Source organism: Zingiber officinale, chromosome 6B, assembly GCF_018446385.1.
Source record: "Zingiber officinale cultivar Zhangliang chromosome 6B, Zo_v1.1, whole genome shotgun sequence".
Lineage (NCBI taxonomy): Eukaryota > Viridiplantae > Streptophyta > Magnoliopsida > Zingiberales > Zingiberaceae > Zingiber > Zingiber officinale.
The window spans coordinates 23,498,905-23,570,993 of record NC_055996.1 but is presented as its reverse complement, the minus strand read 5'-3'; the positions used below and the strand labels follow the sequence as shown (position 1 = coordinate 23,570,993).

General features: G+C 35.1%; 5 protein-coding genes and 1 pseudogene across 8 annotated transcripts in view; 3 read left to right on the top strand and 3 right to left on the bottom strand.

Moving 5' to 3' along the window:
* Positions 1–17,976, top strand: part of LOC121992253 (EKC/KEOPS complex subunit bud32-like) — a 27,458-nt gene extending 9,482 nt beyond the window's left edge. Inside the window, exons 4-9 of one of the 2 annotated variants that reach the window (XM_042546492.1) lie at positions 14,820–14,898; positions 14,971–15,094; positions 15,338–15,616; positions 15,782–15,895; positions 17,518–17,590; positions 17,670–17,976. In XM_042546492.1, coding sequence (XP_042402426.1) covers positions 14,840–14,898; positions 14,971–15,094; positions 15,338–15,616; positions 15,782–15,895; positions 17,518–17,590; positions 17,670–17,707 — 687 coding nt within the window. In that variant the 5' untranslated portion in view covers positions 14,820–14,839 and the 3' untranslated portion in view covers positions 17,708–17,976. Of the gene's footprint in view, positions 1–14,813; positions 14,908–14,970; positions 15,095–15,337; positions 15,617–15,781; positions 15,896–17,517; positions 17,591–17,669 lie in introns of those variants that run through there. The other variant, XM_042546491.1, reaches the window with a different exon arrangement.
* LOC121990837 (EKC/KEOPS complex subunit TP53RK-like) lies at positions 2,272–3,334 on the bottom strand. The gene is made up of 4 exons (XM_042544899.1): positions 3,272–3,334; positions 2,560–2,837; positions 2,470–2,506; positions 2,272–2,394 (listed from the first exon to the last, which is right to left on the bottom strand). Exons 1-4 carry the CDS (start codon positions 3,332–3,334, stop codon positions 2,272–2,274), a joined length of 501 nt encoding a protein of 166 aa, XP_042400833.1.
* Positions 17,977–22,920: 4,944 nt separating the features above from the next.
* On the bottom strand, positions 22,921–25,822 carry LOC121989999 (annotated as a pseudogene).
* A 4,105-nt stretch (positions 25,823–29,927) lies between these two features.
* Positions 29,928–30,590, top strand: LOC121990836 (putative pentatricopeptide repeat-containing protein At3g23330). Its single transcript, XM_042544898.1, has one exon. It carries the CDS (start codon positions 29,928–29,930, stop codon positions 30,588–30,590), a length of 663 nt encoding a protein of 220 aa, XP_042400832.1.
* A 6,912-nt stretch (positions 30,591–37,502) lies between these two features.
* On the top strand, positions 37,503–38,624 carry LOC121990835 (protein FAR-RED IMPAIRED RESPONSE 1-like). Its single transcript, XM_042544897.1, has one exon. It carries the CDS (start codon positions 37,503–37,505, stop codon positions 38,622–38,624), a length of 1,122 nt encoding a protein of 373 aa, XP_042400831.1.
* A 2,625-nt stretch (positions 38,625–41,249) lies between these two features.
* LOC121992252 (L-galactono-1,4-lactone dehydrogenase 1, mitochondrial-like) lies at positions 41,250–55,264 on the bottom strand. 3 transcript variants are annotated; one of them, XM_042546488.1, is made up of 8 exons: positions 54,952–55,264; positions 50,769–51,019; positions 50,474–50,656; positions 49,858–50,260; positions 49,466–49,606; positions 42,802–44,123; positions 42,583–42,661; positions 41,250–41,845 (listed from the first exon to the last, which is right to left on the bottom strand). In XM_042546488.1, exons 1-6 carry the CDS (start codon positions 55,123–55,125, stop codon positions 43,956–43,958), a joined length of 1,320 nt encoding a protein of 439 aa, XP_042402422.1. In that variant the 5' UTR covers positions 55,126–55,264; the 3' UTR covers positions 41,250–41,845; positions 42,583–42,661; positions 42,802–43,955. The 3 variants fall into 3 exon arrangements, with proteins under 3 accessions (XP_042402422.1, XP_042402423.1, XP_042402424.1); XM_042546489.1 differs by having other exon boundaries at positions 41,252–41,845; positions 43,186–44,123; XM_042546490.1 differs by having other exon boundaries at positions 41,258–41,845; positions 43,951–44,123.
* Positions 55,265–72,089: the final 16,825 nt, after the last annotated feature.

Here is a 72,089-nt window from a genome sequence, read left to right as displayed (position 1 = left end):
GCCTGTCTTCTTCTCTGTGCTATTGTCTTGGCGATATTAGCCTATATTGTGAGCCTGTGACTGCTGTCTCCTCCCGTCTAGCTTTGGTATAATTCTTTTCACTGTGGTTTGTAATCTGTATTTTGGATTTTTAGTCGTTAATTCAATGGATTATACAAAAGAGTGTGAGAGAGATTATGTTATGATTTAGCAATGGATGTCAATTTGATTTTGGAATTGCGCAAGTTCATGTTCCTTTGGATATCTGAGTCACGCCTTCGTTTGGTCAAACTTCAAAGTTTAGGAGATTTTTTCTCTCTTTCTCCCCCCTTTTTATTGTCTTTTTTTACATTGTTAAAGAAAAAAAAACCGTCATAAATGAATTAATAGCTAAATATGTTAGGTAAATTGAATTGATTGAACCTCGTATATTTTTCGGGTTCTTCTATTGTTATAGTTCAAATATATTAAAATTTGAATCCATTTTCTAGGAATCAAGTTTTCAATAAATGATAGTTAAATTCATGATTATATATCTTTATTAAGTATTAGAATCATTTATGCATGTTAATATCTATAGACATAAATGCTCTGTACTAATATACCTATTGTTTTTATGTTAACAGATAAATATAAATTGGTTTCTGTTCTAAACCCTAGTGTTTTGGGGTAAGTAGCTAGCCAAGTAACTTTAACATGATATCAAAATAGCAGGTCAAGGATTTGAATCCCACTTGTGCTAAAAAAAATTCAATTACCACATGCGGTGGGAGGCTTAAGCCTATCAATTTAAGCTTCCCATCTATACATGTAGAGGGAGTGTTGCTAAGGCTGTAAATGAACCAAATGTTTATGAGCAAGCTTGTTGTTTGGCTTGATAAAAGATTATTTATGTTCATTCAATATACACAAAATCAATTAAATACAACAACAACAACCAAGTCTTATCCTACAGTCTTAAAGAGAAAAATCTTACAAATAATTACATTTTAATCTTTTTTATGTTTACTCATATGTAAAATATATAGTTCTTTTACTATATAATCTATTCACATTAAAGAGCAATGAGAAAATGACCTTTCATGATTTTTAAAAAATTAGGATAAGTTTGCTTTTGAATTATATAATATTGAGGCAATTTCAAGTTTAAAGGTGCAAAAAGGCTTTCATTGTTAAAGATATAATTTTATTTGAATTGATTTTATAATTTTATGAGCTAATGTAATTGTATTTAAAATTTATTCAAGAGTATTTGATATTTTGAATTCAATTATATTTTTAAGGGATAATGTAATTGTATTTTATTTGATAAAATTCAATTTGAATTTGACTAAATCAAAATTTAAATTCATGATTTTTTAAATAAAATTTAATTTGGAATTGTTTATAATTTTAAATTAAACTTTATACAGTTCTTTTTTAAATAATCTGATCTATTATTTAATGGGTACATAGTGATTTTTTTTTTATGAAACCATGAAAAAATTGATTGCTAGTGCAATCATGTCCTAGTCTACTGTGACTTTGAAAGTAAGTTAAACTTTGACTAGTGATTTTATATGGATTTTGAGAGCTCATAACTCGACCAGGTTAAGTGATGATGAATGATGATTTGGTGTGGCTAAGGTGACATATTCAGCAAGTTAGAAGTCCATAGGGATTAAAGAAGGTTGTACAACGCAATTGAGGGACCCTAGGATGATAAATACTAAGGTGGTGTTGGAAAATCTCTAAAGCATGATTTAGCATAGCTGAGTTGGAGGATTAGTGGCTTAAGGTATGAAGAGATTGGGAGAAGATTACACAAAGCGATCAAGGGACCACAAGACAATGAGTATCAAGGTGCAATGAGGACTACAACCAGAGAAGATAAACTACGTAGCTAGAGCATGAAGGATGATATGTGGAGGAGCCGACGGTTCAGGAGCATACAAGGGCTGAGAAGCCACAACCATGAGATGAAGTTAAGCTATTACGACTCACTAAAAGGCACTCTAGTCACATGATCATTCGCAAAAAGAGTAATCATCCCTTAATACAAGGATTGGATGGAAAATGAATTACAATGTTGATGTGTCTCCAAATAGAGATGCCGAAAGAAGTTTCTTAAGTTGGAAAGTAAAGACAAGTTGGAGATGGATTTGTTTTGATATCCATATCAAGAAAAGAAAAGTTGGAATAGAGAAGCATGAAAAAGTCATCAGGGATAAGATAATATCGAAAAACTATCACATGTGAGTCAACATCCCTATATATTTAAAAAACAGATTAACTCCTATGAACATAAAACAATCAACTAACCACATTTCCACATGAAGAATGCATTGACAACAAAGCTCTCTTTAACACATATAGATCGACTGCTTTATCTTCAGGAAGAGTTGATGTGAAACTCAGACCAAATTCTATAAGAACCTGTGCAGAGAAAAAGTATCAACAGGAATGATCATAGATCGTATTGAAGTGCAAAATTTACAAAATTTCTTATACATCAATAATTATCATATTGATGGATGTAAAATACTTCCTACATTAGCAACTTCAACCAAGTAAATGCAACATGAATTGTTCAAGGCTTACCAAATGATTAGTCTCTCCCTAATAATCATATTTGAAGTGGTCAAATCACCATGGATAAGACCCCCATCGTGCATTTTTCCCATTGCAGTTCCTATCTGTATTGCAATATCATCTAGTTGTTCTTCAACAATACCATTTAATCCAAAATCTAATAGGATCTCCTTCACAGAGAGCCCATCCACGTATTCAAATGTCAGAGTATGCAGAATTGGATCGACAGCATATAATACTGGAGTGGGGACACCAAGACGCCTAACTTTTGTCATGCAACGAACTTCCTAAACAAAAATACAGTTAACTGAGCTTTTTGTCACATGACTCGCATCTCATAGTGTAAAGTGCTGATATTGGATAAATCTAAGTAGATTAGCAGATCAATCGTGATCAATATTGACAAAAGAAATTTTAAAAATACCTAAGTCAGTAATTTTTGATAGCTTAGATATTGGAAACTACACTAAATAGCTACCTCTGTTAATTGAAGACATTCAGGATAATAAAGGATGTGTGTGTAAGTAAACAAACCATGTTCAAACGCTTCACTGTCAACTTTGAATCAAGTAAGGGATGCCTATATTTCTTGGAGAAACGCTCTTTCACAATCGACAAACGACCCACAAAAGTTGACTTGAACACCCTATGAAAAGGGCTAATAAGCATCAGATATTATATAAACACAAAAATCCAATGTAGAAAGTGCACTAATACTTACAGCTTCTGCCCCCTGTTTAACCAGGAAACCAAAGGCTTCATTTTCAACTCCCTGAATGGCCATATCCATATTACAGAAGACTGGAAGACCTGATGATAACAGAGAATAAGATATAAGTGACCTTATTGTTGTTTGGTTCAAAAAAATTGATTCACATGCCATTCAACATAAGTTGTAATTTCAGTACCAATCCAAAGAACATAAATTGTGATGAAATGTTTCAAATTTAGAATGAGCATTCATCATTAGAGGGGGGGGGGGAATCCATCAAATGTTTCACTCCTCATACTTCTTGATGTAGCCAAATGGATGAATAAGAAGGCAAACATCACTGATAAGAATAAAATCACACTAAGGGAATAAAAGTATTAATCCAAAAGCCATTTGATATATGGAATTATATGCTTTCAAACTGACACTTTGTTAATCCAATAACACTTGTGTTATTCCTCAAAAAATAATAAATAATGACTTAATAAAACTAATTGATTTTTCTAAAAATCAAAACAACTATTCTAAAAAGTCCTTAACTATTTCTAGAAATATAGCAAGATCAAATTTTGATGACTTAGACAACTTTTAATCTTTTCAACGATATTTTAAATAGGTTTAAAATCATAGGTGTGTTAAGTCAAGTCCTACAGTATATAAGTGCTGCACCATAAATGTACAATAACTATTATTTATTTAGAAAAATAATTTAATGCTTTCCTAGACATAGGATAATGTGATTATGAATTTGTGCACACGTTATTCCATAATTTAAAAGGTGTTTGAAGAATAACTTAAATTTCTAGAATAGTTTGTTCTAGAGCTCATATAGTGTGGTTAATATATCTTACTACTAAAATTTAGATCTTACTAATATCTAGTAATATTTATAGTGCTTTTGCTTATCATGTCTATTTAAATATCAATAATGGTAATTTAAAAAAAAAACAATGCAACAATATAATGCAAGAAAAAATATTGTGAGATGGAACTATTAGAACCTTCAACGTATGTTAAAAATCATCTAGATGTCTAAAGAGGTGTTGGCTAAGGTAAACCCAACTTGAGTAGAACTCAAAGGTAAACCTCTATGGATAGAGGCTTATCGAGGAGGTCTCGAAAGGAGGAGCATGATCAACGTGAACATATGAGATGAGTAATTGAGTGAAATGCATTTTGGCTTTTGGATAGAAGTTATTTAGGACAAAGTTGATGAATTTGCTTGTGGTCAAGCGAGATCATTTTTTATTGCAGTCGACTAATTAGCAGATTTGACACTGCAGTCAATTGTTGACTTGTTTGAGAACGAATTCTTCTCGGTTCTGGCTTGAGCCAATAGACCTAAGTTGACAAATATCTAAGTTTGAATTTGAAATTGACCAAGAATGATCATATAACTTTATCTATGCACATAAGCTCAACTAAAACCATTTGGAATCGATTAAAACTGTTAACGGTAAAAAAAGTTGAAAGTTTATCTATGATAATCAACTGATGACATAGTCGTCTTAAGATTCAGTCAACGTTAAAGGTTACCTGAGGAGTAGGAAAAACAATTATCTGATAATCGATTTGATTGGCTAACTGAGTAATAGTCGCGGTGAATAGGGTTCCAAAATTGGTGAATCAATCAACTGGTTGGAATTTTCAAACTTATTCATCTGCTTTGTTTTATAAATATCGAGAGAAGACACTTTGAACCTCAAAGTCTTGATCATGTCTATTGCTCCATTTTGTGCACTTATTTTTTGTTATTCTATGATCTAAAGTGTTTCACTCTAAATCAATGAAGGTTCTTTGATCAAATTATTTTTATTATAGTTTACCTTATACTATATTGTTTATTTGTAAAATTAAAACAATATTTGTCAGAGCTTTCTTCGCCTCTTAAAAGGAGAAAGTATATTTCATTAGTGGATTCAAGGAGCGACTCACCAAACAAGTTATAGGTCATAAAATAGAAGCCTAGGAATTTCTAAACCAGATAAAAATATGTGTTAACATTATTTATTGTTAATTTTTCCGTTGCATTACTTCTAATAGTTGAACTACTATCATATTGCTACTAAGCCCTTGCATTTGCAAGAGCAACAAGAGAATTTGAAATTACATATTATGTTTATTCATCCCCTTTCTAGATGCACAACAATATCACCATCTACAACAAAAGCTACAAGTTTCTTCTTTTTTTTCATTTTTTTTTCTTTTTTTTTGCATTTTGGTTAGATTGTTAATGTAATCCTATTTCACAGAAGTCATCCAATTTTTGGTAGATAAGTCAAAAGATGCCTTATATGCATCTATCATTGATGGCCAAAGGTGAGTTCTAGAGGATGATTTTAAAATATACCTTATTTTGTGTGGTTGTCAACGTGCAAAACTATGGCATGAAGACTGTTTATAATTTCTGTGAACCAGACATGTATATGATTAATCATTTGTCCATCATTTGGAATTCTTGTAGTTGGTTGATGAGGAGGTCTGAGTCTGATGTACCTTCATGAAGTTCAAAAAGCTTATCCATTAGATCCTTAACATTGTTAAAGGGCTCAACTAATTTATAGATGACCCATAATGTAAAACAAGAATAGCTTTTGTGTTTATTTGTGCCTCCTTTGCTTAATTCATCCATAGCTTGTATAGGACAGGTTCTTGGAGCTCATCAATGTGAGGTGTCCATGACGATTCAATTTTTGAATTATGTCAATAAGAAATATTGCATCATAGATTTCAGATATGAAAAATTTGTCTATCGAAGAATAGAAGTCAAGAACAAAGGTCGTCATGTTGAAACCCTCTTAGAGAATCATTTGTAAAATAAAATTTTAATTCTACTATGTTTGTTGTTAGTCCACTCAAAGCTAAACAACTCTGACAATCGTCACAAGTTTAAAAGAAGATAGATAGATGCAACCTTCAAATTACTTGTGTTGCTCTTGTAAATGAAGGGACTTAGTCAACTATTTATGCCATCAATCAACTCATTCGCATAGATTTGGGACCAATCGTCTAACAACTGTGGCATTAGTTGACTATCAATAGCATCAGTCGACTCATTTGGGCAAATCTTTAATATTTTCACCATTGTCAAAAATTTAGTTGACTTGAAATACTTTTAATTGACTCATCCTCTACCACGAGCTTCTTTTGCACAAAAAAAAGTCATTCAAGTGCCACTAATCAATTTTAAATTCAAAGTTGGATATAAGTCAGCTAACAGTCAACTTAGGCAATTTCAATTAACTATTCGACTATTTAGTAGACTCAAGTCAAAATACAATGGACTCAAGCATAGACAGCTCTAAACGAGCCAAGCATGTGTAGCTCAGATTGTCTCAGGCACAGGCACGGTCGGACCGTGCCAAGCATTGGCAGCTTGGACAGTGCCAACCACATGCAACTCAATCCATGGCAAGTTTGGGCAGCTCAAATCATGCCAAGCTATTCTAATCATTTTGATTGTGCCAAGCTTGAGCTAATATGGTCGTGCCAATTTAGATCTACAGCAATAATTATTTTTAAAATTACTAAAAATAAACTCAAAATAAATATTAGTAAATTAATTATTACTATATACAATAACAATAACAACCAACAACAATCAAACTTTTATCTCACTAAGTGGGATCGGCAATGAATCATTCTACGTCATTGGATTTAATCTCCACTATATCCTCATATGATTTAAATGAATTTTATCCTATTTTATTGTTACTAACCAAGTCTTATTTGGTTTCTCTTAAATAAATTGTATATTTGTCAAGGCCTTTTGTCATTTAACTTGAGTAGTTATTAGTCGCCTAAATACATATTTATGCAATATCAAATGCGTCTTTCAGAATTTCCCCTCAATAGACGCAACCCTGATTCTTTCTGTCTGCACATCCACCTTAATATCCTCATCTCTACAATTTTCATCTTTTACTCGTGTAATCGATTCATAACCCAACTTTCATATAACATAGTAGGTTTATCCACTATTTTATAAAACTTTCCTTTAAGTTTTAAAGGTAGCTTACAATTACAAAGAACACCTAACAAACTCCTTCATTTCAACCATATCCTATGTAAAACATCTCTATCAACTTTTTTATTCTTTTGCAAAAACAATCCTAAATACTTAAAGCCCTTAGTTAGAGACATCATATCTTCTCCTATTTTAAACATTATTTTGTTACGTCTAATATTACTAAACTTAAATTTCATATATTTAGTTTTTACTCTGCTAAGCCTAAAACTTTTCACTTCCATTATTTCCCACTAAATTTAGCTTAGCATTTAATTCAAGTATTTCATCTACCGAAACAATATCATCTGCAAACAATATGAACCATGTTAATGTCTTGGATGTATCCTCGTAACACTCTTTATAAGAAATGGTTCAATTAATCCATGTTGAGTTTTCATCAAGTTGATCCCATCTAGTAAGATAAGGCTTGGTGGTTGTTGTTGGAGTCTTCACTATTATAATATTATTATTATTATATTATTAAAAATATTTTATATATAATATTAATTCAATTGGCTTGAGCCCACTACCCCATGCATAGTAGGTTAACTTTTAGTACCAAGCTCAACCAAGCCCATTTTCATCTGGATTGGGTTGCTTGTGGCCTAATCTAGTTGACACCTCTAGCAATATAAGACACGGATGTTTTATTTTCACTTCCTACATCTTCTATTTGTAAATATTTGCTTCTCTATTGATTAATCAATTCTAAAGGAATGATTGTTTCATTACTGACAGCAAGTTTAGACCACGTGAATATGTTTTCATTATTTTTTTTGATCTATTTAATTGATAGGAAATTATAGTGCTTTATTCAGTATCTTAACGTCATAATCTCTATCCCATAGGGTTGATGCATCATTTCCTTCTGTCACATTAAACTTCAAGTATGGTACAAGCATGCTAGTAAAGGTCAAGGACTATATTTTAAACAAGTATCTATCTTAAGTCACCTTTCAAACTTAATTGTCTAAATGATCTACTCTACAGAAATAAATCATTTTGCTCATGTATAAACTTGCCCATCCTTTGTCTAAAATTTAATTGGGACCCTTTCCCTATCAGAAGCTCTAATCTCCTGAAAATATGTTCTCAACTAAGTGATGATCAACTTATAGGAGGAAATCATGAAAGTGGGAACTAAACACGTGAGCACCAGAATGGAGAGCACCGTGTCAGGTTTAGGAAGGGGAAATTTCCTCCTCCCAGAAATTGAATATACCTTAGAAAAGGAACTCACTTCCTAGCTTGCGCTTTCCTTGCCTTCAACTTTCAAGGCAAGGTTTGTTAACAAGAGAAGTCTTCCCTCACTTCCAATTGGGAAGGATTTAAAAAAAAACATTCTTTCTTGCACTCGCTTTTAGTTAGTGGTTCCATTGGGAAGCCATGTATGAGTCTTCTTCCCATGACAGGAGTTCCATAGCATCGATGTTGTTCAAGATGGAACCAGATCAATTGGCCATTGAGTTGGTCTACAACTTGGTTTTGCTCTTGGGAATCCTTAGTGTGCAACAATATGCATTTATATGTTAGGAAAGAATCCAAATTTATATTTATATATTAAGACTCGCCCTGAATTGCACAAGTGCACAACTGCGGCATTAGAAAACTAGGGCACAGAGCAGCAAGGGAAAATCGAGAGGAAGAAGAAGGGACCTCGGCTGGCAACGGGTGCTCGGTGTCCGCAGCCAGAAGAGGGTCGGCGGTGTCGGGCAGTAACGGTGTCGCGATGGAGAAGAAGCAAGGGTCGGCGGTCTAGGGCTCAGGTGAGGTGGAGACTCGGATGCTCGATTTCCGGCGATCTCCAATGCCCGCGACCAGGAGAGGAGAGGGAGGATTCAGCGACGGGAAACTTAGGTCTTGAGTGGTTTTTCGTCCGCCGGCGTCGGTGGATCGGGGACGAAGATGAGGACGCCGCGAGCCCGGTAAAGAGAAGGGGAAGAGGAGATGTCGGCGAGACTTGTTGGAGGCACGAGTTCACGGAAAGGGAAGAGGGAATCAGCGTAAATTCCTAATTAATTTATTTTCTTTTACCCGTGCCCTAGCCTTTTCCCTTCTCCCATCTACGTCGATTCCCTCTTCCCTTTCCGTGAACTCGCGCCGCCTCCAACAAGTCTCGCCGACATCTCCTCTTCCCCTCCTCTTTATCGGGCTCGGGCGTCCTCATCTTCGTCCCCGATCCACCGACGCCGGCGGACGAAAAACCACTCGAGCCCTAAGTTTCCCGTCGCTGAATCCTCCCTCTCCTCTCCTGGTCGCGGGCATTGGAGATCGCCGGGAATCGAGCATCCGAGTCTCCACCTCACCTGTGCCCTAGACCGCCGACCCTTGCTTCTTCTCCATTGCCCGTTGCCAGCCGAGGTCCCTTTTCTTCCTCTCGATTTTCCCTTGCTGCTCTGACACCCCTAGTTTTCTAATGCCACCCTTGTGCAGTTCATCGACACAGATCGCGTCATCGGCGGCCACTGCCACTGTGAGCTGTCTGCACGGCTCTGTCAACTACCAGGTACCCTTCTATTCTTAAGCCCTCTTGGTCCCCTGAGAAGCTTTCGGCCAGAACCTCCAAGGAGCACTGTTCTGATGGATCAATTGAGGGTAAGATCTCTAGTTTAAGAGATTATTGATCAGTAAATTAGGTTTAATTTCATATATGGAGTGTTTGTTGTGGAATGGTTAGAGTGCCTTAATTCTATATTGTTAGTTTATGTCCTTGGATTAAAGTGAAACATGTGAAGGAAGAGTTTGGATCAATTTAGCTTGATTGATAGTTTATACCAGGATTATGATCCTTAGTTGTGCCTCGTGTCCTGTATTTGTAAGATTCGAGTTAGCACTATAGTTTCCTATCAATTAAATAGATAAAAAAAATAATGAAAACATATTCACTTGGTCTAAACTTGCTGTCAGTAATGAAACAATCATTCCTTTAGAATTGATTAATCAATAGAGAAGCAAATATTTATAAACAGAAGATGTAGGAAGTGGAAATAAAACATCCGTGTCTTATATTGCTAGAGGTGTCAACTAGATTAGGCCACAAGCAACCCAATCCAGATGAAAATGGGCTTGGTTGAGCTTGGTACTAAAAGTTAACCTACTATGCATGGGGTAGTGGGCTCAAGCCAATTGAATTATTATTATATATAAAATATTTTTAATAATATAATAATAATAATACTATAAGAGTGAAGACTCCAACAACAACCACCAAGCCTTATCTTACTAGATGGGATCGACTTGGTGAAAACTTCACGTGGATTAATTAAACTATTTCCTATAAAGAGCGTGACGAGGATAGATCCAAGGCTTTAACATGGTTCATATTGTTTGCAGATGATATTGTTTTGATTGATGAAATACTTGAAGTAAATGTTAAGCTCAATTTAGTGGGAAATAATGGAAGTGAAAAGTTTTAGGCTTAGTAGAGTAAACTAAATATATGAAATTTAAGTTTAGTAATATTAGACGTAACAAAATAATGGTTAAAATAGGAGAAGATAAGTTGTCTCTAACTATGGGCTTTAAGTATTTAGGATTGTTTTTGCAAAAGGATAAAAAAGTTGATAGAGATGCTTTACATAGGATATGGTTGAAATGGAGGAGTTTGTGAGGTGTTCTTTGTAATTGTAAGCTACCTTTAAAATTTAAAGGAAAGTTTTATAAAATAGTGGATAAACCTACTACATTATATGAATGTTGGGTTATGAATCGATTACACGAGTAAAAGATGGAAGTTGTAGAGATGAGGATATTAAGGTGGATGTGCAGACAGAAAGAATCAGGGTTGCGTCTATTGAGGGAAAATTCCGAAAGACGCATTTGATATTGCATAAATATGTATTTAGGCGACTAATAACTACTCAAGTTAAATGACAAAAGGCCTTGACAAATATACAATTTATTTAAGAGAAACCAAATAAGATTTGGTTAGTAACAATAAAATAGGATAAAATTCATTTAAATCATATGAGGATATAGTGGAGATTAAATCCAATGACGTAGAATGATTCATTGCCGATCCCACTTAGTGAGATAAAAGTTTGATTGTTGTTGGTTGTTATTGTTATTGTATATAGTAATAATTAATTTACTAATATTTATTTTGAGTTTATTTTTAGTAATTTTAAAAATAATTATTGCTGTAGATCTAAATTGGCACGACCATATTAGCTCAAGCTTGGCACAATCAAAATGATTAGAATAGCTTGGCATGATTTGAGCTGCCCAAACTTGCCATGGATTGAGTTGCATGTGGTTGGCACTGTCCAAGCTGCCAATGCTTGGCACGGTCCGAGCTGCCTGTGCCTGAGACAATCTGAGCTACACATGCTTGGCTCGTTTAGAGCTGTCTATGCTTGAGTCCATTGTATTTTGACTTGAGTCTACTAAATGGTCGAATAGTTAATTGAAATTGCCTAAGTTGACTGTTAGCTGATTTATATCCAACTTTGAATTTAAAATTGATTAGTGGCACTTGGATGACTTTTTTTTGTGCAAAAGAAGCTCGTGGTAGAGGATGAGTCAATTAAAAGTATTTCAAGTCAACTAAATTTTTGACAATGGTGAAAATATTAAAGATTTGCCCAAATGAGTCGACTGATGCTATTGATAGTCAACTAATGCCGCAGTTGTTAGATGATTGGTCCCAAATCTATGCGAATGAGTTGATTGATGGCATAAATAGTTGACTAAGTCCCTTCATTTACAAGAGCAACACAAGTAATTTGAAGGTTGCATCTATCTATCTTCTTTTAAACTTGTGACGATTGTCAGAGTTGTTTAGCTTTGAGTGGACTAACAACAGACATAGTAGAATTAAAATTTTATTTTACAAATGATTCTCTAAGAGGGTTTCAACATGACGACCTTTGTTCTTGACTTCTATTCTTCGATAGACAAATTTTTCATATCTGAAATCTATGATGCAATATTTCTTATTGACATAATTCAAAAATTGAATCGTCATGGACACCTCACATTGATGAGCTCGAAGAACCTGTCCTATACAAGCTATGGATGAATTAAGCAAAGGAGGCACAAATAAACACAAAAGCTATTCTTGGTTTACATTATGGGCCATCTATAAATTAGTTGAGCCCTTTAACAATGTTAAGGATCTAATGGATAAGCTTTTTGAACTTCATGAAGGTACATCAGACTCAGACCTCCTCATCAACCAACTACAAGAATTCCAAATGATGGACAAATGATTAACCATATACATGTCTGGTTCACAGAAATTATAAACAGTCTTCATGCCATAGTTTTGCACGTTGACAACCACACAAAATAAGGTATATTTTAAAATCATCCTCTAGAACTCACCTTTGGCCATCAATGATAGATGCATATAAGGCATCTTTTGACTTATCTACCAAAAATTGGATGACTTCTGTGAAATAGGACTACATTAACAATCTAACCAAAATGCAAAAAAAAGAAAAAAAAAAGAATGAAAAAAAGAAGAAACTTGTAGCTTTTGTTGTAGATGGTGATATTGTTGTGCATCTAGAAAGGGGATGAATAAACATAATATGTAATTTCAAATTCTCTTGTTGCTCTTGCAAATGCAAGGGCTTAGTAGCAATATGATAGTAGTTCAACTATTAGAAGTAATGCAACGGAAAAATTAACAATAAATAATGTTAACACATATTTTTATCTGGTTTAGAAATTCCTAGGCTTCTATTTTATGACCTATAACTTGTTTGGTGAGTCGCTCCTTGAATCCACTAATGAAATATACTTTCTCCTTTTAAGAGGCGGAGAAAGCTCTGACAAATATTGTTTTAATTTTACAAATAAACAATATAGTATAAGGTAAACTATAATAAAAATAATTTGATCAAAGAACCTTCATTGATTTAGAGTGAAACACTTTAGATCATAGAATAACAATAAATAAGTGCACAAAACGGAGCAATAGACATGATCAAGACTTTGAGGTTCAAAGTGTCTTCTCTCGATATTTATAAAACAAAGCAGATGACTAAGATTGAAAATGCCAACCAGTTGATTGATTCACCAATTTTGGAACTCTATTCACCGCGACTATTACTCAGTTAGCCAATCAAATCGATTATCAGATAATTGTTTTTCCTACTCCTCAGGTAACCTTTAACGTTGACTGAATCTTAAGACGACTATGTCATCAGTTGATTATCTTAGATAAACTTTCAACTTTTTTTACCGTTAACAGTTTTAATCGATTCTAAATTGTTTTAGTTGAGCTTATGTGCATAGATAAAGTTATATGATCATTCTTGGTCAATTTCAAATTCAAACTTAGATATTTGTCAACTTAGGTCTATTGGCTCAAGCCAGAACCGAGAAGAATTCGTTCTCAAACAAGTCAACAATTGACTGTAGTGTCAAATATGCTAATTAGTCGACTGCAATAAAAAATGATCTCGCTTGACCACAAGCAAATTCATCAACTTTGTCCTAAATAACTTCTATCCAAAAGCCAAAATGCATTTCACTCAATTACTCATCTCATATGTTCACGTTGATCATGCTCCTCCTTTCGAGACCTCCTCGATAAGCCTCTATCCATAGAGGTTTACCTTTGAGTTCTACTCAAGTTGGGTTTACCTTAGCCAACACCTCTTTAGACATCTAGATGATTTTTAACATACGTTGAAGGTTCTAATAGTTCCATCTCACAATATTTTTTCCTGCATTATATTGTTGCATTGTTTTTTTTTAAAATTACCATTATTGATATTTAAATAGACATGATAAGCAAAAGCACTATAAATATTACTAGATATTAGTAAGATCTAAATTTTAGTAGTAAGATATATTAACCACACTATATGAGCTCTAGAACAAACTATTCTAGAAATTTAAGTTATTCTTCAAACACCTTTTAAATTATGGAATAACGTGTGCACAAATTCATAATCACATTATCCTATGTCTAGGAAAGCATTAAATTATTTTTCTAAATAAATAATAGTTATTGTACATTTATGGTGCAGCACTTATATATTGTAGGACTTGACTTAACACACCTATGATTTTAAACCTATTTAAAATATCGTTGAAAAGATTAAAAGTTGTCTAAGTCATCAAAATTTGATCTTGCTATATTTCTAGAAATAGTTAAGGACTTTTTAGAATAGTTGTTTTGATTTTTAGAAAAATCAATTAGTTTTATTAAGTCATTATTTATTATTTTTTGAGGAATAACACAAGTGTTATTGGATTAACAAAGTGTCAGTTTGAAAGCATATAATTCCATATATCAAATGGCTTTTGGATTAATACTTTTATTCCCTTAGTGTGATTTTATTCTTATCAGTGATGTTTGCCTTCTTATTCATCCATTTGGCTACATCAAGAAGTATGAGGAGTGAAACATTTGATGGATTCCCCCCCCCCCTCTAATGATGAATGCTCATTCTAAATTTGAAACATTTCATCACAATTTATGTTCTTTGGATTGGTACTGAAATTACAACTTATGTTGAATGGCATGTGAATCAATTTTTTTGAACCAAACAACAATAAGGTCACTTATATCTTATTCTCTGTTATCATCAGGTCTTCCAGTCTTCTGTAATATGGATATGGCCATTCAGGGAGTTGAAAATGAAGCCTTTGGTTTCCTGGTTAAACAGGGGCAGAAGCTGTAAGTACTAGTGCACTTTCTACATTGGATTTTTGTGTTTATATAATATCTGATGCTTATTAGCCCTTTTCAGAGGGTGTTCAAGTCAACTTTTGTGGGTCGTTTGTCGATTGTGAAAGAGCGTTTCTCCAAGAAATATAGGCATCCCTTACTTGATTCAAAGTTGACAGTGAAGCGCTTGAACATGGTTTGTTTACTTACACACACATCCTTTATTATCTTGAATGTCTTCAATTAACAGAGGTAGCTATTTAGTGTAGTTTCCAAGATCTAAGCTATCAAAAATTACTGACTTAAGTATTTTTAAAATTTTTTTAATATTGATCATGACTGATCTACTAATCTACTTAGATTTATCCAATTTCAGCACTTTGCACTATGAGATGTGAGTCATGTGACAAAAAGCTCAGTTAACTGTATTTTTGTTTAGGAAGTTCGCTGCATGACAAAAGCCAGGCGTCTTGGTGTCCCCACTCCAGTATTATATGCTGTCGATCCAATTCTGCATACTCTGACATTTGAATACGTGGATGGGCTCTCTGTGAAGGAGATCCTATTAGATTTTGGATTAAATGGTATTGTTGAAGAACAACTAAATGATATTGCTATACAGATAGGAACTGCAATGGGAAAAATGCACGATGGGGGTCTTATCCATGGTGATTTGACCACTTCAAATATGATTATTAGGGGAGAGACTAATCATTTGGTAAGCCTTGAACAATTCATGTTGCATTTACTTGTTTGAAGTTGCTAATGTAGGAAGTATTTTACATCCATCAATATGATAATTATTGATGTATATGCAATTTTGTAAATTTTGCACTTCAATACGATCTATGATCATTCCTGTTGATACTTTTTCTCTGCACAGGTTCTTATAGACTTCGGTCTGAGTTTCACATCAACTATTCCTGAAAATAAAGCAGTCGATCTATATGTGTTAGAGAGAGCTTTGTTATCAATGCATTCTTCATGTGGAAATGTGGTTAGTTGATTGTTTTATGTTCATAGAAGTTAATCTGTTTTTTAAATATATAAGGATGTTGACTCACATGTGATAGTTTTTCGATATTATCTTATCCCTGACGACTTTTTCGTGCTTCTCTATTCCAACTTTTCTTTTCTTGATATGCATATCAAAACAAATCCGTCTCCAACTTTTCTTTGCTTTCCAACATAACAAACTTCTTTCGGCATCTCTATTTGGAGGCATATCAAAATTGTAATTCATTTTCCATCCAATCCTTGTATTAATGGATGATTACTCTTCTTGCAAATGATCATGTGACTAGAGTGCCTTTTAGTGAGTCCTAATAGCTTAACTTTGTCTCAAGGCGGTGGCTTCTCATCCCTTGTATGCTCCTGAGCCCTCGGCTCCTCCACATATCATCCTTCATGCTCTAGCTACGTAGTTTATCTTCTCTGGCTGTGGTCCTCATTGCACCTTGATACTTATGTCCTATGGTCTCTTGATCGCTTTGTGTAATCTTCTCCCAATCTCTTCATACGTTAAGCCACTAATCCTCCAACTCGGCTATGCTAAATCATGCTTTAAAGATTTTCCAACACCACCTTAGTAATTATGATCCTAAGGTCCCTCTATTGCGTTGTACAACCTTCTTTAATCTCTATGGACTTTAAGTCGCTGAATATGTCACCTTGGCCACACCAAATCATCATTCATCATCACTTAACCTCGTCGAGTTATGACTTATGAGTTCTCAAAATCCATATAAAATCACAAGTCAAAGTTTAACTTACTTCCAAAAGTCGCAATAGACAAGGACATGATTGCACTAGCAATCAATTTTTTCATGGTTCATAAAAAAAATGATTATGTGCCCATTAAATAATAGATCAGATTATTAAAAAAAAACTCTATAATGTTCAATTTAAAATTATAAAAAATTCCAAATTTAATTTTATTTAAAAAATCATGAATTTGAATTTTGATTTAGTCAGATTCAAATTGAATTTTATCAAATAAAATACAATTACATTATCCCATAAAAATATAATTGAATTCAAAATATCAAATACTCATGAATAAATTTTAAATACAATTACATTAGCTCATAGAATTATATAATCATTTCAAATAAAATTATATTATTAACAATGAAAGCCTTTTGCACCTTTAAACTTGAAATTACCTCAATGTTATATAATTCAAAAGCAAACTTATCCTAATTTATTAAAAATCATGAAAGGTCATTTTCTCATTGCTCATTAATGTGAATAGATTATAAAGTAAAAGAACTATATATTTTACATGAGTAAACATAAAAAAGATTAAAATTTAATTATGGAGGTGATCAAATGTATCAATTAATTGTTAAATAACTAATTAATTTTAATAAACAAATTAAATAAAAGACATAATTTATATGAATTAAGATTAATTATGTTATTAATAATTTAATTAAATAAGTATTGGAATTGTACTGGAATAGTAAGATACAATATAGATACAATACTAAAACTGTTTCATTCTTATCAGAGATTGAAACTTTGGTAGGTTCAATTTTCCTTTTATTACTTTTTTTACTTTGTGCCAGATACCTTACTCCTCAGATGATGTACATGTTAGTTGTTTTGCCTGTACAGATGGAAAAAATACTGTCAGCCTATAGAAAGTCTTCTAAGCAGTGGTCATCCACGATGAACAAACTAGCTCAAGGTGAACTCTTGCTATAATTCTTCCAATGTACGTGTTCATATCCTCATAATTACTTGTTATCTCAAACCACTTTCTGCAGTGAGACAGCGAGGTCGAAAACGTACCATGGTAGGATGATTCTTGTGAGTTCCGTGTCCACTGGCACCAAGTTACTAGGTCAGGTTACACATTGCTGTTAGATATGGAACTGTTTTCACTTAACAAAAATAAGCCTAAATAGACAATTCATCATGTTTGGTGCCATGCAATCTCAATATAGTGTTGGTGTTCTTGCAAGTATTGTTGTATGGTTTGTCATTCGTAGTAATATTGTAAAACACCAGTGAAAAAATTTATAAAATTTCACTGCATATCCAAGATTGGCGGTTGATTTTGTTGGGACTAAATGTTCGTATGTAAACTCATTTATAGATTATGATCACCAGCTCCAAGTTTGTAGGTGAAATTACATTTTGCTGGTAGATGTTGAACTCTTTTTTCTGGCAAGTATAAACCTAAATGTGCCACTGGAAACTATCTGATCTTTTAGGAGAAATACATATTTATTTTTTTTTCTGTTATAAGGGTAGTGTTTTTTTTAAGTATTTCTATCATGTGAGTAATTTAAGGTGTACTTATAGAAGTACCTTGATGAATCATGGAGCTTGGTTTTACAAAATACATCTTAATATGGCATTGTTCATGTATAGTAGAAATGCATATGAAAAATGGTCTTATTTGATTTTTTTATTAGTTTTAGGTTTGTTCAGCTAGGATCCTTTGGATCGCAATTTACGATCCAGAGAATAGATCACATAAGTTGATTGGTTGATGAGGATAGATCTTACTATTTAATAGGTGGGATCTATTCCTATCAATCAAATAGATATAATGGTTCATCCTTGGATCGAGCTGTGCTCAGGTTTGTTAACGTTTTTTTCTAGAAAGTATCTTGAACTTTAATGGCATACTGTTCTTATTTGAAATGCAAATAATATTAATCTATAAAATATACATATTTAACTAACTAAAAAGTAAGTCAGAGTTGTATCCTTCGAAATCAAATCAATATGCAATCATATTTACACAGGATAATTATACTTGGTCACTCTGTGAGTGTTAATTATCTATTGCTCAAATAAGACGTGAACATTAGAGTATAAAATAAATACAATTTTATACATTATAAAATTTATTTTGTGAATAATACAAGACTTCATGATTGAAATATACTCTGATTGCTTAATTGTGTGAGTCATCTATGTTTGATCACTAGTGCAAGCTAGCGATATTCTCGGCCTATCATGAGGTTCCTTATTCATGCATTGCTTATTTGTCGATTGAGCGAGAATATATATGAATTTGAGTATTCGTTTATTATGTCATTTATGTTTTTTACAAAAGCAGTGATATCAAAATCATTTTGATAACTCTACACAAAAATAAAAGCGTATATGAATTTTTAAGAATTCAAAGAGTATAGCAATGGCATTACTTGGGTTCTTAAAAAGGGTATGACCATCAAAAATGTTTTTGGACAGTCACGATTTTGTTTTACAAATATCTAGATGATCTTAAACTAATAATGAAAAATTAAGGATAAATATGAGTTTATTGGAGCTAGAATAGAAGTATGATCCAAAAAACTTTAACACCATTAAGCTATTTTTCTTAGATATTTTTGTTAAAAAATTAATTCAACATCTCAACAATATTTATCTTTTTTTAAAAAAAAAGATTATTTTTTACGTATGAAAACACCTATAAGAGAAAAAACAAATTTTAGCAAATTAAATTAAATATTTAATTTTTAAAATATAATTAACCTAATAAACTTTCTAATGGCATAAATTAAATATAAATAGCTCCCTTGAAAATTCTTTTGGGTGTTCTTGCTCATAACACACTCTTTTTATTTGGCTTTAAGCCAATGCTCTTTGCGTGCTTATATATATATATATATATATTTTAGTATGAGATTTAGTTGTTTTTTTTTTTTTGTCCCTTCTCTTGCTTTTAGTTTTTGTTTGCATTTGATTTTCCTCTTAATATTACTCTAAGAATTGATGTTGTAAAAGATTTTTTATGCTTCCAAAAGGTATCCAAGAAAGAAAGATAAAATATAGAGAATTTTCAAAAGTATCCAAGAGAGAGTAAATATAGAGAAGTCTAATGGTGATCAATTATTTTATATAAGAAAATGGAGTAAGAGTCGAAGGGATTATTGAACCACATTATATTATTTTATATTTTAGTTTAGTGTTTTTGTTTTTCATTGCATGCTAATCATTATAGACATGAGATCAAAGTTGTCAATTCACTCTCCACCTCCTCTAATCTCATTCACGATCCCAATATGTTCTTGGGGTTAGAATATCCAAGTTATCATCTAAGTATTTACAGTTTGATCCTCAATTATGACGTATTTATAAGAATTTTTCCTCTAAATGAGGCACGCAATCAAAAAATGCTAGACTTCTAGACTGTCCGTCGCGCGCGTTTTCAAATTTACCCTAATGGTCGATGAAAAATTTCTATGGGACCGGACCAATCATCTCAAAATTAATCAATAAAACTAACTAGATTTATCATTCACAATCTCAAAACAATTATCATCTCATAAGATCAGTAACATGCATGTTTTTTATGCTTATTTATTGAACAGGAAAGGGTTGTCTAATGTACTTATAGTTGGTAATTATACTAACTAATTGGTCTAATACTTGTTACTCTTGAAAAAGGGAGAATGTATCACATGACTAATTCAATCAATCAACACTTAAAAATTAGTTGGAAATGTTTCTCAAGATGGTATTTCTTTTAGTGGAGTATGACTTAATCAAAGAAATACTTGGATATGCCCTAATAGGATAGAAAGTAATCTAAGTCACAGGAATATATCTTAATATAAGTGCTAAAGAGAGTGTAATATATCGTGTAACTATTTTGAAAAATAGTTTTTGTGGAAATCACCCCTTTTGAAGCTCTTAATACACTATTACTATACATAGAAAGCTCTTAATTAAGAGTTAGTTATTCAAGTTAATTAATCATTTAAGTTAATTTGAAGTTAATTAATTGGAATTTAATTAGAATAAATTAAGTATTAAGAAATCAATTGCGCTAGTAATTAGTTGTGGCTTGATCTAGCAATTGAGTGAGTTTGCATCTAATGAAGGAGGATTTAGAAAGTGTTTGGTGAAATTGTGTCTTAGTCAAGTGTGACCTTAAATTTTGATGTTTGTTTATAAGATTTAAATTAAATTAAATTTTATAATTTAATATATATATATCGTGCAAAGTCACGTAGGAATACACATGGAGCTTATTGAGCTTGTGACTTGGTTTGGCAAAAGGATGCACACATTCAGTGGTTGAGAGGTTCATGGAGATCAAAGAAGCATTGGAAGGACTACATGACGAGAAGCATAGATGTGACAATTGGAGCAGCATAACTTAACATAGCTAAGTTGGTAAATCGATGACTTGAGACCCGACAAAATTCATAAAAGGATGGCATGGAGGATAAGTGGATCATATGACAGAAAGCATCAAGACAACGAGGACGATAGTTGATGAAGACAAACTACGTCGGTTTAAATGTGAAGGATGACATAAAAAGGAGATGAAGACTCATGTGCATCCAAGACATCAAATAACCTAATGAGAGGATGACCAAGGGACAAAGTGATGGTAAGATTCTAGTGTGAGCTACGAGAGTTGTGTGACTTATACACATGAGGCAAAAGTAAAAGTTAACGTAAACAGACTCATCCTTAGAATTGGTTAAAATAAAGGGATTATAGCCGATTGGTGTCAGACATCAATTAACTGGTAGTCGAGAAATCCAATATCCTAAGATTATTTAGGGTTTGTGGTTTAAACAAATGATTTGTGCAAGATTCTATCGACTAGTGGATTAGTTGATTATGTAGTCAATTGAAATTGAGGAGACAATGAACAAAAAGTTTTTTTTCAAGAGATTATCCAAGTGAGAAATCAACTAATGGTATGTTAGTAAAATGATTGTAATGATTCATTCTACTAATACCATGGATATGAAAAGTAGAAGAAAAAAGTCATTGTTACTAGACAATGATGAAATCGAGCGAAGCAGTTAATTGATAATGGTTGGTTAGTACAAATGAAATTACAACATGAGGCTTTGAAGGCTATAAAAAGAAGCCTTCGAGGGAGGGTAAAATTTGGTGAAATAGAGTTGGAAAAACCCTATGAGTAACATTGTTATATCCTTCTAAAGTTGTCTTGTAATCTTTGATCTTGAGGTTTCTCCACCTCCATTAATTGACCAAAAAGAAGGCTAATGGCTCCCCTTGAATGATGCATAAGTAGGAGTCGAGGGGAATGTCTAATCAAGTAAAGAATTCAATTCTTGTTTGTGATTGATTGATTTATTGATTTATTTATTTATTTATTTATCTATCTATATATCTAGTGTGTAACAAGTCTTGCAAGAATCAAACAAATTGCAAAAGACACTATTGGCCCTCTCTCCTTCAAATGTATTCATCACCGTCCCAACAGATAGGAGTGCTTTTGGTAAGGACACAAAACACAAGAGTAAAGCAACAGAGGATATGCTTGCGAGATTGGGGATGATGTGTCTAGTTAATGTTGCTGCAAAAGAGCAAATAGGTCACTGAATGGGCAAAATACTTAACCAATTCAAATGAGAGTGGGAGAGCATTTCCCACTCTTAGAGAATGTCTCAATGTAGGAACAGGTATGTGCGAGCAATACTAAACAACTCCAATGCATAGGGTAAAATGGAAAAGATTGATCCGCCATATAGTGAAGCATTCAGGGAATGAAGCATACACAGTGAAGTTAGCTTACAAAATGCTAACGTATGACACGCCACAAGAATCTCATTAACAACGGGTGTTGTGGAAATGAATATGTAGCTGTCCTCGGGGCTGCAACAATTCAAAATCTTTGTTGATTTTCAAAGATAGAAGGCATCTAATGGTGTATGGTGACTATTTGAAATGCCCGATCCCCTCAGGACTATAGACTTGCTAAAGGTATATGGACAAGAAGATATTTCAACAATCTAGACACAAGGTTCTTCGAACAAAACATGGTTGCAATGAGTTGCTAGAAAATCTAGAAATGAACAATTGATCTTTGACCATGACTTTGAACCCAGGGGAGAAGATAAAGCATCTCACTAGGGAAGTTAAAGAGAGTAAGGTAAGTAGACCCTGGTAACACTATGCAGAGTCAAAAAAGAGGGGGATTGACATATGCTTCTCTGTTTTTGAGTGTTTCACTGAAACCATCATCTTATCTAGAAGAGTTAGCATAGGAAGCTTGACTAAGGGTGAGGGTGAAGGCAATAAAATATCATGCAGATTTATTAACTATATATAACAAAGACTTCTTCTACACTAATGCAATTGTTCATCTTATCTAAGAAAGTGAGGAAATGAAATTGTCAACCTTGTCATTCATATTCCTTGAGAGAAACTTCATGCAGATCGGCGGCTTCACTTGAGCGAGGGCGAGCACAGCTTGTGGTAAAGTCCATATTCCGTCGCCACAGATCAAACCAGATGCCACTGCAGGAGCAAAGGCATCTGCCTTGGGCTTACTGACCCTTTCCCATAAAAACAATATCGCACTTCCAACAAACATGTCGATCGTGAAATATGTTCCAATGTAGAACGGAATAGCCATTGCCATTGGGATTGGTATGTACCTAGCAATCTTCTTACCTGAGATATCTCTTATCAAGTTGATGATAATCGCAAGGGCAAAGAAAATATAGTAGAGGGTGAGGCAGTGTTTAGGCAATGAACTAAAGCCATCCACGCCGAGTATTGCCATGTTACGGTAGATGATGGCGTAGGGTGCTGGGTATTGACTTCCTGATGTGCCGATATCTTTGAAGGCCTTGATGAAAAGCCAGAAAATGCATGGACCGATCACACAACCCATCGAAGTGCCAATGACTTGACTCACAAACATAGATCTTGGAGACGCCAGAGTAAGGTACCCGGTCTTGAAGTCCTGCATCAAATCTGAGGCAGTTGACACAATGCTCATCATGACACCACAAGCTGCGAGTCCTGCAAGGACACCGCCGTGAGTGGAACCAGCCCAAGCACCAACGACAAAGATAGCAAGCTTCCCGTAGGTGGAAGCCAAAGACCAATCGGTAAGGCCACAGCCGTAGGCATTGCAGAATGCTAAAACTGGGGTAATGACATACGCAACCAAGATGAAGTGCCACTTCAGGGGAGGGAAGATGTGAGGGAGAGTAACGATGGCGATTATAGCAATCACCACGTAGCCTACATATGCGACCCATAGTGGTATTTGATCCTTAAGGAAGAATTCGGTTCGCTTTTCATCGTTGTATGATGCAAAGGCAGTGGCAGAGGTGTCATTGTCTGTAATAGGAAGAGTGTTAGAACCCTTGCGTGCAACAACAATGAAGGTAGAGATCGTTCGACGTAGGACCTTGAGGAAGTTATAGAGGCCATCGCCAAGAATCATGGCTATGCCTATGAAAACCTGATCAAAGAAGATAGAAAGAGGATACAAGAGTGAGCATAGATAGACTAACATAACTTGAAAAACTATGATATTCAGAGAAATGGTTGATGATTACTTTATAGCCATTCAAACCATGAAAGCTGCTTTGCGGGATATCAGCCGGGTACCAATGACCTTTCTGCTGATCTATAAGCGGCCACATGATTCCCCATGAAAGGATGCCACCAAGGAGGACAGACACATTGACCAAATATGGGCAGATCATTCCCACTCTAACATAAGTAGCAGAAAAGTCGAAGTAAAAACTGAAATATAGACACATAAAACATCTAATCTATTTGTCGGTGTTAAAAGAAAAAAAACCATGAAAGAAAAGTTGTTCGAGATAATAAGCCTACCTGTTCTCGTAGGCTTTAAGACCGAGTGTAGGGAATGCTGTAAAACCACAATCATCGCCAGTAGTATAAAACCACTGGAAGAACCCCCACAAAAAGCTACCAATAAAGCATTTGCCTAGCATCCATACTTGCCTCCTGAAAAGACACAGAGGTTCTTTGACATTCTCTTGTAGATTCTAAAATGAGAAGAAGAGTAAAAAAAATTCGAATGTTCATAAGATTGTTACTTGGCAAGCTTTTCACCCTGCGATGTGTGGAAGCCATTGATAAGGTATGCAGTAGCAGTACCACTTGGATAGATCAACTTGTAGTCAATTATCATTATCTGAAACATAGTTTAGTAAGCATGACGACACCGATAATCAACTTATTATGATCAAGAGTCAGTGAAATGGATAGACCTTTCTGAGGGCCACGAGAGAACAATCCGAGAAAGCTAACGACGAACATGAATCCAATCATCCATCCTAAGCTAGGGTCCTTTATATTCTGAGCATCATTTTGTTCGGTTGCTTGGGCAGCAATTTTTGCACTCATGCCAAAAAGATAACTTCCGAAACCACCTGTCAGCAAAATTACAATCAAGTTAAAAACAGTAAGTTGCTTATATCGATTACAATGTTGAAAAAGATATAACAATTATCTTCGTGCAAGAGAGTATCCCATACAACTGATTTCTGCCTCAATATTAAAGGTAGTCCAACAAACTAACAATTCACAAGTAGATAAAGCTATATCAACCAAGTTTACAAGTTAATACTTGACCTCTTGGAGTGTTTACGATAGGATCTCAAAAGAGAATTATTCAAATTACTCCTTCAATAAAAAATGTTCAATAATTTTTACACTGACCAACAAACAAGGTCGAGAGATTTATCATATTTTTTATTTGAATATGTCTACATTTAGGGTTTAGAGTTTCTATAATGCAAATCGGGAGGCAAAATCGGAAATGAAGAAAATAGCAGAAGAGGGCAGGGAACTGAGAAAGCGGCGATTTTTAGGGTTATGGAATGGTGGCGTACCGCTGAAAGCGAGGCCGTAGGCGGCGACGACGCAGGTCTGGATGACGGTGTTCTCCTGCCTCGTGAAGGGCGTGCGTAGTAGACCAACGTGCTCTAGCTCCTTGGTCCAAAGCTTGACGAAGAAGAAGCCTAGGAGGCCAGCGGCGACATTGAGCGAGGGGATGATCCCCGTGGCCAGATTCAGCTTCATCACGATGACGCTGAACATGACGGAGAGGAGGAAACTCACGACCAGCGCACGCACCGTTAGTTGCTCACGCCAGGGCGGCACGCGCTGCCCCTCGAATGTCCGCTCCACCGACGGATCATCTTCTGCCTCGTGCTCGCCGTCCTTATCGCTTTTTTGTCGCCGCCGTAGGTTGCAGTCCTCTGTAGTCGATGTCTGCCCCCATCTCGTCCGATGCCATCACACGCACCGCGAGAAGGCCAATTGCGAGGAGGGAGTGAGAATGGTGAATCGGTGATAATTGATTGAAGTAGTGAGTTGCCTCCGCTTCCTCCTATTCGACGACCGGTTGATTCGGAGGAAATGGTCAAATTTCCAGACTCCTCGTTAAACGGCTATAATTATGTGAATAGATAAACCAACTATAATTATGTGAATAGATAAACCAACGAATTATAATTTTTTTTTTTTCAAAAATCTAAAGAAGCTTTTATTTAAAAAAATATCATATTTTTTAATTTAATGCAATAAAAAATATTATATATAGGTGGTTTTATATAAAAAATTATTTATTAACTTATTTTTTAAAAAATTAAAATAGTGATAGTAGCTATTTTGGCAAGTTTATTTAATTACTTTGGAGTTACTATAATACTATTAGAATAAAGTATATTAGAAAGTTGTTTTAATTTTTTAAAAGTAAAGAATTTTTTTGGAAGAATAAAAATTAAGCGGCCGTTTTGATATATATATATATATATATATATATATATATAAATATATAATTTAGAAAAATATATTTGCAAGATATTTTTGATAAAAATATTTGACGGCTAGAAAAGGGTTTGATGAACTATTAAATTTTAAAACTAAATGACCATAAATCATAAATGATTGGTGGATATAGAAAATAATTAAAAATATAAAAAATGATCTTACTAATGTGATGAAGTAGTAAAATACTAAAAGAACATAAAAAAAAATAAGTTTTGAATTCTAAATGAGACAATATTTTTAAAGTAAATTGTACTATGAATTTTATTAATAGATGGATTAGAAGGAAGATCATGGATTAATCAGGACACATGAATTATAAAAAAATAAAAGTGAAAATGAATAGCCAAAAATATTTTATCATTACATTTTAACGAATCTACATATATTTAAAAATAAAAAAAATAATTATTATGATAACTATAAAATTTTGAATCACATTTATTTTATCTTAATAATGATATATTAAGAAAGATTTTTTAAGGTGAAAATAAATGTCATACCAACAACATTAAAAATCCAAGTGACTTATCATTAATTAACAATTCTAACTGTAAATCATATTGCCACAAAAATCATAAATGTTATTTAATATGAAATTTAATTTATATATTATAAAACTAAGACCAATCCAATTGATTGTAACAAAAGATTATCTTCATTAGATATTTCTCATGGTCCGAATAATTTAAAAATCTGATTCAAAATAATTTTATTTCTTAATTATTTTTCCTTTAATTTTTTATTTTTATCTCAATACTTCATTTTTATCATGATATTAATATAAATAAAAATATCTTAAATTTTAAAATAAATTTCAATTTAACCTAAAAATCCACTAAATCATATATTTGGGTCAACCTGAACCCGACCTGACCTGACCTAACCCAACCTTACATAAAAATTTTTAACCCGAAAATACTTCAATCTGATCCTGATCTGAATCCAAAAATATCAATTTGAACTTGATTTTTTTTCAAATTAACTCGGATTAACCTTACCGATCAAATTTATTTTTGACACCCCTAATTATAATAAATATATTATCATCTAACTAACTGGATCGTGGGGACTAGACCAATTCAATTCATAAATCATAATTCCTATATAACCAACTTCAATCACGTAGCATTCATAATTGATTTGTAGATTGCAAATAAGAAGCTCAATCAAACAAATGATCTCATGGATTAGCAACTTAAATGCTCAAGCAACTCAATATATAGATAATAAATCTTTTGCCATCTGTCACATATAGTAGATTAATAATTTATTATTTAACAAACATATATAATTGTTGGAACATAGTAAATTAATAACTTATTATTAAACAAACATATATAATTGTTGGTAGATTGAAATACAAATTAAGAAGTTGTTTGATGTGACATTTATTATATTTTGGAGGACGACAGTCGAGTGTGGTCATGATAGGGCGACGATCCGACCAGGTTCGCCCGGAATGCGTCAGTCCCAATCAGTTGCTATCCCATTGATTTCAATGTTAGGATTGGACGATCACATATAATGGTTCAATAGAGATTTGTAATTTGCAAGTGTAATGCTCTTGCTCTTATTAACCAGGCTACAAAACGATTAGTCCATTGAAAATAAAAACATTCGAGCAATCTGTTGGACGTGTGCTTAGGCGTGTACAGTTACTATACACGTTGTCCAATGAATGACACACGTTACTGAAAGACTGGGCAATTGATGTTCACTCTTCTCACTATGAGAGTGTCTAAGCAAAGCAAATTAAAGGGAAAGGGTTCATTCATGGAAACAAGAGATTTAGTTCGTGGAATTATCAAGAAGCATTCGGTATTGTAAGGTTCTCACAGATAGTAAAAGGTGATTTCTTTCATCCAGCGTTTTTAATCTCTCTGAATTTTATCATAACAAGGTATGATTTATTATTTGTATAATAAATTTCTATTATAATTCCTTCAATGAATGATTTTAGGATATCAACTATTGATTATTATTTTTTCATCTCTAGTCTACTAACGATCTTGATTGCAATAATATTGAACAAAAATATTTTTTTAAGGAAGATGTTTTTTGGCGATGATAATAAAAAAAAAATTGCTCTTTTGATTATCTAAAAGATTTAAATAAACATTATCATTAATTAATATAATAGAAGCTTTTGCATATATATATATATATATATATAATCCGATTTAAATTATTTATTTACTTATTAAATTTAAATTTATTTACTAAAAATTTATCTTTGAGCTTTTAAACCGAGTTCAACTAATAATATTTGAGCTCAACTAATAATATTTTTATGTTTAGAAATTAAGTTGAACGTTTATCTAATATAAACTTTTTTTTTAATTTTTGATTTAGTATAAATAATTTTAATTTATAAATTACAATACTTTATATGTATTTGAATAAAAAATATAAAAAATTATAATTAAATTTTAGATACATTAACAAATAAATTTATATATAAATTATCCATACACTTTATCATAAATGTTAAAAAACAAATCTCACTAACCTTTAAATTTATTTATTAAATATAATTTTTTTTACTATTGAACAAATATAAATGAATTTTTGAAAATGAAATAGTAGATATCTATATATATATGTTGCGCGCCTGTAAAAGTGCGCGACTTGCCTTCCTGAACCTCCTGATCGGTCTCTGGACCGATCAGGAGGTTCAGGAAGGTAAGTCGCGCACTGGGCAGGCACGCAGCATATCAATCTTGTATATATATATATATATATATATATATATATATATAGAGGATTGATATGTTGCGCGCCTGCAAAGTGCGCGACTGTGCGCGACTTGCTCCTGATCGGTCTCTGGACCGATCAGGGAACCTCTTGATCGGTCTCTAGACCGATCAGGAGATTCAGGAAGATAAGTCGCGCATTGGGCAGGCGCACAGCATATCAATCTTTTTTATATATATATATATAATAATGATATGCGGTATAACTTTTCCTTACCCTCCTTACGCAACCGCCACTGTGGCAATCCACGTTTTTATTTTTTTGGTCATCTTTTTTTTTATTTTTTATTTTTTGCCATCTGTTTTTTAGTTTTTTTTTCCCAAGTAGCGTTTTCTCGTTTTCTTTCCTCTCTCGACGCTGTCGCCGTCGCCGTCGCCATCCTTCGACGCTACCTGCCGGGTGAGACCCAGTGACCCGGAGCCAGACACCGACCCTCACCGTTACTGGGACTACCCCAGCCGCCTGACACCCCTCTGCTCTCTCGACGTTGTCGAGCCGCCATCAGACGCCGACCCTCACCTCGAGTAGATCCCTCACCCATGGGAAGCTCATACAGGACGCTTGATGAGGTCCGGATTCGACGTCGATGCATATCTGTGGAAATGATTGCTTCGTCTGTATTCACAATGCGGTTGCTTGGAAGCCGCTCGATCGTTGTTCGAGGAAATGCCTCAGCGCGATGATGTCTCGTGGACGACCCTCATGTCAGCATATGCATGTACGGATCGCGCGGAAGAATTCTTGATATTGTTCTGCGAGATGGTGACGGATGGAGCTCGCCAAACGCTTTTGCTCTTGCCTCTCGTCTGAAATCTTATTCAGTTTGTGGAGACTTGGATTTCGGGCAGCAGTTGCACGGGGTTGTTAGACGAGGCCTGTCAGTTCTTTGTTTTGTGATCAAGAGTGGGTTGGAACAAGATGAGTTCTTATGTAGTAGTCCAGTGGATATGTACTCCAAATATGGTTTGTCTATGGAAGCTCATAAGGTCTTCATTAGAACTATTGATCCTGATATTGTTGTCTGGAGTGCGATTATATCATGCTTTACTCAGCTAGGATTGAACACTGGGGCAGTCGAATTGTTTAGAACTATGGAGAGCATAGGAGCCAAAGCAAATCATCGTACTCTTGCGAGTGTTGCAAGTGCTGCTTCTGAGTTAGGCGATCTAGCTCTATGTGCAAGTCTTCATGCATCCATTTTGAAAAATGGATTTGAAACAGGAATAGAAGTTGGCAATGCTATATTAAACATGTACACGAAGAATGTGGCTGTAGGAGATGGGTGTGTGATGTTTGACACTATGTTGTACCACGACACTGTATCCTGGAATTGCCTTCCTCTGGATTTCACAATGGAAATGCCTGTGATAAAGGGCTAAGAATCTTCAGACACATGCTAACAAAGAATATCGTTCCTTACAGTTATACATACATCAGTATGTTAAGATCCTGCACTAGCCTGAGACATAGCAGTTGTGGATCCCAAGTTCATGCTCATATTTTGAAGAATGATCTAGCTGGTGATTCTTTCATTCTATGGTTGACATGTACACAAGTAGTGGTAACCTAGAAAATGCTATCTGATCTTTAGTAGATTGATTGAAAAAGATGTATTTTCTGGTAACTTGGATCAACAAACTCGACAGAGTCCCTCAAGACCTTTAGAAGCATGACAAGTTATCTAAAACTTCAACAAAAAAATAACATGAAAGAGCACGATACATCATCTATAGAAGAAAATGTTTAATCCAAATATGTAAACCGCAGTATTCATGAGTCGCTTTTTAGTATATTTGAGTGACAAATCTAGGCACCAAATATGTTTGCAAAGGAATTTCATATTACAACTGAAAGTGAAGTTGATGCAATCGTCAACCCAGATGCAAATCTTGATTCCTGTGAAATGAAAGAAAATGACAGTTAAGAAGGAGCATGAAACACTAGTTTTATAAAAGGAATCATGTTATATAACAAGTAGAGTTCAAAACTTGGAGATTTCACATAAAAGGGCAGAAAAACACTAGGTGAAAGTAATTTTGAAAAATGTAATAATCCAAGCACTTTCTTGATACAGAATAAAAGCAACTCAAATGTCAAGCATAAGCAACTATGTAGTTTAACAAGCATAAGTAGAATTGTAGGATAAATTACTTACAGGGTGGTTTGTTATTGTTTTTAAAAACCTTCATTCATCCTAGCGCATATTGTTAGAACCTGCAATAATAACGGCAATTATTAACTTCAATTTCTCAATCAATCAACTACTATAATTTAATAAAACTTTGATAGTACCATCGATATCTGCCAATTCTTCTTCATATGTATCGTTATCGCTATTATGATGATTTCCTATAGTTGATCTGGCAAGACATATCATCATATTTATAAATTGTATTAGAGAATTTCTTTGCAAATAAAATTATCATACAAATATAAAATTAATCGACACATACCCTTGCTGCAAAATTGGACAGTTGCGCTTGTCATGTGACACACCTCGATGCCCGCATCCACGACATAGCCGGGACTTTGAGGTTGACTTCTCCTTTGATGATTTCAATCTCTTCCCACATCCCTTTGTTCTTACTAAAGGTGGATCAATAATAACAAGAGTCTCATCCATGGATTTATTCCTTTGACTTCTATTGTCGCATGTTTTTTTACTAATGTTTATCTCTTGAATTTTGCTGTGGATAAAATCAAATTGTTCATCCAAAAAGTTTGTCCCCTCATCAATCAAAGATGCATCATCAATTAATATCGAAACTTTATTGGATAACTTCGAGTGTCTTGACATTAAAATCCTTTCTGGAGCATTGATGAAATTTTGCTCTCCTAATGAATATATTGCTCCAACCTTTGCATCTTGTGTCCATCGTTTGAGTATATACTTATCAGGTAGATGAAACACTTGGTTGATATGAAAAAAAGCTAACATGTGCCTGCATGGAATGCCATCAAACTCAAATTTTCTACAGCTACAAGATATGTAGTCCCTCTGTTTGTCATGCGTGAGGACCCTTGGTTTGGAGGAATAACAATTTTGAAAATTCATCACATGGTAAACCACTGACTCAACTCCTATAGATTCTTGTTGGACATAATAACCATGATTTCAGTCATTTCACTTTGAAACTCCATCCATTTATTTTTCGTGTACTTCTTAACCATTTGAGTTTCCATTGGCCAGTTTGTCTTAATTCTGGGATGCTCATTCATATCAATATGGTCAGCAACTAACTCATTGTGTCTTTGATGTCTCAGTGCCCTATTGAAACGAGTGATAAAATCCATCAATGAATTCTTATTTGAGACATATGTCTTGAAAAATGCATGTGAGCCTTCAGATCTCTGACTACTTGACATTCCAGCGCAAAATACATGGCTAAAATATGTTGGCACCCACTTGTGTCGTAATTCATACATCAATGACAACCAATCATTTTTCTCTAAGTTAGCACATTTGATAACTTCTTTCCATGAATTCTCAAATTCATCAGGTGTTGTAGAATTTCCAATGACATTTTTGATACTTTGATAGTAGTTACGAAAAGTCAAAGGGTGTAATTTATCTGAGAATTTATTCAGTATATGCCACAAACAATATCGATGCATTGTTTGAGGGAAACCTTGGGCAATGACTTTCGTCATAGCAGGATCCTGATCAGTGATGATCACATTTGGTGCACCTTTAGACATTGCTTCTATGAACTTGTTAAGCAGCCAAACAAAAGACTCAGTTTTCTCATCACTTATAAAGCCGCAACCAAAAACAATTGTTTGATGATGATGGTTAACTCCTACAAATGGTGCAAAAATCAACCTATATTTGTTGGTGTTATATGTCATATCAAATACAACTACATCACCAAATACATTGTACGCCGTCCTTGATACATGATCTGCCCAAAAACACCTGCTAAATCTATTAACTGAATCAGTCTCATATTCAAAGAAAAAAGTTGGATTCTTCTCTTTCTCATATGTAAATAACTCAATTAGTGTTTCAGCATCGATACCCTTTTGTTCATCCCTTAGTTCTTTCTTAAAATTTCTAATATCTCTTTCTGTGCAACCCACCCTCTCAGGACCTCCATACTCTATCTCTAATAATCGCATTTGTTGACAAGTTGGCACATTGGCCTCTGAAAATTGTTGAGTCAATGCTTTCTTTGCTACCGAAACATTACGATGTGAGCGTAGCAAATGTATCTTTGAAGGAGTCGAGAGTGGATGATTATGACTTTCCATGATGTTTTTGACAACCCAATTAGATCCAGTTTGTTCCTTGACAAGTGAAATCTTTGACTGACAACCAGTTCTAACTTCGCCACGTGCTCTTTTTCTTGTCTGTTGATCACCTTTTGCATGATTATTCCACCGCATTTGATCTATATGCCCTTCTTTGAAACATACAAATTGTTTCCAAACAACATTTGTCATCTTATTTTTCTTGCTATTGTTTAGCCTAGCACTAAATCCGGCTTCTCGTGCATATTGGTTATAGAATGAAAATACCTCCTCTAGTGATGAGAATTTCATTCCAATTTTTGGCTTTCGATCATCTGCAACTTGGGGAATATATATTTGAGTCTCACCGTCATTTTCTTCCATTACTGGGAATGTCAGATGAAGTGAAGCTCTCTGCATATAACAGTATAGCCACAAAAAGCATACTAAATCAAATAGACATAAAATAATATTCTCATATGGTAGTAATGTGACATCAAAATGTATCGTTTTAGTACTAAAGCATGATCTCTGAAAAAGTGAGAAGTGGTGGTAATTTTAGTACCTGCACTAGACTCTTGTGAAAAATAATATAAAAAAAAGACTATGATTGGATTGAACTAGTCAGACCATATATCAACATTTTACTAAGATTTTATCTCATGAAGCATTTTACTAATCAGATAGAGATATAAGAAATCACCTTATATATCAACAACTAAGATTATATCTCATGAAGTATTATACTAGAAATCACCTTCATTTTACTGTTCACAAAATGATTTTTTTTGTAAGATAAATTTTTTTGGACAGTTGATTTGCCAAGAAAATATGGAACTATAGAAGAAACTAAACTTTATTCTATTTCACTCGTGTGCATTTGCACACAGTATTTACAAACTTTGCATAAGGATGATTGCTTCAATTTTAGGTTTATGAAACAAAGGAAGGGGATATCATCGATAGAGGCTTCAGTTTTAATGTCACCGACAAAGAATTTATGTGCATTCTCCTCCAACTAAGCCAACCACGAATTGATGGTACACAAATGGATGAAATTATTGCTAACAAAGAGGATGGTGTTTCACACCTTTGATGAGGTAGGCAAACTTCAAGTTCACCATAGATGAGATTATGGTCATCTGAATGGTACAAATTACAGAACCCCAAAAATGGTTGAAATATTTCATGATTTATATTGTATGAAACATAAATAATCTGTTGTCTCTAGGAAAATATGAGCAAAGAAACAAAATAGTTATAATTGATTTATTGTTCATTCTAGTAAACAGTGTCAATCATTAGTATAAGTTAGTAATACCTCAAAACACAAACAATAGCCCCTGTTACGTTACAAAATTCTCTACAAAATTCATCATATTGTTGTTATTCTTGGTCCATTCCAATTTCCATGAGCATGTTTCGTAAGATTAAAATAAAGTGTACATATAAATATATAGGTTACAATAAAGTGTTCATTCCAATTTCCAATTTCCATGAGAAAGCTTTTCGTCGTACCTTAATTTGAAAGATTTCACAGGATAGAGTTGGACGGCGTCTTAAGGAAATCCTAGTATGCTAGTTGCTCCAGGACGGCGGCAGCAACGAAAAAGGATGACGTTGAGAGGAAAACCTAGTTTGCGGAGAGGGGCGTCTAGCGGCTGGGGTCCCAGTAACGGTGAGGGTCAGTGTCTGGCTCCGGGTCTCACTCGGGTCTCACTCGGCAGGCAATGACGAAGGCGGCGAGAGGCGTCTAGCGGGTGGGTCGGCGTCTGGCACTGAGTCGCTTCTGGGAAAAAAACTAAAAAACAGATGGCAAAAAATAAAAAAAAAAGATGACCAAAAAAATAAAAACATGGATTGCCACAGTAGCGGTTGCGTAAGGAGCGTAAGAAAAAGTTATACAGTATATCATTATTGTATATATATATATATATATATATATATATATATATATATATATATATATATATATTTATATATTTTGTATATATATATATAGAGTAATGATGCTCACAGCGACTTCTCTCAGCGAATTCACAGCGCGACTTATGTGGCAGCTGATGTGGCCAAGTCCAAATCAGATTAAAAATCGCAGACTTGGCTCTACTCCTCCTCCTCCTCCGTTTTTGCGTTTCTTCCTCGCGTCAAGACCTAGGGCACGCGACTCCCTCCACCGGCGGCGGTTTTTCGCGACCTCTCCTCCTCCGTGTCCTAACGAGTAATACTCCTCCTCCTCCTCCTCCGTTTTTTCGCGACCTCTCCTCTGTGCCCTACCTCTACTCCTCCTCCTCCTCCTCCTCCCTTTTTTCTCCTCCATCAGCGATCGTGCCCTAACTCTACTCTTCCTCCTCCTCCTCCGTTTTGTCGCGAACTCTACGCCTCCTCCTCCTCCTCTGTTTTTTCGCGACCCCTCCTTCCCTTCCCCTAACTCTACTCCTCAACATCCTCCTCCTCCTGTGCTTTAACGCGACCCCTCCTCCTCGTGCCCTAACTCTACTCCTCAACATCCTCCTCCTCCTGTGCTTTAACGCGACCCCTCCTCCCCTGCCCTAACTCAGTTTTGTGGTGGTGTGTGAAATCAGCCGTTTGAGAAGGACCCCAGAGAGTACACCAAGAAGGAGGTCGATATCGAGTACGGACAGACTTGGCACTACATTGACGGTCGCAATTTCGGTAACCCACTTTTTTCTTTTCATCTCTGCACTTCACCGATCCTCATGTTGATAGGAAATGAAACAACCTCAATGTTCATGCTCATATGTGGGATTTTTTTTTTTGAATTTTGTTTCTGATTCTAATCAATCAAGGCATGTTGCTATTATTACTTTTCGGCAAGTATTTCTTTCTTCGCCTTAAAGCCCTTGACTTATTGTTGTTTGTAAATTAGTTGTATGCATTCAATTAGTCTATTATTTGCAAATTATATGAATCGGGTGAAGAATGATATGGTCATTTAGGTCTGTATACTTTTTTTTAGCTTTGTTTTGTTTTAGAGAGACTTTGTTTCATGTTTTTTTATTATGTCTCTGTTTTCTATTTAATTTTGGCCATGTAATTTTTTTAAAAATAAATGTAGGTGAAGAAAGTGTCATGGAAGCAGAAAAAATTGATTTAATTGAGATAAAGGATAACAATGACCCTACGGACCAAGACTCATCTCCATCTAGTGTAAATGAAGTCAAGATTCCTGAGATTGGAATGACATTTTCATGTGAAGAAGAAGTTCGTACTTTTATAATTCTTATGCTCAGAATGTTGGTTTCGGTATTTGCAAATTAGGTGGTAGAAATGGAGATGATGGAAAGCAAAAATATTTCTCTATTGGATGTGCCAAAAATGGTGGGAAAGTATCTCAAGCAAAAAATATTTTATACCCTCGACCTTCTACTAAGACGAATTGAAAAGCTAAGATTAATGTTGCTATTCGAAATGATAGGAACTTTGTGATAACTAGTCTATGTCTTGAACATAATCATATCTTGAGCCCTGGAAAGTCACGACATTTTAGATGTAATAAAGTATTGGATTCAGCTATAAAGAGAAAATTAGAGCTAAATGATCAAGCTGGAATAACTTTAAGCAAAAGTTTTCAATCATTTGTAGTTGAGGCTGGAGGCTATGAGAATTTGACATTTGATGAGAGAAAGTGTAGGAATTATATTTCAGAAGCTAGAAGGCTGAGGTTAGGAGATGGAGATGCTGAAGCTTTGAGTAATTATTTTTGTCGTATGCAAAGTAGGAACTCAAACTTTTTTTATGTGCTTGATTTAGATGGGGAATCTCGAATAAAAAATATTTTTTGGGCAGATGCAAGATGTAGAGCTGCGTATGAGTACTTTACTGATGTTGTGACTTTTGATACAACCTATTTGACTAATAGTTATGACATGCCATTTGCTCCATTTGTTGGGGTGAATCATCATGGTCAATCTATTTTGCTGGGATGTGGATTATTATCAAGCGAAGACTCAGCAACTTTTATATGGTTGTTCAAATCTTAGTTGACATGTATGCTCGGACATGCTCCAAAGGCTATAATCACAGACCAATGTCGTGCCATGACAATTGCAATTGAAGAGGTATTTCCGAATTCGCATCATCGTCTGTGTCTTTGGCATATCATGAAAAAAATTCCAGCAAAATTTGGTGGTCATGCTCAATACAAAATGATAAAGAAACAATTGAAGAACATTGTCTATAACTCACTTACAATTGATGAGTGTGATGAGAATTGGTTGAAAATGATTGAGGAGTTTAATTTGGAAAATAATGATTGGTTGAAATCTTTGCATGAAGAACGACATAGATGGATACCTGTATACGTTAAAGATAACTTTTGGGCAGGTATGTCCACATCTCAAAGAAGTGAAAGTATGAATGCATTTTTTGATGACTACGTCCATTCTAAAACATCTTTGAAGCAATTTGTGGAGCAATATGATAATGCTTTGAAGAAGAAGATTGAGAATGAAAAACATTTGGATTTTGTTTCTTTTAATTCTACCATGCCACTTATTCTTGGTTATCCTATTGAAAGACAATTTCAAAATGCATACACTAACAACTTATTTAAGTTGTTCCAAGATGAAATAAGAGGATTGATGTTTTGCGATGCCTCATTATTGAAGGAAGAAGGGACAACTTTAATATTTGAAGTAGTAGAAACTATTTTGGGAAAAAATGGAGAACCCGTAAGGGAAGTTTCCTTTAGGGTACATTATATGGAGTTAGATTGCAAATTGAAATGTATGTGCCGTCTATTTGAGTTTCAGGGAATTTTATGTAGGCATGTGATCAAAGTGTTGATAAGAATGAAGGTGACAGAGGTTCCTATGAATTATATTATGGACCGATGGCGCAAAGATTTTAAGCGTGGGTATCAAAGTATCAGTAACATCTATGATGATTTTGTTTGTGATGGAGAAAGACATCGATATAATATTCTCACTCCATTGATACAAGAGATTCAACAACTTGGTGCAAAAAATGATGACAATTGTTCTATGTTGGTGGAAATCTTGAAAGACACGAAGGAAAAACTAATTGTTAATGGTCTTGAGCATTCAAGGGTTGAACAACTGCAAGGAGTATCTACATATGATTCAAAAGCAATACACTCTCCATTAAAAGTAAGATCTCGAGGTCGTCCACCCACAAAGAGGAAACAATCTAAAGATTGAACAAATTGTGAAGAAATCAGTTGCAAAGGCCCGAAAAGAAGGTAAGTGATACATATAATAGATATCTAAAATAATTGTCCAGTATTATTGTTTTGTTCAAGTAGATTCATGTGAAAGCTAACAGTTTAAATATTTTTTCTAATCTATCTTGCAGCAATAAAGATTGGAAAGTCGATGGTGGAAGACCCATGGAAAAGTGCAGGCAAGGACTAGTAGGTGAATGAGCATACTATCCTTTAGCTTATCTGTACAAAAATGTGTTTATGTTTCAAGTGTTTTGGATCCTAATTATAAAAACAATTGCTAAAATAAGTGACTATTGACTTCTTTGACTTATATATCAGAAAGATGTTCTCAAAACTGTGGTCACTTATAATAAACACATTTCTTGTATTGGACTTTGGAGGCGATTAATATTAGGTGCTATTACAAGGTATCATTTTTTGCTGCAAAGTTATTATTGTCATATGTCATTCACTTATCCTTAGTTTTGTTTATGGTATAACAGGCTTCTTTTTGGAGCAGAAGATCCCCCTATCGCCGGCATGGTGTTGGATAATGTCTTCTCAAATTTATTTGATCTTATGATGCTTGTGGATGTTTACAAAATTTGTGTCATGTAAATTCATGGAGAAAATATTCTCTCATCGAGTTGTTCTAGAAGATAGTTATGTAGATGTTTTGGAATAGTAGCATGTTATGTAGATGTTTTGGAATAGTAGCATATTTATGTAGATGTTTTGGAATAGTAGCATATTTTGGAATAGTAGCAGCCGGGAGAAGAATTACTTCCAGAAACAGGTTTATAATCATAGTCTGTTTGCTACAAATTCAGTAAACAAAGTGGCTGCTAAATGTGCAGTGTTTCTTATAGTTTTTTTCTGTACTTTCTTGTTTGATGCTTTCTGTTTTGCAGGTCCCACTGGGGAAGTTGAATCCACCCAACTAGTTGCTAGCGAGGACATAGTTTCCAAACTTGCTGCTATCGGCTTCAAGTACCTCCATTGTCAAAAGGCTGCCATAAACACTGCTAATGCTGGAGTTGAGGAAGCAATGATATGGTTACTTTCTCACATGGGTGATCCAGGTTTATGTCTACTCTTTGAACTTTTTTTTAAGCAATCATCTTGTCTAAGCATATGTAATGAAGTTGATCTTTTGATCTATAGAGCATCTAGATGATATATGGAAAGATAATTCAATTGGTATGATTTTCAACATTTCAATGCAGATATAGATGAGCCTATTTCACATAACTCTCATGCAATGGATCTTCAATCTCTTGATGAGACAAGTGTTGAAACTTTTTTTCATTTGGCTTCCATGAAGAGGTTGCTAGAAAGGCATTAAAGGCATCTGTAAGATTTTAAACTTGAAATCTTTTTAGAGTTGTTACTCTTTTCTGATACTGTTCTTATTTGACTGTAATTTGATTTACAATTTCCAAATTTACTGTTATGCTTGCTTATATAGTTGTTTTACAAGCTCCAACTTGTCCATTCCCATAGGGAGGGAACATAGAGAAAGCTACAGATTGGATATTTAGTCATCCTGAGGCCTCAAGCTCAATGGATACAGATGCAACCTCAAACGGCGTGCAGGATAGTGATCTTGGAGTACCAGATGGAAGTGGATAACGATAAAACTAATATTTATTGGCAATTGTAGGATTCTTATCAAGCAACTTCTGTTAAGGCAATGCTTTTGCATGATTATTTCGTTGAAATCCTACTGTTGCCTTAGTTCATTACGTTCATGGTTTAAATGGGAAAAAGTACTGGTTAGCATCTTGCGCTTATGATCAATGTTAGTTAATATTTGATGATAAGACCTTTCTATTCTGCGTGATGTTAAAATAGAAAGATTTGCTTATTCTCAAGATACCAGTTATATTATCATTGAAAAATTGTCAATAACTACACGGTGGAACTAAAGAGATGGATTTGGCTTGTGATATCACTGACGATTACTTCAGGGATGCCATCAACTCGGAACTCATCTTCTGCTCTGCCATTATTTGTGCAGTTCAGGCACACCCTACTTGCGTATCTCAGACTGTCAAATTCTCTTAACCACGTAATACTCTTGTACCACCCTCTTGCAGTCTACCTGTCTCACTCGCTAAGGGATGAGTTCATAAGCAGCTTGGTTTCAGCGTATAATTTTGAATCCACACATTCCTTTGATAGCAACAATCCAGACTTCTTGATGGTTTTGCATTCACAACACAATCATTTTGGACCTTTCTGTAGCTTTTGCAAAAAGAAAAAAAATACTGAAGAGGAAGGTTCCAGGGGGTTTTCAAGGACAAACTTGTGGGATATTGTCCACTGGTATTCAGGGCCAGGTTTTGGACCGTAAGTAGTTTCAGCTGATTCTTTCTCAATATTTTGTTTCTTAAATGAAAGTCAAATTTCTATTTCTGTATGGCAATAATAATTTTGTAAATTTGAGTAACTTCATTTTATCTTCGTCCTCTACCGATGATGCTACATTTTGTAATGCACCAACATCTGCTGTCGCAACGTTAACGCAGCAGCAATTAAATCTGCCGTTAAACATACTAATTAACAAGATGAATTAATTAACAAAATAATATATAACAAAAATGTTTCTCATCATCCAACAATACTCAACACTATTTATCCTAACACAATTACAACACCAACATGATTCAAGATTCAAAAGTAGTTAACGATATAAACTAACAAGCATGTCTAGAAATACAAATATTAAGCTAGTTACATTACAACACCAACACTACTTAATACTAACTTACTAGATGAACTAACAACTCAATCAGGATTACGGCTAAGAGAATCAAGTTAACCATTACTAATATCCAAATAAATTTTGGTACATTTATTATTCCCGGATTATGTCCATGAGAAGCATTGTGCTCTAACTCAATTTTGCCTGATGAACTAGTATCAGCCGTCACCCACTTTTGCCATCCATGTTGCTCACATTTGTAATAGTATCTTCCGGATTATGTCCATAAGAAGCATTGTGCTCTAACTCAATTTTGCCTGATGAACTAGTATCAGCCGTCACCCACTTTTGCCATCCATGTTGCTCACATTTGTAATAGTATCTTCCAGGATTCTTGGTTGATCTAGAAATACACACAAATGTTCTTCGCCCGCAGTCCCTACATGGTACAGGTTCAAATCTTGTATTGTCGATGCTGCTATAACTTGAGGATGCCATAGAATAACAACCTAATAATCAAATTTCCTTCACTTAGATTAAAAATAAATAAATTTAACAAAAAAACTCTCAATAAAGAGAAGAAATATTGTCATTAACATCAATTTTAAATGCAATGCCAGCATGTGAAAACAAAAGAAAGAGTAGTTCATTCTGTTATGTGAATCTGTCAAACTAAAATAGGCTCATGAAGCCAACAGAACTATCATATCGAAAACTAAGACCCAACTTAAATATCCAATTGCGAGGTATTTTATTACTACAATTGTTCACAAGCAAGAAACTGCAAAGTTTTTCAACCTCTCATTCTATATTATTCCCATTGGTTGAATGGCAAATTGGGATAACATCCTTATTAATGATAATACAGTTTAAATCAAAACTGGGCTCATGGTCCTTGACACGAAATTGTAGAGTACTTACATGTTAAAAAATATTTAATCATGGAAACAACATTTCTATTTGCAGGCCAAGGCTTACCTACACTTGTGGATACATTCTAGTCAAAAACTCGAGAGTGATCATTCACTCTCAATATACCCTTTTAATGTCTAATTTAATCATAATATATTAAACAAGGATTTCAGTTCTATATCCTTCAGGTAATTTATCAACTATTCTTATGAGTTTCCAGAGAACATCACAGAAATGATATGGTGCTTGTTAGTGTCAAGCAAACAATAATCAGTTAACCAGAACGCAGTATAAAGTTTTAAATTCTTGACCAAAAATTTCAATATCGCTTTACCTTTTCAATGCCTCATCGGGATGTTACCTCAACAAAAAGACAATGAAGGTCAAGCTCCTTGCCCTTGACAGTTGGCACCCTGTGAAAGAAAACAAATCACAAGATTAGCTACTGGTTATGTTCGATATATAATCTATCAGTAGTATACATAAAGGAAACTATCAAGATGCTTAAGTATACACCCAATAAACGAAGATAATAGATAAATTCATGAGGTACTTTAATCTAGCACCAGATCTCCAGCCTGTCTCGAACGGCTGATTTCACACACCACCACAAAACTGAGTTAGGGCAGGGGAGGAGGGGTCGCGTTAAAGCACAGGAGGAGGAGGATGTTGAGGAGTAGAGTTAGGGCACGGGGAGGAGGGGTCGCGTTAAAGCACAGGAGGAGGAGGATGTTGAGGAGTAGAGTTAGGGGAAGGGAAGGAGGGGTCGCGAAAAAACAGAGGAGGAGGAGGAGGCGTAGAGTTCGCGACAAAACGGAGGAGGAGGAGGAAGAGTAGAGTTAGGGCACGATCGCTGATGGAGGAGAAAAAAGGGAGGAGGAGGAGGAGTAGAGGTAGGGCACAGAGGAGAGGTCGCGAAAAAACGGAGGAGTATTACTCGTTAGGACACGGAGGAGGAGAGGTCGCGAAAAACCGCCGCCGGTGGAGGGAGTCGTGTGCCTTAGGTCTTGACGCGAGGAAGAAACGCAAAAACGGAGGAGGAGGAGGAGTAGAGCCAAGTCTGCGATTTTTAATCTGATTTGGACTTGGCCACATCAGCTGCCACATAAGTCGCGCTGTGAATTCGCTGAGAGAAGTCGCTGTGAGCATCATTACTCATATATATATATATCTCAGCATTCGCATCCCACATACTCAAATACCTTCCTCATGTGCTAATCACTATTCTAAAAATTAGTAACCTTCTATGATTTACCTTCTCCATGTTGGCCTAGGACGAACTGACGAGGACATAGAAGGCGAATGTATTCATCTTTTGCCACGAAGGAGAGTCAGCATGGAGATCGAGTAATATATCAGAACAGTATATATAAAAAATCTTAACTATGATGCCAACTTGGATTACATGAAAAAAAAAATCTGATTTCTTTCTGTATGGGTAAAGACTCAATGGGATAACAATAAACAAGTAGCAGATTGGAAATTATCAATCCAAATATGTTTATTCTGCACAAGCACAGTTTGAATAGGAGTCTCATGCAACACTACGTTTCTAATATTAAACGCGAGAATTCGATTCACCCACTTAAAAAAAAAATTGGGGAATAAAATGGGTGGAATAAACATTATTTATAACCAAAATATTTGCAAAACAATAATGCAAATTGTTGGTAACTAAACGAGAGAAGAGAAGCAAGCTTTCCTGACTCAAGCTGAAACGGAAGTCTCCGTTGAGGGGAAAATCTTCCCCAGAAATGCGTTTGAAAGGATTCTCTTCGGATCTAACTCCCTGCGTGCTTTGTTATACATGTCGACTGGAAAACGCTTCCGCAATCTTGCTTGAAGTTCTGCAAGCTCTTCCTTCTTCTTGGGAACCTGCAGAAAGGGTTCCTCAGTTATTGAAGTTTTCTATAGATGGAACAGAGTTTTCATGTATAAATTACTAAGACCAGAAAAAAGGTCTAGGGCTGAGAGTAGGAGTTCAAACACAAGGATTGTAGTGACACAGTCATCTTTCTCGCTTATATCTATTATATAAGCCATTATACCAAAGCTGACCATAACGATGCCATTGGTTTACAATCATAATGAATGTTGTTAGTGCCATGGTTTGTGATATCACGTTATTCTCATAAATTACTAAAACTTGAAACTACTCGGCACAAGTGCCAATGAGCATCGTGCTATACTAACATTCAACACCATTTGACAATGTAGTTTTTATATCTTTTATTATGCAATACAATGATAAAAATTACATTCCATATCAGAGTTAGGAATATATAGATATGTTCACTTCTTATACTTCTTTTTCATCTCCTTCCTCCATCCAATTGTCCACCAGCACCATAAGTTGGAATACCAATATGATACCAAAACAGAATCATTCTTGTTAAAGCCTAAAACAAACTTCAGGACAATTCGAAATTTCTAACCTTGGCTAGTGCATTACTGTTTTTGTATTTTGTGCCATTTGGACTTTTGATTATTATGATTTTGAACATTTAATCTCCGTGAATGAAGCTTAAACAGTTAAGAAATGCACCGAGGCAATGCTCAACTCTTCTACCACATGCCACATGAACGTGCTCTTAAAGAATAGTATTTCATTATTTGTTAGGACACAAAATTAATGATCTTTTAGACGTACCAAAGACAAGAACAATGTTGCTAATATATTTCTTCAATTTTGAAAAGCTTCTCTACAATTCCCATCTTATTTACTGCTAACAATTAGCAATGTCCTAACTTTCTGAAATTTACACTAGTTTGCTGACCCAATTAAATCCATTGATTAAATCATTAAATCTGGTTGGTTTCATTGATATTGATAAAATCAAATTTAGTCCAATAGCACATAAAATGTCCCCCATTTTTAACTTCGTGATTCTGTTATTCCATTAATCTCTGTAAATTAGCGAGGGAATAAAAAAAATTAAAACTTAGGTTAGTCTCTTCTATAATAATATCTACAACTAAACCCCTTATACATTTGTACACTTACTAGTAGGTCCTTTACAATCACAGTGTAGTTGACTCAAAGCAAACAATAAAATCTCAAATTGCTATATATGTACTCAATTGGACTTCTTAAGAACTTAAGCAGCAAATTTACTAATTAATTACTAGAGCTAACAAAATATATACTCTTGTTAGATTTCACTTTTTCTCAGAAAAATGACAAGCAATTGTGTTTTGTCGTCTCTTATGGAATACTAGGTTGACGAAATATGTAATAACTTCATTGGTTCACAAACTTATATATGGTGAGAGTCATTACCCAATATTATACCTGTCCACTTGATCTAGCCACTCGATTTTGTTTTTTGTTTTCCCTTTATGTTTGCAAATTATCAATTTGCGGAAGAACTCACACCTAACCTACATCAGTCATCATTGTATATTCTAATTTGGAAGTGACATCACTCACAGTAGCGAAGACCTTTGCCTAGGGTCTTTGTTCAACTACAATTGCAACTACAATTGTTGACATACATAGCACACGTCTCACTGTGACATTGTCATTGAAAGTGATCTTGCCCTCTGGATTCAACATAATTATAAAGAATAATTATCAAGATTAATTATAAAAAAGAATTATACTTATTTATGAGTAATGAGATATAAAAAAGAACTGACCTCTTTCATATGATCATCATTCAACTAGCTTCTCCATAATACTAAAATTTACTAAGTTACTGCCAACAGACTAGACTAGCCACAATATTATACTCTGTTTTTTTAATAATCTAGGTGTCCGAGCTTTGCTCGACTAATTGGAGGTAGACAACCTTACCCCCTATTTCACCTACCGGGTAAATCCAGAGCACAACTTATGCACATTCAGAGGCTGACCTCCAAGATATTCATCCCATTTGGGATTTGAAGCCTGGTTCAATTCTTTGTTCCCTTGAGTGCTTTACAACTGCACCATACTCATGAGGGCAAAAAAAATATGAAAAATATTAAATTCTATTATTGAATCTGCATAAGTTGGTTTATAAGAGGGAGAACTATCGTAGATATCATTCATCTAGCAGAGGAATTGCTGAGACAATACTGCAAGGAGCACATATCATTGAAATGCATGATAAAAGTAGATTTGAGGAGAGCATATGACACAATTAGTTGGGAGTTCCTACGTGTTGTTCTACAAAGTGTTAGATTGGATGGAAAATTTGATGATTGGGTGATGGAATGTGTGGCTACACCTACTCAGTTAAGATCAATGAAAGCTTGCATGGTTACATCCAAGGCCAGAGAGATCTATGACAGGGTGACCCTTTATCCCCTATGCTATTTGTCCTATGCCTAAACTACTTTTCTAGATTGGTGAGAGTATGGACAAAGGATTCAGAGTTCAAATATCATTCCAAATGTAAAAGTTTGAGGATTATGCACCTAGCTTTTGCTAAAGACCTGCTAATCATAGTACCGGAACTGGAGGACATACAAACATCCGAAGGGGTACAATGCCTTTTAGATATTTAGGTATTCCTCTAGCTACAACCAAGCTTAAGGTAGTGCATTATGCACCTTTAACATATAAGATTGTCACATATATAAATGCTTGAACAAGTAAATCTTTGTCATATGCAGCTAGAGGAGAGATGATTCGATCTGTTTTGCAAGGTGTGGAATGCTACTAGTTGGCTATATTTCCAGTTCCAACAACGATTATAGACATCGACTATGCAATGTTCTTATGGGATCTAAGAAGGCACTTGTAGCATGGAAGGATATGTGCTCTCCAAAGACGGAAGGGTGGTTGGATTTAAGGAATACTAGGAGTTGGAATCAAGCTCTTATCATGAAGCTTTTATAGAATATACGTGCTAGCTAAGGACTCTTTATGGATACAATGGGTTCATGATATATACCTCAGGGGATAATCAGTGTGAAAATGGAAACATAAAAAGGGGGACTGTCTATTGTTCAAGCAGATAGCCACAATTTGGGACAGGATAATTGGCATGGAGGTGATTTGGAGGTCTTGGATACTGCTGAAGTGAAGTATTCATTCATATTGTGATTAGGAGCAAAGGGCAGACTTCTCACTCGGGACTGTATCACTTTTCAAGAGACAATCGGTCTCTATGAGTTTTGCAACACAAAAATGGAAACTTTGGAGCACTTGTTTTTCTAATGTGAGACCAGCAGATTTGTATGAGAGCGTATTAGAGATTGGATGAGCATCACATGTGGAATGACAACCTTGAGCAGTTCACTAAAGTAGCTGCAGAAAGAAACCCAAGGGACAGCATGACGAAACCAAGAGAAGAACGTGGCATTAGCTTGCACAGTGTATCAACTATAGAGCGTACACAATAAAATGATGTTTGAAGATGTGTATACACCTCCTATCTACATCATATATACAATTAAAGTGCAAATTTACAAGATACTATTTGTATTATATTCTGATGTTCAAATAATGTTTGAACAATAGATAGTAGAAGAGGTCATAAAAGGAACATAACTAATTGATGTAGTGTTGACAAGCCACTGGCTATCTTTAAGGGGTGTTGAATTGTAACAGTATTAGTTACACCTAATAAGATGTGTATGCCATATTAATGAATTTACATTTACTAATAAAAAAAATTTAATAAATTAGATAGATATTATATTTTGAGTAATTAGATTACATCAGAGCAGTATCTTTTCTAAAGTTCCAATGATTTTATGCTTAGTCTATCAACACAATGATTTACTTTTATACGTCAAGCTGTATAATACTTTAATAATTGATTATTTCACTTAAGTCATCCTAATTATCTAATGAATCGTGCTGGTTTAAAGTACTTTAATTAGTTTAAAATGCTTTAAATTGGAAAGAATTTCATATTAAATAGAATAGTTTATAATTTTTAAAATGTATATTTTTATTAATCCCAAATAACCCACCACCTTATGTCAGCTAAAAAGTAAAGAAAGTCTATTATTAAATAATATAGATAAATCGTGTTAGTTTAAAATGCTTTAAATTGGAAAGAATCTCATATTACATAGGATAGTTTATAATTTTTAAAATATATATTTTTGTTAATCCCAAATAACCCACCACCTTATGTCAGCTAAAAATGACATGTTGCATTTTCTTCATTCGTCATGTGGCACACAACCCCATTCTCTCCTTCATTGCTACCTTCATAGAAATGCAAGAGCATCCGCCACCTATGTTGACTTTGCTACATCACATCGTTGGCAAACTACCCCATCAATCTCCTTGATAATTAACATAAAGACAACCATGATTCGCCATTGTGACGAGATTCGACAAGAACCCCAATAGTCTCAACTTCAATGACAACGTCGGCCTGGAGCAAGTCCCTAATGCTGTCAAGGCTTACAAATTCCATGATCCCCTCCACCACTTGTATCTCCTTCTCCACCACAGTGTCCTTTACAACATTGACGCCCTTCTACATGAACTCCTCCCCCTCCATGATTTCCTCTGTCTTTGCCTCTATTTATCCTCTTTCCTAACCCTGAAGAGTGAAATATCTTCTAACTTGACTAAGGAAGAGAGGATACAAAGGAGAGGGTGAGGAGGAGACACTACCTTTTCCTTCTGAGGACTTGCCAGGGAACTGTCAGTGGAGAGGTGGTGGGACTAGCGCGTGATAGTGGGGACACCACTAAGAGGGAAGGCGAGGTAGAGAGTCATGCAACTACTCTGACAATGCTGACGAGGAGATCCAGCCAATGTGCCACCTCAATGACACCTAGCGAATGACAAACTTCATCATTAGTGACAGCAAGCACTACCTCCAAAACTACTCATCTAGTCATCACCATCGATGAGCTCCTCAGAAATCAGAACTGGGCCATCACCACCTAGCATATATATAAAGGAAACAACTTTTGAAGTGATGGGGAAATGCTCGGCCAGAATCCTTAGCAAAGGTATTAGGAACTTAGTTAAATACTTGGCTTTGCAATCCACCACTAAGCTTCTCAACAACTTGATCTCATATTTGACTGTTGACCATAGGCTGGTACCTAAGTTTAGGTCCACTAGCTGAACACAGTTAAGCTCGACTCGACACGCCATACGTACAACCTTAGACATTCCTAGTGAAACATATCTATTAGAGAGGACTCTCACAACAAGAAACTAGCTGCTACTCCAAACAAAAACATAATAATTACCAATATTTCAACAAGCAAGTAGTAGAATAAAAGAATAAAAACATTCAACCACCATTTATTACCTCAATTTTAGCCCAATGTTCATAAGCAGAATATTTATCCCACAAGCTAGTTTGTGTCAAATGTCTGTAACTGAAGAACTCATCAGTTATGTCCTTCCTTTGGCGAGGATCTGTTGTCGGCAGGTACATGATTATGCCAACCTAAGAAAACAGAGAGGACATAACTAGGTGCACACAAAATCAGAGAACTGTAAAACAATAGCAAGAAAACCAAAATAGACCACATAACCACTACCTACTAAAAGAATATGCTTTTGCACTGCCAACTTCAAATGGTTTCCATTTTAGGAAAACAAATATAAGAAAGCAAAGAAAACTATACATGAGGTGGAAATGATATATCATTGAATAACTAAATATTGATGAAATTGGATATGACAATTCTGAATTACCCAAGAAAATATATCTTCATCGCCGGTGGATGATGCTGGGCTCATCAGACTCTTACTGGAAGCAGTCCAACGTTGCTCAATGGGAGCAGGTGCTGGCACCTCTTCCTCTTCTATGAGCTTCTTCAGTTCTTCTATAAAGTCCAAATCCTTCATGCTAGGACTTTTCAGAGTACCAGCTGGGAAACAGGTTTCAGAGACCCATTGCTGTCCACCACAATCAAATCCCAATATTTCATCACTCCAACCTACACGGTATCCTTCAGACTTCCTCCAGTAATCAGCTTCTGCCTGATTGACTTTTATGACATGACCTATATTGAGAGGATCAAGAGCAAGAAGTTTATCCCTCAACTCTGTGAATGATAGTTGATCGATATCTTGTTCAGCAGCAGCATTTCCAGAACTGCAATAATCTATGTATCAAAATAAATATACAAGAATAAAACAGTTCATTGAGAATAAGACCAGGACAAGGAACTCAAGAATTTAGATGAAGGAAACCCACAAAAGTCAGTCTTTCATGAATCACTTGCTTGCTTAAATGATTAGATAGAAAAACTTCTCACAAGTAACAAATGATCAAAGTGAAGAAAAAAAGATCAAGTAATGCATCTACCTGTACTTTTCCAGTGAATCATGGTAGAGAGCATGAATTTGCCTCAACGCTTCATCCTTCCCGTACTTTGGCTTATGCTTTGGGTTTCTCCACTTGGAAAGAGGATTACACTGCACAACAACAACGGCATCTGTATATGGAATCCAAAGATACTTTATATGCTTGTTTTCGGTCAGCCACTTCCTGGATATTAACAACACAGCATTTACTATAGTTTTATTTTTTAAGGACGTAAAGACTAATAGCAAAAGGTAAATGATGCTTTGAAAAGCCCACAACAATCAGATTTCATTACTTGTGATTTTTCCTTATCTCACTGGCATTAGAAACAAATGTGTGTTCTACCAATTCATGTCGTTCCACACACTGAAGGGTGACTTCTGCAACTACACCAAGGCCCCCAAGGCCACAGCGAGCAAGATAGAACAGTTCAGGATCTTTCTCTTTCGAGACTTCTATTGTTCCCTTCGCAGGAGTCACCAGCTTCATGCTGACGACCTGCTCATCAATTGGTGGCAAACGTGCACCAGTACCATGAGCTCCAACCTGGAGATGTGGTAAATAAATGTGAGAGATCTTATAATGATTAAAGAAGAAGAAATAATATAGATATTTGACAGAATATAATATGAAAAATGAAGCTTAAATTTAGGATATAGCACTCAATATGGCAAATAGAGTACATCCGAAACAAGAATGAGTAAACACAAATTCAGTATCATGAGCTCCAACTTGGAGATGAGTCAAATAATTTCTGAGATCTTTAAACAATCAAATAAGAAATAATATATTTTTGTCTGAACTCAAGATAACAAATACAACCAAAACAAGCATGAGTTCATACCATGGTTTGAAATCTCGTACCAAGCCGGACAAAATGGTCGAAATGTTTCATTCCGGTAAATCACCGAAACTCTATACCATTCGGCATCAAGGTTCAAAATCCCAAATCATGTCGTACTTTCAGTCAAAAGAAAGATATTGTTCTAATATCATGCCAACACTCCGATGTATGGTGTTGGTGATAATTAGAGGTTGAACTTTGAAGGAGGAAGAAGATGAAGCAAAAGAAGAAAACATTATCTATGTTGAATTGTATTGAATTTATGTGCTCGACAAAGATAATGTCTCCTTCATATGATTCATCTCCTTCCTTCTTCAACTCTAATTCATTATCGGCGTCATACATCGAAATATCGGCATGATATTGAAATAGTATGTTTTAGTCAAAGATTGAATCTTCAACACAGCTCAAAATTTTGAACCTTGATTCACCCTAATCCAAAGATGGTTCAGATAATTAAAAATCAACTAAATAGGGAATTAGGTTTCACCATTTTCTTATATACCAAGAATAAAAGCATCAATTGTTTCTACCACCTCACACAACTTGGAGCACTAGCCATGCACTTATCCCTTTCCTTCAATTACTCCTTTTCTCCCCTGGTGATCCACACTTTTCTCCTTATTCTTCTCAAATCTGTTCTCTTTTCCCCATTTTTTCTACCACCCCTACATTATCACGACCCAAATGACTCCCTTCCCATGGATGAGATGGGGCTCACCCGATCCAGGTTGCATAACAATATAAATTATTCACATCACTCAACCAAAAGTTGAACATCAATACAGCATATAACAATAAATTAGCAATACAACTGAATGCTCAAATAATCATACACCAAACTTAAAGTGTTTATAGTACACTTTCACAATTGAAAAGCAAGCATAATGCATCAACTAAGTGAGATCAACACAGCTACGACTGTTATATCTCAACAACCCATACACTTATCGGTGATCGATAGTGTGCAGGCTGTTGGACTATAATAGTTGTGCCCATATTAGACGTGCACAGTGTACTTCTCTAATGCTTTAGAGTGGAGGAAGACAACCCACAGGTCCATTAATCTCAAATTTACTTAAAAATAAAGCGTAATTGTAGTTAAAGTGATAATAATACCTCGTTGCAGATGTTTTTTCTTGTTGCTTATCTTTTTCCTGCTAACCATACTGCTTTATAAATATTGTTATATGATCTGACCGGTTAATTCACTAGTTAACGTCTTACTTGTCTTGCCTCAAGCCAAAGGTGAGAACTTTTGGTGTAGAATCAGGACAAGTTAGCATCGCCATAAGACAAGTTGTTGCTGCAGGGATCATAGGAGTTTTGTTCCTCACCAAGAAATCCTTTGTTTTACTTTTTTTTTATATATTTCTTTCTCCATTAGTTGGTATATTTGTTAATCGTTATTTTCAGTTGTCAATGTGTACTTTAACCAAGTTATATCTGGTATATGATTATTTGAATGTTCAATTGTTTTATTATTACTGTTGTTATATGTTTGTACTGGTGTTAAACTTTAGGTTGAATCATGTGAATGCAAATACAGCTTAAGCTGTTATGTATGAGTTGACACATTATAGAGATTATAACGATGGAATTGTCTGACCACATGCATCATCTGAACCATAGAAAGAGAATTCTTTTGGTTGTGATAATTATTATTAAAATTACATACTCAGCAACATGAAGTCATTGTCTGACCGATATCCCATACTATCGGCTTCATAGTTTTGTTCCATGATATAATTTGACTTCAGGCCACGGGTTTCCCGAATGGTCATCTATCTTGTAATTGCTCCTTGCCAAGCTCACTTAACTATAAAGTTCATACAAAGATCAAAAACAATTCCACCAAAAAGCACCTTGTTGTTTAAAGTACATATTTAATCAATTTAAGGCATTTTATATTTGACTTAGACATACTTTCTCTACTTCGATATGTGTTTCACTTTATTCCTGCCCCCAGCGGCCAAGAAGTTCACCAAGAGTCGCAATTGTCGAGCTCTATGCCTTAGCAAGCACTCCCTGCCCTCATTAGACCATCACAGCTAGTCCAACCCACCAGCTTTCACTTGGTTCTCAAGCCACATACCTACTAGAGAGGTTTCACTCTAATACCAACAATATCAAAATGTTGTCCACTTTGGCCAATATCCCTTCTTATCAGCCTCATGATTTTGCCTCATTGATTTCAAAGTGAGGAGCTTCTCTAATGCTCATCCCTCCTAGAATTGCTCCACACTATGCATACTTATCTCTGTAGTATTTATGAGAACTACATGAATTCCACCAAAACAAATCGTATATTTGTTCAAAGTACATAATCCATTTCGTTCCTACCTCCCATGGAAGTTTGTCAAGAGTTATGTCTTGCCAAGATTTTTGCCCTGGCAATTACTTCCCACCTCCTTCAACCTCGTTACAACTTTCTTCCTCCTCTTCTCTTCTTCTTCTTCTTCTATTGACTACTAGCCCATTGTTCTCTTAGACCTTCCAACTTGTTACTTCTTCTTCTTCCATGAACTTTTATTCTCTTCCCATATATCTGCCTCCTTCTAATCAATCAATAACTCTTCTATCTTCTTCTTCCAATAGTGGAATCCTCATTTTCTCATCTTCTCTTCTCTTTTTCTAAATTGCTTCTCCCTCTTGCTACAACAACCTGAACTCATTAGGGTTAGTAGAGAGACACTTAACGGCTAAGCCTTCTTAAATTGGCAATTCAACTAGTTAGTTTTTTTCACTATTGGGGAATTAATAACCTGCTCAAGGACTTAGTTGATTATTAGGTGTAGTTTAGTACTTTAGTTTGTTTCAGTTTCCATAACTTAGCACCATATGTGTGTGTGTGTGTATAGGCATCTGTGTATTGAACAAAGTGGTCAATGGTGCAATGTATTCTTCCTCTTCCCTCCAATTATCAACCCTCTTCACCACTCTCCTTGCATTGAATCTGCTCCACTTAGGATCAAATCAGTACACTTTTTGGAAGATTGTTTTGAAATTTTATATAATTGTGCAGAGACGATAATATGTTGATTTAGAATGAAACATGTGATCACTTGTAAATTATTGTCATTGTTGGTATTTGAAAAAAGAAGAAGAAGAAGAAGAAGAAGAAGATGGGCTGAATGTGACAATCCGCATTTGAGCTTTGAAGAGTCATACACATCGACATATTATAAGGACACCAATCTAGCTTCATAAGTTTCCTAAACCACCACAAGCATCAGCAGTCTTAGTCATTTAGATAAAGTTTTGAAAGTTAAGTGAATGTTGGGATAGAAACAAAATTTAAATCCCACACTGAAACCTACGTCAGTCCCTCCTACTATGCAACACTTTCTTATATCACTCAAACTATGAGACATGTGGGAATCTCTATGTCAATCCCATCTTGCTACACGAATAAGGTTCAAGGAATTCCATTCAGAGAATGGTTCGGTAGGATAGTAAAGATCATTGATCAGTATATGGCAAACGTAAAGCAGTTATTATGATCAGGGAGGAAGCCTTTTCTGTCATGGACTAAGAAATAGTAAACTCAAGTGGAAAGAGACGCTCCAATGCGTGAGAAAAGGTTCTCAATTTTCCTTTAATAAAAATAAAAGGAACCAAAAAATGGACCAACCTGTATGATTCCCCCAATCTGCTGCTCTCTTATGGAGGCGAAATTCTGCAGCGTGAGGCCATGCTCCTTGAGAGCATCCACGAGCTGCGACACCCTGATCCCGGCCTGCACCCTCACCCGCTTCGCCTTTTGGTCCACCTCGAGCACCTTGTCCATCAGCGCCAAGTTGACCATACCGGACTTGGCAAGCCCGATCCCGTTAGGCGAAAGGCCGGAGCCAACAGGACGTATTCTATGCCGTTTCTCGTGGGCATCCCGAACGACGTTCTCGAGGTCGGCGAGAGTCTCGGGCTGGTGGAAGTTGCGAGTGTGGACCTCGTGGGTGCCGCTCCAGTTGGAGACGGTGTGGAGGTCCTCCGGGAGCGGCGCATAGCGAAAGAACTGCGCCTTTTTGTGCTTGGCGTCTTCCGGGAGGGGGAAAGAGTAGTACGTGGCGACGCCGCAGCCGAGGAGAAGGACGAAGTAACCGGCGTACTTGCGGAATTCAGCATCGGAGATGGAGGAAGAGGAGAAAGGGGGGGAGGGGGAGGAGGAGGAGGAGGAGGAGAGGATGGAGTAAGGGTTTCTGATGGGGTTTAGGGTTAGGGTGGCACGGGGGAGGAAGGGAGGAGAAAAGGAGAGCAGATCTTGTCGGCAAATTGCGGACCAGGAGATGATCCACTACATAAGGACCATTGATTTGGATGGATCCCATCTTTAAGTAGGTGGGGTCCATCTAAATCAAGGGTCTTGATCAATGGACCATCCTTTGGTCCGCAATTTGCAGACCAGAGGATCCCGAAGGCGAGCAGAGCGCCGCAACATGGTAGCTTTTCTGTCGCTTCGCCCTCACGGTATCTTTGCGCTATGCGGCCGCGCCAGACACATGGTGGCAATAAATCCATAAAATCTTTTTAATTATCTTATTACGGTTTCGTAAAATTAATAATAAATTCGGATGCTCCATCTTATCACTGTATCATAGTCCCAACTCCCTACCGTCAATTCATTGAAGAGGCGAAGAGAGTCCTCTCGAGATGATCTAATGACTAACGTATAAGGTGTTATTATTATGAAGTCTGGGGTTTAAATCTTAGCAAAGTCGAGATAAAATACCTCCCTTATGTGCTAGTCACTATTCCAAAGACTAGTAGCCCGACTAGTAGCCATCCGTGATTTACCTCCTTCGTGTTGGCCCTGGGACGAATTAGCGGGGGCGCTGGGGACGAGCGTATTCACCTTTTACCACCATTGAAGAGGCAAAGAGAGATCAAGGACAGCTATTAACTTTTAAAATAATAACTAGTATATAAAGAGTAGCTGGAATCTTCTGGACCGTAACTCCTGTTCTACTTTTGGATCAGGAGTTATTGATAGATGGGATTTTTCACCTATGAATGAAGTGGTTCATCCTCTAAATCGTAAAGTACTTTACGGTCCAGAGGATCCAGCCTCCAAAAAAAAAATATTTATCTTAGTTTTATCGAGATTTAAATCTCAAATCTCATGATGATAATATCTCATGTACTAATCACCAGAACGTCCTGAGAAAATTCCTAATTTACTGATCATACCAATTAAATTAGATGTAACCATTGATAGATTGGCCTCAAATGTACAACTCATGATTTTATCCTCCGCGTGATTTCCTTGTTTGTATGATTTTATTTTGTTTTTGTTTTTATTTTAAAGTGATGGATATATTACTAAGGTACCCTTCATCAGTCTGGATCAAATCCTTTCAAGTCAACTTAAGAAATTTACTTCAAAATAATGTTTACTTAGAAATACAGCACATGAGCCCTCGCTAAGCTCGAGCGGGGCTTACATTCAACTATTGTTTCTAACACTTTTCTCTGACATCCCTTAGATAATAGGGACTCATTTAGAGCTTTTTAATCACGTGAAAAAAAAAATCCACCCCCACTGGGGCCCAAATTATTCGTCTCTCATCGGGTTGGATCTTCCATAATGACTAAGTTCCCCACTTAAAACGATCAAGGGATCATCCTTGTATGCCTAACATATACAATGTTGATGCTTTTCCATTTTGAGAAAGGTTGTTGCTCCCTTATGCTCTACCGGAACAAGGTTCCAAGTTCTCTACACAGGACCAGAGCGGTTTCAACTCTTATTTAATTTGGTAGGGAGGATTACCTTATCTTTATACACCATGTTGAACGGAGTCTCGCTAGTAGTCGTACAAGGTGTCATTCGAAAGGACCAAGACATGTTAGGTAACTTCTCTACCTAAGTCCCTCGACATGCTCTAGTTTTATTTTCAACTCGTTCCCTATTAGTAACTTTCATCTGCCTGTTGCTCTAAGGTTTAACTACATAGGTGCATACTTATTGAATTAGTAACTCTTAACATCATACTTGTATCCTCCTACCCTAGAACCATCACCAGTTAGTGGTAATCAGCTGTCACAGGATTCCTAATCAATATACTATATTCTGCCACTAAAACTTCATTGCTACCTCCTTTGTGATTCCTACAAGAGGCTCGACTTTCATCTATTTGAAAAAATAGCTAATAACAACGATCAAAAACTTCTTTTAGGATCGTTACTCTATGTTCCACCCAATTTGGGAAGACCTTACAATGTTTACGCCCTACTAGTAGGGCAGGCAAGTCGCGACCACCGCCTTCATACAGTAGGGCAAGTCTGCCAAGGGTGATGCCTTTGGCATGTTTGACAAATCTTTACCATTTGGTGTGTATTTGCTCCATGGTTAGCCATAAGTTGCCTACTAATAGAGTCTTTCGAGTGAGGACTCTTCCTCCCAAGTGACCACTACAACACTTTTCATGTATCTTCTGAAGTACGTAACCCTCCTCCTTCTGCCCTAAAAACTATAGAAGAGGTCTAATGAAGGAATTCTTATTTAGGGCTTCTACCACTTTTATGAAGCGAGTTGTCCTATGCCATAATTGTTGAGCTCGAATGGAGTTGGTAGGGAGTCTACCCTCTTGGAAGTATGCCGAGAAATTTATTCTCCAATCTATCTACGCTTCCTCTTAGGGTCATTTTGTCTGAGGGAGCAACTTAATATGGGCAATAACCTCTCTAGCATTCTATGTAAGTATTCTATGGTAGTTTTGATGTGGTCAACTAAGTTAAGTTAGGTCATGTGTATTTGATCATTGTGTCTAAGTGTGTAGAAGCGTAGAAACACAAGAAGTCGAGTGGAAGACATAGCTAGCGAGAAGGATGGCATGGACAAGGAGCCGATGAACTCGTGCATCCGAGAGACGAGGTGCTGCGGAAGAGTACACCGATAGGTGAGAAGGACGTGCACGGTGTTTGAGGAACGAGAAGCCAGGAAGGAAACCTACTCGAGGAGAAGGTCGGTTCAGTTTGGGTGAGCTTCACTCCGAATAACCAGATCATCAGCCATGCGAAGAAGACCAGCCTGATCTACCTTGTGGAAGGCGCCTTCACTAGCCGTTATCCGAGGATAAAATTTTATCCTTGGCGGATAAAATCTATCTGATAGAAGGTGTCTTGGACCACTTTGAAGACACCTTCAAGCTGTGGATAATATTTTCCAAGGGCTATAAAAAAACCCTTGGAGTTAGGAAATATTTAACAACTATTGTATTCATTTCCTAGCACATTTATGAGCGTTCAACGAGTGTAAGAGACTTCTCTGCCTTCAATGAAGGAGACTTCATAGTGTTTTCATTTGTCTTGGATTAACAACCACTTAGGTTGTAACCAAGTAATTCTTTCGTCTCTTTTATTTTTAGTTGTTAAATTAATTTATTATAATTGTGCTACTAATCTATGTTGAAAGATCGAGAAAGGAATATTTTTATTTTACAAGTAATTCACCCCCCCTTCTTGTCGGCCTACCTATGCCGACATTCTAGTCTCCCAAGGAGTTGACCATCCTGGTCAATTCATCCACACTACAGTCCTCTTGGCACCTACTTCATAACTACCTCTAGGAAGTGTTCCTTAGCTCGCTCATACACTTCTAAATGCCTTTGGAGCTTCTCATCCTTGATATCAAATGCTTCCTTCACTTGTTGAGCTACCAATTGCAAGTCTAAGTGGACTAAGACTCGTGTGGCTCCTACATTCCTCATCGCTTAAAGCCCTATTAGTAAGGTCTCGTACTCAACTTCATTATTGGAGGATCGAAAGTGAAGCTGCCAACCAACTTCATCTCATCTCCCGGGAGGAAACAACTTTGACCCGACTCCACTTCTCTTACTGTTCAAATATTCATCCACAACTATAACTCCGTTTCTTTAGGATGAGCTTCTTCCACTATGAAATCCACTAGTGCACGCACTCGGATACTCTGCTATGGTTGATATTTAATATCATACTCATTTAACTTGTGTCCCATTTTATGAGTCTTCCTATGGATTTCGAATGTGTCAAAAAGCACCCCCAATTGGAGTATCCATCAGGATGACTATATAATGGAATAGGAAGTATGGACACAAACGATGGGTCATCAATATGAGCACCAACGTTGTTGGTTGCTACTCGGAATACCGTTCTAGCTTCTCTATACAAAAATTTGTACAAGCATAGAACTATCCTAGCTACCCATGTGCTCTACTGAAGTTAAATTTGGATTGCAAACGATGTTTAATATTATTAATCCAAATTGTCCTTCAAAAGTTAAACTTGGATTGGAAACGATACTTAACATTTTTTACTCCAAATTTAACCGATGTATTCTTCATAAGTTAAACCATATTACAGAAGTTAATTGAATAACTATTTCAAAGATCGACTTCTAGGTTAAACATGGCGAGACACTAGGTCTTCTTGGGTATGGGATCATCCACCACTTCCTAGACAAAGCCTTTCAAATAAATCGGATATTTAACTTCTCACAGTAAACTAGGTTTAACTACAGAGACCTCAATAGAAGTATAATATCAAAACACAAAATCGATAACAAAAATGATAGTATAAAATCGATAGTCTCTTGTGTTTGATTTTTCAAGATCTATACAAAGAACATGAACTAGTTATGATGTGGAAACAAATAACTAGTTATACATTTCTTTGTAGCTTATAAATCTCTTGATCTTCTGTTGTATTCCTCTCCATCTCTTGGACGTCGTGTGTGTGACGATCTACCAAGATGAAATCCACCCCAAGCTTTCTTCTCCTCCAAGACTCTCGAGCCACCAAAGGATGCCAAAATAAGAAACTTCCTTTCTCTTCTTCTTCTCTTCCAAGTAGCCGGCCATCAAGGAAAAGGAACTTCTTGATGTGCCATCAGCCTTGAGAGAAAGAAAACAAGGAGTAAGGAAAGAAGCAAGGGCCGACCACACAAGGATCAAGAGAGGAGACTAAGGTTATCTTATCATGAAGGCTTCCTCTCCCTCTCTTTTATAATCCTTGCTCAAGACAAAAAAGAAAAGTTTTATAAAATTAAAACTTCCTTTTAATTCTTACTAATGACTAAAATGGAAAGTTTTAAAACAAAAAATTAAAACTTCCCCTTAAACAATACATGGCCGGCCACACAAAAGCAAAAAGGAAAGATTTAAAAACAATTAAAATCTCTCTCCTTTTAAATTTCCTATTGTACATGACAATAAAGGAAAATTTTAAAATTAATCTCTCTCTTTTAAAATATATAGACAACTACAAAAAGGAAAGATTAATTAAAACTTTTCTTTTTAAATCATGGTTACAAAAAAGGAAAGTTTTATCAAAAATTAAAATATCTCTTTTAAACATTATAGATAACTACAAATAAGGAAAGATTTTTACAAAATTAAAATCTTTCTTTAATCATTTGTAAAAAGCTATAAAAGGAAATATTTTAAAAATTTAAAACTCTCTTTTAAAATCATGTGGATGTCTATAAAAGGAAATTTTAAAAATTAAATTTCTCTTTTAAATCCCTTCATTAATGGCTATAAAAGGAAAGCTTTTATCAAAATTTTATTTTTAATAAAATCTCCTTTTCTCTTCTTATATGGCTAGCCCCTTGCTTGGGCACCAAGCAAGGCTTGGCCGGCCCTAGCTTGAGCTCCAAGCTTGGCTTGGCCGACCCCTTGCTTGGGCTCCAAGCAAGGATGTGGCTGCCCCATAAGCTTGGGTAAGGAACTGGGTAGATATAAGGTTTTATAAATAAGAGGCTACAATAGGGACCGAGAGGAGAAATTGGTTTTGGTCTCCCGATGAGCTTGAGCTTCCCGTGTTCGCCATAAACACCCAACTCAAGTTCATCAATAATAACTCATACCACTAAAGAGTTATTATTGCACTACCGCACTAATCCCATATTACAATATGAGCTCCTTCTTATCATGAGTCTGTTAGTCTCCATGTGTTTAAGATATCAAATGTCCACTAATCAAATGAGTTACTAGCAACTCACTTAATTAATATTTAGCTCCAAGAGTAGAACCACTCAATCTTATTATCATGTCGGACTAAGTCCACCTGCAGGGTTTACATGACAATCCTTATGAGTTCCTCTTGGGGACATCATCAACCTAGATCACTAGGACACAGGTTCATTTTATAATCAACAACATACCATATAAATAATATCATTTCTTAACTTATCGGGTCTATTGATTTAACGAACTAAATCTCACCCTTTGATAAATTAAAGAAATAAATACTAAGTATACATGCTTGTTATTATATCAGGATTAAGAGTACGCACATCCATATTAACTGAGGTTTTATTTTTTTATTAAGTCAGTATAAAAAGAACTACCTCAAATGATCCTGCTCAATACACACATAGTGTACTAGTGCAATTTTATAGTCAAGATAAACTAATACCAAATTAACTACAACCACTTTAATGGTTTGTCCCATTCCATTTTGGTTGTGAGATACTATTTATAATTTATAAGGAACTAATAACATGATCTTCTATGTGACACTACACACCATGTTATCTACAATATAAATTAAATGGACAACTACACTTAAACATAAATGTAGATATTTGACTAATGTGATTTTTATGTCTAAATAAATATTTATACAAAAAATTAGGCTTTTAGTATACATTCCAATAGTCAACTTCTCCAAGCATGTGCAACAAAGCTTTGGACCCTTCAGCAAGTAACTAAACTAATGTAACAAATGGGGTTGGTCCCCTCTTGACTAACAAGCACTGAACTCACTGTCGCCTCTGACGTTGCTCAGTATACTCATGGTCATTCCCCCAAAATTGACTTGGATAAAATAAAGAGTTGCACTAAATAAACCTTGAGCTCCTAAAAAGCTACTTCACACTTATCGCCCCATTGGAACCATGCAACCTTCCTCAATATCCTAAAGAAAGGGAGGCTTTTATTTGTTGATCGGGAGATGAAATAGGAGAAGCCAATGACCCAACTAATCAAATGTTAAAGATTTCACACATTTCGAGGGGATTGTATATTTCACACGACCTCTATTTTCTCAGGGTTGGTATATATTGCCCGCTTCGTCACCATGTAGCCTAGGAATTTATCCTTCTTAACCCCAAAAAGACACTTCTCTAAGTTTAGTCTCATGTAATACTTTTATACTGTGGCAAAGATCTCCAAATCTGATACCAAATTAACAGCCTAATTTGACTTGACAAAGATGTTATTAACATAAACCTCTATATTTCGCCCAACTTAAGCAGCAAACACCTTATTCATTAACCTTTGGTATGTGAGCCGAACGTTTTTTAGTCTGAAGGGCATGACCATGTAGCAACACATCTCATTTACTGTAATAAAACTAACATTCTCCTAATCAACCATAACTAAAGGGATATGATGGTATTCTTGGTAAGCGTCCATTATAGATATAAATTCATATCTCATTGTAAAATCCATCAATTGATCAATGTGGGACAGAGGATAATAATTCTTCAAGTATATCTTATTTAAGTTAAGAAAATCCATGCACATCTACTAATTTCCTATGGGTAGTAAAGTATACTATGCAAATGTATCTAAGCTCTAGTAGTTTCTAGGCCTCCTCTCCAATGACCATATCCTTCTCTGACTTGAAATGATATCTCTTTTGCTTCACCAAGTGGACAATAGGCAAGATATACAAATAATGTTCCATAACCTCCATCGATATCCCCACTAAGTTTTGAGGTGACCACACAATTACACATCACAATTTTTGATAAAGTAATTGATCAACTCTTTTCTTTGTTCAAGATCTAACAACCTCATAGCTACTCAATTGACCTTTTTTTTTTTTGCTTCCTCTAGAATAATGGGGTACCACTTCCACCTCCTCTTCAATCGTGAAAGTGGGCTTTGCAACAACTGAACTAGGGGTGCTCTGGTTATGACGTTGTTACCCATTGACTGAGGATCCAGGTTCGAGCCCCCACCTGCGCATGCCTCTTATCAATTTTAAGTCCCTATTTTAGGCACTGTTGACTGAGGTGCCGTACTCGAGCCCTCTTATCAACTCCTTATCCGTCGGATACGTGGTACTGAGGCTCTCCAAAAATACCTTTCGGGGGTTTCTAAGGTATGGGGCCGCGAAGCGGTGGGCCCAGTCACGTTAAAAAGTTTACCCTACCTTAGTTTTTAACAACTGAACTAGGGATGCTCTGGTTATGACGTTGTTACCCATTGACTGAGGATCTAGGTTCGAGCCCCCACCTGTGCATGCCTCTTATCAATTTTAAGTCCCTATTTTGGGAACTGTTGACTGAGGTGCTGCGTTCGAGCCCTCTTATTAACTCCTTATCCATCGGATACGTGGTACTGAGGCTCCCTAAAAAATTCTTTCGGGGGTTTCTGGGGTATGGGGCCGTGAAGCGGTGGGCCCAGTCACGTTAAAAAGTTTACCCTACCTTAGTTTTTGTCCCTTCGGGATGGTCTAGTGGCTAGCACATGAGGTGTTGCCACCATGAGGTCTGGGGTTCAAATCTCGGCAAAGTCGAGATAAAATACCTCCCTTATGTGCTAGTCACTATTCCAAAGGCTAGTAGCCCGGCTAGTAGCCCGGCTAGTAGCCGCCCGTGATTTACTTCCTCCGTGTTGGCCCTGGGACGGTTTGGCGGGGGCGCTAGGGACGAACGTATTCGCCTTTTGCCACCATGAAAGTGGGCTTTGCTCATTGTACTAAATGAACTTCATCCCGCCTACTCCTTGCTAGCTGGGTTTGCCCTTTTCCGGACTCTCTTCTAATCCATTTAGATAATCTATACATAACACTTATGGGAGGCCTACTAATCTCCCCTAATATTCCCATTTTCTTTCTTATAAGGAACTTGACCTTTTGGTGATAAGAGAAGGCTACAGCCTTGAAGGCACACCCAAAGTCAGGAGGGTGTGCCCACAACTATGAAATGACTATGGTGGTCCTCCATCTTGGCTTCTCACCTAGTGAGTCAGACAACCTAATTTAGCATAACAACTGAACTGTATGTTCAAAAAATTCAAACAAGGGGATAACCATCGGTTGTAGATTCTTCATCCTCATTCTCATCTATTTTAAAGCTTTTTAAAAGAGTACATTTACAAAACTAACTAAATCGACAAAAACCTGAGTTGCATTATAATTGATAACCATTTTTCGGATGACCAAGGTATTGTTGTGGGGCATCCCACTCCTTCCAAGTCCTAGGGGCCAAATCCGATCATAGGTTCATCCTAAGCTCTCAAGAAATTGACTACTAGGAATTTTTGTCGGATATATATTTTTTGTGTCTAGTTAGAATTATTATCTATTATAACGCTTGAATTCATGTTGATGACTTCCTAAGTGGTCTGGTTGCATTCCTCAAGCTCCCTGTCAAGCCTTCACTCAGTAGCGGTGTTATACCTTTGCCTTTTAGGTTGCTTAGGTGCCAACCCTATTGGCTCTCCACTACAAGAAATTTGGGATTCAACAATGGTTTCATCATTGTTGTAGGTTCTAAAAAAACTATTGTTAAAAGTCGTATTGTTAAAGGGGGTGCTTAAAAATAACAGTGAAAAATCGTTGTCGTTGATGAACGACAATAGTGAAAAACCGTTGTCGTTGATGAACGACAACAGCGAAAAATTATTATCTTTTTACACAATCGATAACAGTTTAATAATGGTTTTAAATCATTATTTTTGGGTGCTTTAGACAACAGTTTGATAACGTATTTAAACTGTTGTCTTTGAGTGCTTTAGACAACAATTTAACAACGTGTTTAAACCGTTGTCTTTGGGTGCATTAGACAATAGTTTGACAAGGTGTTTAAATCATTGTCTTTAGATGCTTTAGACAATAGTTTCACAACAAATAAAAATTGTAGTCTTTTGTTTTACGTAGACAATAGTTTGACAACAACAAAAAAGCCATTGTGTTTTCAATTGAAAGATAATGGTTTCACAACATTTTAAAATCATTGTCTTATTTAAAACACCTCACATCAAAAAAAATATTGAAATCAATTCAACAACAACAATAGCATCATAAAAAGTGCACCTCACATTAATAAAAAGTGACAACAATAATTATCCATCTTATACTACAAGATATTGTAAATACAAATAGACTTAGCAAAAGCTGTGGCTTCTTTTGCAGAGAAAAATTGGAAATCATTCTGAGTATCGTGTCTTCAAGAGTAGAGTTGAGCAAGTTGTTAGGGCCGGCCTTGACTTTTGGGGGCCCTTGGGCGAAAAGAAAAAAGAGACCTCTATAAAAAAAATACTAACCTACAATTTGAATATAGTTTAATAGAAAAACTTAAAAATTAATATATTTAATTTAAAATATGGCAAACCCTAATATGGCAAACCCCATACAAAATATATTTCTCAAGATTCTTCAAAAAGTGCAACACTATATAAAATATGTTTTCTAATTTACCTACAAATACAAAAAAATAAGTATAAAATAATTATTGAAAAAATTTATATCTTCTAGCATTTTGAGAAGTAAAATTATCAATAAGATCTTCATGAATCAAGTTTTTTTAACAACTCATTTTCAATACATAAAATTGTCAAGCTATTTACATTCAAATCATTATCATCATTTTCTCTCAATTCTTTCTACTCATTCTTTGCATAATTATGATCATCATTTTCTCTTAATTTTCTTGCATATTGATTGTATGATCATTTAATTCTTCTTGATTACTTGATTACTACTAATTTATTGCATGATCATTTAATTTTTCTTGATTTTCTTCTTGTAATTCATCGACTGAATCTTCAATCGAAAAGCTAGCTTTAAAAATTTTACGAAGAACACCTTTGTGAGTTTTAATAATTTGTTCTACTATTTTTCTTTTTTTTTTTCTTTTAATACTCTAAGATTGATATTTTTTTGGAAATATATTTGTACTATAAATTTTAAGTGTAAAAATAAAACACATAAAACAAGCAACAAAACTAACAATGAAACAAACACAAGCAGTGAAAATAATAGTCAAAAGACAATAAAGTCTGGTTTGTGCTTGAACCAATCAATATAATCTATTCTACAATGATTAAAATTAGGATAATTTATTTAAACTCTTTAAATCTGTAAGAAAAATCATAAAATATTGACTCCAAGATAATATTAAAAATCAATATTGAATATTGATGACAAGAAAAAATATAGATAAGTAGGTAACTTACGTTGTAAGTTTATATATTGATAAATGATGATATTGATGAAACTAAAATTTTAATTGGAGAATAAACTTTTCTAATTTAATTAGAAGAGATTCAAAGGAGAAGATGGGAGGAAATTAGCGTTCATAATTCATACTTGAGGAGGAGAATTTATCACTAAAAATAGAAATTAATAAATTAAAAGAAATGTTAGAAAAATTTACAACAAGATCAAAAAATTTAGATTTAATCTTAAATAACCAAAAAGCAATTTACAACAAAATCAGACTTGGCTATAAGTCAAGTTCAAATAAAACATTTAAATCATTAATAACCCAATATAAACCAACAAGTAAAGCTTGTGTTCTGAAAGTGTACTTAATCACGCAAGTAGGACTTAACCAATATTACATACCTAAAGAAAAAATATACTATATAAAATCAGATAATTCAAATAAAAAAATCTAAATACAAATCTAAATCAACAAATTTAAAAACTAAATATTTTAAAACCCACCAAAATTTAGAATATCATGAAGTTAAATATAACTATAAAAGAAATAGACATAAACCAAGAAATAAAAATCAAAGATAAAGGCCAATAATCCAAGGGGAGGCTCCAGAATAGCTGGCGCCTCCAAAATTAACCTACCCGGAAGGGTAACCCAAACTAATTTACCCAGCAGGGTACTTAGGACTAATTAGAAAGGGGTTCAAGTTTAACTTGAACTATGGTACTTGTGAAGTTTTGGATGATAGTACGTCAGGGAAGCTTAGTCTATGCATGTCTAGGAAGATATGACTTCGACTTGATGCATTTGGTTAAGTGGAACTGACCGAAGCTACCCTTTATGGATCCTAACCAGTTAGACCAAGGTTTTGTACTAAGTACAGTGGATATGACTATTTGGAAAACCTCGAAGGCATGATTACTCTAATGATGTCCAAATGACTCACCATAGCTCAGAAGTTTATCTAGAGAATGTCTATTTATTGAACCCAAAGCTAAACCTGAATCTAACACAAAGTTAAACCAAATCCTAAAATTGAACCTAATTCATGTCACAAAATTACAAGATTCCCTGATTGAAAACGTAGATCGGGTGAGATAACTAAGGACTCAATTAAAATTTTAAATTAAAATATTAAATTAAAATATTAAATTAAATTAAAATTAAATTAAATTATTAAATTAAAATAAAATATTAAATTAAATTAAAATCAAATCAAAATACTAAATTAAATTAAAATTAAATTAAATATTAAATAAATTAAAATAAATTTAAATATTAAATTAAATTAAAATTTAAATAATAAATTAAATTAAAATTTAAATAATAAATTAAAATTAAAATTAAGATCAGAAATTAAACTTAATTTTTTTTAAAAAATTTATTTTAAATTAAACTTAATTATTTTTTAAAAAACTTAAAAATTTATTTTAAATTAAACTTAATTTTTTAAAAAACTTAAAAATTTATTTTAAATTAAACTTAATTTTTTAAAACTTAAAAACTTATTTTAAAATTAAACTTAAAAATTTATTTTAAAATTAAACATAATTTTTTGAACTTAAAAATTTATTTAAACTTAAAAATTTTATTTTAAAATTAAACTTATTTTTTTAATTTTAAAATTAAACTTATTTTTTTATTTTAAAATTAAACTTAATTTTTTAAACTTAAAAATTTATTTTAAAATTAAACTTATTTTTTTATACTTAATTTAAAAAAAACTTAAAAATTTATTAAACTTAAATTTTGTTTGCTTGAAAATTAGCTTAAATTCTCACATAAAACAACCAGCCTTGAAAATGATCTTAATAAAATTAGACTAACTTTAATTCCTACCTATTGTAGAAAACTAGGTGGATTTTTGTAACGACCCAATTTTCCCTATTTCGAGTTTTAAAAGTCCTTATAAAAATCTAGAAATGCTTTAGAAAAATTCTAGAGATTTTTAGAAATTTTTAGAGTATTTTTATGTAATTTTTGGAGTTCGTTTGGTATTTTCACCCAGAGGAAGAAGTTTTAAAAAAAAATAAGTTTGTAGAAGCTAGGGTTCGAACCCAGCTCCTCGGCCCAAGCAGAACTCGGCCCGACCAACCGAGCTGTGCTAGATTTGTTAACTAGATATGAGAACAAATTGATTTGAGGTATAGTTCGGTTTAAACCCTAGTATAAGAGAAGGAATTTAGGTTTCTTTTCGGAAAAACAAACAATCTCTCTCAAAATTCTTCTCCTTCACGCGACGGCGCTCCTCTCGGGCGGAAACGCAGCGGCGGCTAGGGTTGGTTTTCCGGCGGCCGGCGAGCTCCCTTCTCCGTGGATTCTTCACAAGTTCGAGTTACTCTCGGCAAGGAGAGCGCGCGGGCACAAAGAAGAGCCGAAACAACCACATCTCCGAAGCCCTAGAGGTCGTCTCCGTCGGTTGTAAGTCCAAGAACGCTCGGTGAGTTGCTACTCACCTGCAGTAGGAGTAGTTCCGCGATTTTGTCTTTCTTCTTTGCTTTGCTTTCGGATTCTTGTTTCCTTCTTTGTTTCCGGAGCACGCATGAAACCCTAGAAGTTTAGTTTCAGCAAGTTTTGGTTTTAGAACACCCCCAGAGATTCAGCTTAGATCTTTCTTTTGCTAATCATGGGACAAGATCAGCCCTAACATTAAGTACTTTAGGTTCTTTAGCTTCAGTTTGAGTCCCTTGCTAATTACCATAACTTGTCAACTTTCACCTTTGTTTTGTAGTTCATTACAGTAGGTCTTTAGTTGATGATTAATTGCCATGAATTGTCAGAGTTCACCTTTGATTCGTAGTTCATATCAGTAGGAATTAGTTGATGTTAATTGCCATGTATTGATTCTTATTTCTATTTCTTAGCTATTGAATATGCATGAGCAGACTTAATTCCTAGATTTATTTGCTATGAATTGGGCATGCACAGTTCTCATTGCTATTAGTTAAGCACCAGTAGCTTTTATTTGCAGATTTTATTTGCTGTTCCTTAGGTCTTGTTTTGCTGGAAACAATTCGTAATGTTAGGTTCCATTAAGTGCAGATTTTATTCGCTGCAGAATTTATTTTTCTTCCATACTATCCAATGAGTATGAGTAGTTTTATTTATGAGCACGCACAATTTGGAACGCTAGTATGTTTGGATAGATCTTTTGTGCATATTCATGGGCAAGAACAGCCACCAATTCATAGTAGTTTAGATCCTTTTGTGTTGATTTAGTAAGCATGATATTCTATTAATTCCATGCAGCAATGATTCCTTTATTTTCTAAGATTCCTTTGTTATTAGAATAACATGAGCAGATTTTCTAGATTCTATTGCATGCCTTGTAGTTGAATTTGTTTTACTTTCACAGCATGCTTAAGTTGTTCTAGTTTCCTATTTGCTATTGGAATAACATGAGCAGTTCCATTTTTATAGCATGCAGATTTTTATAAGTAAAGTATGCAGATTTTTAATAAGCAGATTTTCATAAGTATTGCATGCAGATTTTAGATAAGCTTAGTATGCAGATTTTGATAAACTTAATATGCAGATTTTTGTTAAGCTTTACATGCAGATTTATGTTAAGCTTTGTATACAGATTTTCAGTACATAGAGTGTGTTCTAGTGCACCCCAAGTGCTTGATAAAATGCTTAGCTCAATATAATGCTACAGTAGGCATTTTAATAGCTCAGTAAATGCAGTAGAAGCATTTAAAATAACTTATTTAGTCTTGCTTCAGCTTATATGGGACTACGGTCCAATGGGTGGGCTCCCATAGTCGCCTCTAGGTTCAGATAACCTAGTTCTAGGTTCAGATAACCTAGTAAAAGCAAGATAAGTTAATTAGCTTATGATCCAGTATTTTACTTTCAGCAGTGGCACTGTACTGGATTAGATATCCATTGGGTTGGGCTCCCACAGTCGTCCCTAGGTTTAGATAACCTAGTAAACCCTACTAGACTCGGAACTTGCAATCCCGGGTTTAGTTAGGGATGCGCGCACAGCAGCATGATTATTATTTTAATCTATTATGTAAATAGTTTTCAAAACTTCACAAATTAGTTATGTGAATACAAGTTAGACTCAGTTTAGCATTAATTAGTTCAGCTTATGTATCAGTTCAGTTTCCTATTGATACACATGATAGTTCTATGATTAGCTGTACATGTTAGTTTTTCAGTTAGTTGATTCCTTTGCTATTTATGAGCATGAGTAGCTATACATGTTAGTTTTTCAGTTAGTTGATTTCTTTGCTATTTATGAGCATGAGTAGCTATACATGTTAGCTTTTCAGTTAGTTGATTTCTTTGCTATTTATGAGCACGAGTAGCTTTACATGTTAGCATTCAGTTTTAGCATGTTTTTATTTATATACATGCATATCGAGTTTTTGTGAGTAGGATAGCGCTCACTAAGCTTTTAGCTTATAGATACTATTTTCCTCCTACTGCAGATAAAGGAAAAGCTAAAGTATAAGGAAGAAGGCGACAAGGAGATGCTGTGACGGTGTGTGATGTGTGGACTATGGAGATCCTTTGGACTTAGCTAAAGAACTCACTTAGTTTAAGAATTTGTTTAGTTTAATTTCTTATTAAGTTGATAAGAAAATTTTGTAGTAAGAAGTTATGTTTCCGCTTTTCATTACCGGCATGTTTTGATTTATTAAACTGCGTGGTTGTGAAAATATATGTTCCAGCCGCCTGTGGTTGAGTATACTCTGTATGTATTTACGGATATGGTCACCGGTACAGGGGAGACTCTGCCGAAATTTTTCGGTAGGGTTTCCATGTGATTTTTTATCATACCGGTTAAGTAGAGTTAGTAGTCAAGTAACGGTCATCCTTAGAGTGTAGTAGTAGTAAGAAGGGTGGTCGCTACAATTTTGGACAGTGGTTGCTCCATACATATGACTGAAGATCACACCAATTTCACCCATCTTACTTACAAAAATTTAGGAACAGTTGCCTTTGAAAACAATGGCAAACTCAAGGTAATTGGTATGGTAATATTGAGTTAAAAACTGACTTTATCATTACAAATGTGCTACTGGTTGAAAATTTCAAGTATAATCTTCTTAGTATCAGCCAATTGTGTGACACAGGATATAAAGTTAAGTTCTTAGTTTCAGATTGTTTAATCAAGCACCTAGAAAATTCTAAAATAAACCTAAAAGGATTTAGGAAAGACAATATCTATGTAATTAACTTAACTACTTCTTCAGTTAAATGTTATTTACCACAAAAAGAAGAAACTTGGTTATGACATAGAAGAATGTCACACACCAATTTCAGAAATATAAGTAAATTAAATGGATTAGTTAGAGGCTTACCAAAATTACCTAACTTAGACTTAATCATATGTAATTCTTGTCAACAAGGCAAACAAACAAAATCTACCCACAAACCAATTAACCAATCTTAAACTAATTCAATACTATAACTTTTACACCTAGACTTGTTTGACTCCCATGGAGTCAAGTCTATAAATGGTAATTTATATTGTCTAGTAATAATAGATGATATTCTAGGTTCACTTGGGTAAAATTCTTAAAAAATAAGGATGAAACCTTTAAAATCTTTACAAACTTTTGTAAACAAGTTGAAAACGAAAAAGATATTAAAATCAAAAG

What these genes read in the sequence shown, in the direction of transcription:
- LOC121990837 (XM_042544899.1), bottom strand. Translation starts at nt 3,334, where the DNA reads ATGGCCATTCAGGGAGTTGAAAATGAAGCCTTTGGTTTCCTGGTTAAA. An exon ending in TTAAACAGGGGGCAGAAGCT is followed by an intron (nt 2,838 to 3,271) that starts GTAAGTATTAGT and finishes ATTTTTGTTTAG; the next exon opens with GAAGTTCGTTGCATGACAAA. An exon ending in TCAATATGATAATTATTGAT is followed by an intron (nt 2,395 to 2,469) that starts GTATAAGAAATT and finishes TTCTCTGCACAG; the next exon opens with GTTCTTATAGAATTTGGTCT.
- LOC121990836 (XM_042544898.1), top strand. Translation starts at nt 29,928, where the DNA reads ATGTACGGATCGCGCGGAAGAATTCTTGATATTGTTCTGCGAGATGGT.
- LOC121990835 (XM_042544897.1), top strand. Translation starts at nt 37,503, where the DNA reads ATGACAATTGCAATTGAAGAGGTATTTCCGAATTCGCATCATCGTCTG.
- LOC121992252 (XM_042546488.1), bottom strand. Translation starts at nt 55,125, where the DNA reads ATGGTCAACTTGGCGCTGATGGACAAGGTGCTCGAGGTGGACCAAAAG. An exon ending in GATTCACTGGAAAAGTACAG is followed by an intron (nt 50,261 to 50,473) that starts GTAGATGCATTA and finishes AGATTATTGCAG; the next exon opens with TTCTGGAAATGCTGCTGCTG. An exon ending in ATGAAGATATATTTTCTTGG is followed by an intron (nt 49,607 to 49,857) that starts GTAATTCAGAAT and finishes CTGTTTTCTTAG; the next exon opens with GTTGGCATAATCATGTACCT.